The 70,282-nt window shown below is 40.9% G+C and overlaps 6 protein-coding genes, 1 long non-coding RNA gene and 1 pseudogene across 7 annotated transcripts in view; 3 read left to right on the plus strand and 5 right to left on the minus strand.

Moving 5' to 3' along the window:
- The window catches only part of LOC104454219 (GATA transcription factor 8), a 2,915-nt gene extending 795 nt beyond the window's left edge, over window positions 1-2,120 (plus strand). The window contains exons 2-3 of the mRNA XM_010069006.3: window positions 1-10; window positions 928-2,120. The exon at window positions 1-10 is cut by the window's left edge and continues 286 nt beyond it. Of these exons, the coding sequence (XP_010067308.2) occupies window positions 1-10; window positions 928-1,692 (775 nt within the window). The 3' untranslated portion in view covers window positions 1,693-2,120. The remainder of the gene's footprint in view (window positions 11-927) is intronic.
- A 9,529-nt stretch (window positions 2,121-11,649) lies between these two features.
- On the plus strand, window positions 11,650-15,493 carry LOC104454218 (auxin response factor 18). Its single transcript, XM_010069005.3, has 4 exons — window positions 11,650-12,083; window positions 12,477-13,637; window positions 14,216-15,114; window positions 15,240-15,493. Exons 2-4 carry the CDS (start codon window positions 12,519-12,521, stop codon window positions 15,298-15,300), a joined length of 2,079 nt encoding a protein of 692 aa, XP_010067307.2. The 5' UTR covers window positions 11,650-12,083; window positions 12,477-12,518; the 3' UTR covers window positions 15,301-15,493.
- A 4,180-nt stretch (window positions 15,494-19,673) lies between these two features.
- LOC104454217 (ribosome biogenesis protein erb1) lies at window positions 19,674-24,086 on the minus strand. Its single transcript, XM_010069004.3, has 7 exons — window positions 23,965-24,086; window positions 23,655-23,747; window positions 22,824-22,886; window positions 22,695-22,742; window positions 22,530-22,583; window positions 20,213-20,267; window positions 19,674-20,052 (listed from the first exon to the last, which is right to left on the minus strand). The coding sequence occupies exons 2-7, from the start codon at window positions 23,736-23,738 to the stop codon at window positions 20,009-20,011; spliced, it is 348 nt and encodes a 115-aa protein (XP_010067306.2). The 5' UTR covers window positions 23,739-23,747; window positions 23,965-24,086; the 3' UTR covers window positions 19,674-20,008.
- Window positions 24,087-24,741: 655 nt separating this feature from the next.
- Window positions 24,742-28,504, minus strand: LOC104454216. Its single transcript, XM_010069003.3, has 3 exons — window positions 28,195-28,504; window positions 27,134-27,529; window positions 24,742-25,235 (listed from the first exon to the last, which is right to left on the minus strand). The coding sequence occupies exons 2-3, from the start codon at window positions 27,523-27,525 to the stop codon at window positions 24,965-24,967; spliced, it is 663 nt and encodes a 220-aa protein (XP_010067305.2). The 5' UTR covers window positions 27,526-27,529; window positions 28,195-28,504; the 3' UTR covers window positions 24,742-24,964.
- Window positions 28,505-29,383: 879 nt separating this feature from the next.
- LOC104454215 (endoplasmic reticulum metallopeptidase 1) lies at window positions 29,384-39,459 on the minus strand. Its single transcript, XM_039316764.1, has 13 exons — window positions 38,869-39,459; window positions 37,469-37,707; window positions 36,741-36,897; window positions 36,215-36,292; window positions 35,822-35,896; window positions 35,622-35,741; window positions 34,855-35,019; window positions 34,220-34,742; window positions 33,883-34,039; window positions 33,397-33,506; window positions 32,233-32,345; window positions 30,801-31,152; window positions 29,384-30,298 (listed from the first exon to the last, which is right to left on the minus strand). The coding sequence occupies exons 1-13, from the start codon at window positions 39,289-39,291 to the stop codon at window positions 29,982-29,984; spliced, it is 2,829 nt and encodes a 942-aa protein (XP_039172698.1). The 5' UTR covers window positions 39,292-39,459; the 3' UTR covers window positions 29,384-29,981.
- A 5,278-nt stretch (window positions 39,460-44,737) lies between these two features.
- LOC108956030 lies at window positions 44,738-51,563 on the plus strand (annotated as a pseudogene).
- Window positions 51,564-54,248: 2,685 nt separating this feature from the next.
- LOC104455839 (fatty acyl-CoA reductase 2, chloroplastic-like) lies at window positions 54,249-63,739 on the minus strand. The gene is made up of 8 exons (XM_039317934.1): window positions 63,565-63,739; window positions 62,288-62,403; window positions 61,938-62,137; window positions 61,604-61,704; window positions 61,297-61,483; window positions 60,966-61,127; window positions 55,105-55,186; window positions 54,249-54,656 (listed from the first exon to the last, which is right to left on the minus strand). Exons 1-8 carry the CDS (start codon window positions 63,737-63,739, stop codon window positions 54,249-54,251), a joined length of 1,431 nt encoding a protein of 476 aa, XP_039173868.1.
- LOC104437650 lies at window positions 56,338-57,431 on the minus strand. The gene is made up of 4 exons (XR_005552947.1): window positions 57,193-57,431; window positions 56,812-57,046; window positions 56,599-56,699; window positions 56,338-56,485 (listed from the first exon to the last, which is right to left on the minus strand). It is a non-coding gene; the product is annotated as an uncharacterized LOC104437650 (long non-coding RNA).
- Window positions 63,740-70,282: the final 6,543 nt, after the last annotated feature.

The raw sequence follows: 70,282 nt of genomic DNA on the forward strand, positions 1-70,282 counted from the left end.
CTCCGTCCCGGTAATTACGCAATATTATTTCCATATTCTAGCTTACTGTATACGAAAGACTGATTTGAAACCAAAAGCTTGATAATGACGAAGGATTTCGGCCGATTTTTATATGATCAATCCGCCCTTTTGCGCCACGTCGCCTCAACTTTTTTCAATTTCCGGCCGTTGGATCGGCGGTGGATGACCGAATCTTGGCGGTTGCCAGGCTGGCACGGCGTGTCGAGTTGTCTCAAGTAGCACGCTTGTTCCATACACCCCGGGGTAAAAAATTCACGACGCGGGACCGACTTTTATCGAATCTCGTGAATAAAAGAAAAAAGTAAAAGAAAAATAAGTTAATTTTTAACTTTCATTTATCGATACGCTGACTTTAGGTGGCCGACGGTGTCGTTTTCGGGGTTAAATTAAAAACAATTGGCGGAAAAATCAGCGTCGGTGACTCTACCGTGACTGCTAGAGAGAGAGAGAGAGAGAGAGTGGAGTGCAGAGAGGCACATGATGAATGATTGACGCATTAACTGGCGGAATGTGACTTCGCGGCGTGCCTTGTCGCTGCCTCGCCTTTTCATTTTCAAAAATCTTCCGAGGTCGGGCCCCGACCTTCATCACCACACCAGCCACATTGCACCATTCAAATGGGCGGCTGAAATTTCAAAATAAGAAATCGAAAGGTGGTTCTTTCAAGTGTTTGTTGATGCTAAACTTGGTAAAATACACATTGGGGAATTGGGTAGTTTTTTTTTTAACCTGCTCTGTCTTCTGTGGCGTTCTTGATGGTCAACGGTTAAAATTTGTAATGGTTGCGCATTAGGATTGTCCTAGACGACTGAATTTTAGACTTACTGGAGTAGGTGATGAGTGGGGAAGTGTGTTGCTCTTTCTGGTCTGACGGAGGTCTTTGTTTTCGATGTTTTTCTTATGCAGTATGAAGACATTGTCCAGATGGAATGGCTGTCCAATTTGATGGATGATTCCTTCTCCAGCGACCCCCTCACCATCAACGACCAAGATCCGTCGAAGGCCCAGCCGGTGAGCCACGCTCAGTTCCAGACCTCTAGTCCCATATCCGTCCTCGACAGCAGCAGCTCCTGCACGGACGAGAAGGCGGCGCCCCGCAGCCCCGAGGCCATCAACCTCGCCCGGTGTGGCCGCGCCCGCAGCAAGCGCCCTCGCCCCAGGACCTTCAACCCGCGCCCGCCGGTGCAGCTCATCTCGCCCACGTCCTCAGTCGGGGAGAACCCGCAACCAGTCGATTCGGAGAGCCATGTGGAATCCCGTCCCGTGATCAAGATCCCGAGACAGGTCAATCCCGAGCAGAAGAAGAAGAAGAAGATCAAGTTCACTATGTCGACAGCCGCCGCGGCCGCGGCCTCGGCCGACACCAGCCAGAGCTCGGCGACTGCGCAAGCAGTCAGGAAATGCATGCACTGCGAGATAACCAAGACCCCACAGTGGAGGGCTGGGCCCATGGGGCCCAAGACACTGTGCAACGCGTGCGGCGTGCGGTACAAGTCGGGCCGGCTCTTCCCTGAGTACCGCCCCGCGGCGAGCCCCACGTTCATCCCGTCATTGCACTCGAACTCTCATAAGAAGGTCCTCGAGATGAGGAGCAATGTGGGCGATCCGGAGGCGATGGCCAGTCCTCCGGAGCTGATTCCGAATCGCGCCGTTGAAATGGAGTACATGTGAGGAAGGACGTCCAGAAGGACAGCGTTCCTCGTCGAAAAATACGTCTCTTTCTTGCGGGAAATTTCCTCAAGTCTCATTTACATTAATTGGGTTAGCGTCATTTCATTTCTTTGTTCATTGGTTATTGTACAGGAAGAGAAAGCTGGCGGGGATTTAGCGCAATTAGGCGATCCGTGTTATGTAGTTTGGGTTGGACAAAGATGGAAGCTTTAAAGGGTGTTTTAGAGTCGTCGATGATTTTAGGAGTATTGGGTAGGTCTTAGCTAGCGTCATTTAGGAGTTTCTAGTGCTGTTTTTGGTTTTTCTACCTTTGCATATTCCTTTTTTCAGTCTTTGTTCCTTTTCAAGGGAAATTCTTTTTGCAGTCTCTACTTGTAGTCGAAAATTCTGAGTTGAGCAATGAAATCTTGCAGTATTCCCTCTTATAATCTCCACATTGTTCTTTAAGTTATATCAAAGCACGTGTTCAAGATTGGCGGTTGTTCCTTTAGTAAGCCGGATTTACCAAATCCTGACATGACATGATAACAAGAACCGAGTTTGTTACGACACTGTCCAAAGATCTGAACTGTAAACTCAAACTAAGACCCAAATGCGAAGCTTTAATAACTTGTTGCCAAGAGTCGACTATAGTTTCCTTTCATTGTCAAGAGACGAGGGCATAAATGTCATTTGGTCGATAGAACTTCAAATCAAACTAGAAAATTATCACACAAAGAAACATTGCCGAACCATTAAGGACCCTCTTTTTTTCTGGTGCAACTAAAGTAGATGGGATTTCGGTTGGGGGATCAAAATCCAGTTCTGACCACCAAATGACAGTGCAACTTCACTACCGTACCAACTACTCTTGGACCTTCTCTCTTAAGCGCCGATCGTCCCTAATCCACCAGCCATTTTTGGCACTTCTCGCGAGTGCGTTCGAACGTTGATATCACGTCCTGAGTTCCTTCGAAGCTGCGTTCCAACCGAAGGTGGTGGTTAAGTACGTTGCTGGTGATGGAGACTTTTTGGTGATGGTGTTGTTACGACTCTGCCGATGTGGAAAGCATTCGTTCGTGACTGAAAATAGTCGTCTTCGAAAGCGACGTGCCATTCAAATCAGTAGTTGCGAAGCGCAATCGCAATGACCACGCTAGAGTAGGCGGAATCAAGTAGCGGTCTGAGGCAATTTGGAAAATGCTTCTTCTCTGCATCGCATCATTGCAGTCTGGCTGATCATGATAGACCTAGTTTTTTCGCAATTGGGAAAGAACACACCTGGCGAGCTGCCCCCACGGACCTCATCCCTCCAAGGAACCCACGAACACAAACTGATCTACCATCTTAACTGAAAACTGACATGTGTGCTCCGGTTGCGGAAATCCATGAAGTTTATTTCGCGGACCGAGAGTGCGTGTATCCCGCGCATTTCGTCCCTTAAACCAGATGGGTCTCGCGCGACCAGATTGTCGGATGGGCCGACCGTATCGCAATTTCGTAGCAGGACAATTTGACACCAAAATGTGGCAGCTGACTTCAAGCCCTGATGACCGTTTGGATTAGGGGTCGGGTAAACCAACAAAACGGCATTAGCTACAGTAGCGAACTCCGACTGAGAGTGGGCCTCGAAACAAGACATGGGCTGGCCCATCGCAGCAGCCCAATAAGCGGGACGGTTTTGGGCTCCGCTTCACGGCCCAAGAGAACGCGCGCTCGTGCCATCCCCGAAAAGAACTTTCGGCAAGCGCCGCGTGCCGATTTGTCCTGCAACGATGAAACATGGGGAAAGGCAAGCTTTAGACCGAATTCTAGAAAGAAAAGAAAAAAGAAGAAAATGAAGAAAATATATCGGAATGGGTGGGGGAAGTTGACCAGAGGGAAAGGGGAAGGGCGGTGGGTTGGTTTCAAAGCCTGCGCATAAGGCGAGCCCGGTGGCTGCGGCCACCGACGCGGCGGCACATTTGGGGGTTGGAGTTCCCGCAGCTGAGCTGTGCCACACGTGTTGCATTTAATGCCTTCACCCACCCCATTTTCTTCGCCTTTTCTCTCTCTCTCTCACTCTCAATATATATATATATATATATATATATATCTGTGTGTGTGTGTCCCTTCATGTGTTGAGCCAAAACTGTTCCGATTTTCACTGCATCCTGAAATTTCTTTCTGGGGGAGGTAAAATGAAAAAGAAGAAGGGAAAACAAATGCCACGAGACAAGAAGTTTGAGTTGAGATCACGAATCCCGAGCCACACGAGTCAGACAGTGGAGAGACGGGTCGTGGAGACGACGTCGCTTTCGGCTAAACAAAAATGAAAAAATAAAATAAAAGGAAAACTGACGAGGAGAGACTAAAAAAATCTGTCGTCCTTCTTGGCCCAGCTGAGCCAAAACAAAACAAGGGTCAGGAAACGACAGAGATTCTCGGGCGGGTCCTACTTTTCCCCCCCCCATCACACATCACGTCTCATCAACTTCCGAGTAACGACATCGTTTCGGCCCCCCAGAAATCTGGCTCCCCACTGCACATCCCTCGTCGCAACCACCGCCTGATGAATCGGAGGAGAAATTTTTTGCAAGGAGAAAAGGCCATAAAAAATTTAAATTATGTCCACTTAATACGTTTACCCTAAAATTTTCTGTGACGCAAAAACTCTCAAAATATGCATTTATCCTACATTTTTTTGTAGTGTAAAAAAATCCAAAACTTATACCTATATAATATATTTATCCTCCCCCTCCATCAAAGTTTCATTAAATTATTTTTTTAAACAAAATATGGTCGTTTTTATTTCACTTAAATCACATAAACATTATATCAATATTTTTTGTTTTTAGGTTGGCATCTGTGTAGGCAGTTTTTTAATTGTTCTAACTTATAAAATTTTGACGAAAAGTAAATGTGTCACATATATTCAAGTTTAAAATTCTTGGTGTGATAAAAAAAAAAAAGTTTAGGGTCGACGTGTCGCGATGGACATAATTGAGAGTTGTTGGTGGGTTTTGCCCTTTTTGCAAATGATCTTGCTCACTTCTAAACTTAATTTTTGATTTCTAACGACCTTCGTGATGCTTGGAAAATGTTGATGCTGAAAATGCTTGTGGGTGTCAAAAATAAGAGGCCAAAAGATAATATATCACAGCCTTCTCAAAGGGATTTCAATGTTATCGACGTCTTCGGAGCGCGTTAGAAAGATGCCCTGCCTTTTAGGTCTGTCCTGGATAAGAAACTTTGGCACGAGATCTAAGCGAGAATATTTGGTTAGATTCATTCCAAACGGCTTTATATCATCCCTTTCTATTTACTATAAAAAAATAATTTCGATTTATTTTGTAAATTAAATATACAAAATTAGGTGAAGAAAACTAAAAAAGCCATTAGGCTTACCCTCAAAGATATACACAGAGAAAACCGACCCAACTTTGAAGCTTCTTCAAAAGGTCAAAAACAGAATATATTGAATGAAATAGGCATTAATCACTCATAGTTCTTTACCCAATGGAGGAGAGAGTTTGAGCAGAAAAGCCATGATGGTTTGTCAAATAATGGACGATCCCCGACATTGTATCTTCAGTCAAGGTGGGAAAATATAAAATTGAAGAAATGACGATTGAAACAAAGCAATGTCCAAATGCTTTTAGCTCCAAGAACAAAATGGACAACAAGTGACTAAGATTCACTTTTCCTGTATCTACTTTGATCATTTGAGAAATGAAAAGGTAAGCATCTTCAGGACTATATATAGGATGTCGTAATGCTAGTTCTCCATCGACATGAGAACCTTTCGCAATCCTTGAAAGAAAACAAAAATGGCGATGAAGCATGTTCAAAATCTGTTTGTGCCTAGTGCTGATAGTACTTTTGCTTCCAAGCTCCCGTGCACGACCTCCCTATGTCATGATCCGAGGGAAGACACTTGGTAAGGTTGTTCGAGTATCACATGAAGACAATGGAAAGGGAGATAACGGGCAAGGAAGTTGTTACAAGTTTATGAGGGCTAGTCCGGAAGGTCCCGATCTGCAACGTCATTGAATAAGACAATCGCTGCCTTCTTTTATTCACGAAATGCGTCCTAGTGAGCATGACATAATGCGCTTCCTTCTATATTGTCTCATTATTTTTTTCTATGAGTTTCCAAATCTCACCAGGTCATATTTCAATGTAATGCCGCAGTAGAGCTTTCAGAGTTTGTGCGCATGGCAAGGGAAACTACTACTAGTAATGTGTTCATCAAAATTGGACTTATATAAGTGAAGCATTAATATAGATGCTACTGACTAACTATTTTGGCATTTTTGTTATCTTTAAGCTTTTGAATATTGGCAACTTAGAGAAGATCTAAGGTAGTGAGCCAAAAGAGATGTTGTTATTATATATGACCCTACGCAAGTATTTTTTATTTTTATTTTTTTATCAGTGATGTTGTCATCCATCTTAAAGTATCAATTCCATATGACATTCTTATTTCTGTTTGTAAGTGAGATGGGTGTAAAATTATCAATGGGACAATATGTATTTTAAATTTACACTATTAAACTGTCTAACCCAAAAATTTAAACTATAGAAAGAGAGAGACGACATAAACATAAGGTTCATATAGATATGGAATACTTTTACACCCTTCTCACATACAAATAGAAATAAGAATGGCACATGGAATTGATATAAATAATATGTCTTTTAAATTGTTGTGGATCGTCCATTATTTGACAAACCATCATGGCTTTTCTGCTCAAACTCTCTCCTTCATTGGGTAAAGAACTATTAGTGGTTAATGCCTATTTCATTCAATATATTCTGTTTTTGACCTTTTGAAGAAGCTTCAAAGTTGGGTCGGTTTTCTCTGTGTATATCGTTGGGGTAAGCCTAGTGGTCTTTTTTACCTTTCCTCATGATCATTTGTGTCCTCATTATTGTCTTATGCAGGGAACCAATGAATTTTGAAGTAAATTTGATCTTGGCATAGATTTAATATGAGTTCAAAAGGTGAAGATTCATCTTGATAACCTCAAAAAGTAGGGATAAAATTGAAAAAATGGAGAAAAAGTGAGGATTTCTATTGAAATTTGGCAAGTATAAAAGGAGAATAATCATTTTCTATGTATAAGATAGAAATTCTCGATTCGAATGCAACGAATTCGGTTTTCAAATTATAAGATACCTAATAAGATATGGTAATAGTTATATTTACAATTCGATAGATAAAGCCTTACTCAATGCGTATTGACACATTGTCAATAATAAGACAACTAAATGCTCGACGTATCAAAAAGGAATCCTTGTGAATGAACTTTCAAGAAGATATATTTGGACAAATTAAGTTCTGGGTATTGTACAAGGTCAATAGAAAAAATATTTTTATTTGCAATCACACTCAAGAAAACATTACGGCATTAAAATAATTTTATATTTGGATATGTAAACATATCTCTTTTGTTCTAACTTTTATCTTATCTTCCAAGAATCCAAGGCCTGCGTTTGCGTGTCGAGAATCTTTTGTACGTATCCGCACGACGCTCCTCCTAAGCAGCATTCAGCAGATACCCGAGGCAGGAAAACGCATGTCTAATTGTCAAAAATGGTGTCGATTTCTCCAAAGGAGAGCCTTTAAAAAATTCCAAAAGTTACTTGTCAATAAATCTCACCTATTATTTATATCGTTCATCAATCATTAAAATAATAACCTCTTTTTTTTTTTCTCCTTTTTTTGGTAAAAGGGATTGTCTTTAGACGCGACCACTAGCAGTTGCCGTATATGCTCCTCCATCGTCCAGACAGAGTCCCCACGAATCCCACAGCCTCGTCGGGTCAAACAAATTAGGTTTCTCTCAGGTAACTAATTCTTTTTATTGGCTAATTATGATAATCATCGACTATAAACCTCATCCCCCTCCATGATCTTTCTACCCTTTTAATTTAATAGAATACGTACGTGGCTACACGTATTTCCCGGGGCTCCTAATTGTAAATACAGATGGTGTATTGAAGTTGCAACGAATTAAATTTTTTAAAAAAGGAAAAGGTAATTTAATGGGAGCATAGGAGACAAGTGACCATGAATAGTGTGTCTGTCCAGAGGTCCCTCTCGCGGCCCCCACTCCACAAGACAACCACAAGACAATCTCCATTAACATTACAAATTTGGGTTTGGGCGGGGCGTGCGTGCGATGTCTTAGATAGACTAAGCAACTAAAGATGATGATGATGATGCCACCATCGTTAATGCGAGATTGGTCACTACCCAATTTTTAAATTTATTTTCCCATTCGATTCAATTTATTTATTAATTTTTCTATTTTTTTTTCCGGCAGATAGGCAACGCGTATGGTGTCCTTATTGGTGTTCCTTTCGATTTTTTTTTTTTTTTTTTTAAAGTTTTGTTTGGTTAATGTGGTTGTTGTTGTCCTCATTTTGTGTCAATTAGTCCACAGGGTGTCTGGTTAATGGGTTGCTGTCGACATGCCCTATGTATATTTATTTCTTTCCTCTACTTTTTTTCATAAAAAAAGAAGGAACTGGGTCCTAAAAATTTCACGTGGTATATTATACAATTAAGCTAAATCCAGCAAGAATGCAAAATGTTTTTTCTCTAGAGTGTTTTGATTTTGCCATATGCTAAAGTCATTATAAGGTTAAAATAGGAATATTGAACATTTAGTTTGATTTTTCTTTTTATGGGGGGAAAGACGAATTTAATATTTTCTTTGTGCCACCAGCAACAATAATAAGTCTACTTTATAGTCTGGTGGAGAGTCCACGTCAAGGAATTAATTCTGGTGACAGAGGTGTACCGACCCTATGCCCTTAGCACGCTGCGTACTTCCTGGTCGTCAAGCCTTTTCTCTTCGTCCCACCACGATAGCTATCGGGATAAATATGACGTCATCCGACCGTAAAAAATGGTCATTATTGCCCACATATAAATTAACTTGCACTCGTATTACTCGGTAATTCGGCAATAAAGCAATTATTCGAGAGACGGGGATGAAGTGGTCTCTCCAGGTAAGGTGAACCGAATGAAAATTCATCGGTCAAAGAGAAATTTAATTTAAATGTTTAAAATTTAATCTCCTCATCTCTATTCGGCTCGACAGTTTCATAGAAAATAATTAGCAATTGAAAATAATGGGTAAACAACGATCAAGGAGATCCTCCGCGATCATGTAAAAGCATTTGAAAATGATGCATTTAACCTTCGAGGATCAATTAATCTTATTTTTTTTTTAATCAGGAGATTAGTAAATAATCTAAAAGGTACCGTCCCTATCGAAATAGTTGCCCCCAAAGCTGCAGTACGTGATTGTGGCCAAAAACGACACGGATTTTGAACGACCAAGGTCGCAGTCACTTGCCGTTTTGCTTTGGCTTTTAGCTTCGGCCTTACATCAATCATCGGTTTTACTCTTGTCCCCTCCCTCCCCATGTCGCTCTCACCGTCCCTTTGGCTTTAATTCCACTGTCCAAAACTCTAAGAATCTTTGCTTTCATCTCCCACTACAATGTACACTGCTTTGACAACGACCCATCAAATTAGGAAAATGAAACGGGGAAGCTAGGGAATTGCTCATTGCTCGAGGTTTTCCTTTCTTCTCGACAAAATGTGCTAGGTTTTTTGAACGCTCGATTAATCCCTATTGGATGTTGTAGACCCCCTACCATGATATTTAATAATTAACAGAAACATACAAGTCTTCGCTTTTTTTTTGAGAGTGAGCCAAATAAAATGCGCAAACATAATGATTCGAACTGAGGACTTGAATTAGAGAATAAATACGCTTATCATTTGAGTAACCCCTTGGAGTTATGAAGATTGAAGAATTGTGATTACTCTCCAATCTAGAAATGAAAATTCCCCACAATATATTTAGTATGGATGTTTATAATGAAACTTTTGCCTTTTCATTATATGCTTTTCCCTTGGTTTCACCTCCTAAAATTTGAAACTGAACTCTGATTAAAAAATTCCCAACACCTTCCAAGCACATTAAAATATATATTTATCTATTTTTAAAGCTTAATACCATCTTATCACGTTTGGCCAAATGATGCAGGATTTACTCTCTAGTCAGAAATTCGAATTCCCTAATTCCTCCTCAATTTCAGGAAGCCTTGGTTCGTTTGTAATGTAGCTTTTGTGCCGTAATGAAAAGAGCAGTAGTCATGATGCCTTGTACAATTAGAGAGGGGGTAAAGAGCAGTAGTCATACCTCTTTTCACCATTTTTACGGATAAAAAGGAAAACGTCAAAACCATTATGTTTCTTTCCTAAACTTTGGAGAGAAAATAATAACCAACCTTTTTCCAAATCCAACAAGTGGGAAAGGCCAAGAAGGCAGACTACAAGAACATGGGTAGGTCCGGAAAGATAAAACATCCACGTCCCACCTGTGCGTGTCGGATTTTATAGTGGACTTGGACAAACATCATCCACATTCAGAATCTAATATAACTCGGTTTCAACACTGTGGTAGAGAACGATACGCATCTTATTGTCCTCCTTTTTCTAGTAATAATAATTAAAGGGGTTTCCCTGCTTTTTTTGTAAAAGATATTATAAAGAGCAGGATTTATCAGAAATGCATTTTCAGTCTCAATATACTGAACATACACGAGACGAGATGGGCAATATATTGAATTTGACAAACTTCCCTTGATTAAATGCGTAGGGTACTTGCTGATATGATTCGTATGTGAATTGCGATGTAACCAATTTTGAGAAATTTCTCTTTTGAATTTGGCTCCATAGTCTCAGGACAGTGATTTTGGAAGTCAAGCGAAGGTTGACAACAGGAAAATACCCAAAAGAAAGCTGTCGAAGAAGAGGCATGAAAAGAACAGAAGACCTTAGAAGGGAGAGAAATCTTAACGAATGGTTTGTCTCGTGTCCCATGTATTAATTTGCCGTCCCCCGACCAAAGAATCGGATCCCACACACGCACAAACAACCAATGACATCCTGTATTGGTTGACCAATTACAAGCATACATCGATGATCAAAACCCGGTTAGTTAAAAGGGAGAGGAAAACCCTAACCCTAGTTTGCCGCAGAGTTAGGGCCTTGAACAAGATGATCTTTGACTAATTGTTATTTGTAAAATCTTTATTGCGGTTGCCTTGATTTCAGAGAAACCCCGCCCCCGTTGAACTCGCCCTTTCTTTTTGACAATATTTTTACCTGTTAACAACGTAAAATGGATGAATAAAGAAATGAATGACGAACCCGAAAGCCAAAAAAAATCGTTTCTTTTTTTTCTATCTTATGGGAATGCATGCAATGGCTCATTAAAAATGCTGGGATCCCTGGCTCATAGGATGCTTCATGCACGAGCCACTTTGACTTGCCATGGTGTGTGGACTCTGGACTTTGGAGTGGAACACAATCCTTGAACATGGGATTGGTGTTCTTTGCAAGAGCTTGTTGGGGGGCGTTTGACTTTGCAACCATTCTTGATTTCTAGGATTCCTTGTGGTTTGACTTCGCACCGTTCTTGATTTCCCCGTTTCCTTTTTTTTTTTTGGGTCGATCTCAGTTTCCCACCTGTGCGTAGAAATTCTCAAAGGAAAAAAGAGGGGGAAAAGGATTAATTTTCAGGACATCCTAAGCACCAAGAAAGACACGCCTTTGATACGCCATTCAATTAGAACTAAGCTGGAAATGAATCTTGCAAAAAAAGAAAAAAAAGAACTTGGTGGTGGGTTGGTGCAATGTTTGGTTCGGGTGTCTAGAATCATGTTCAGTGGGTTTGTCAAGGAGCGAGGGGGAAGGGAAGGAGAAATCGATGAGCGAAAATCACCCTGATTTGGCTTTTTCCTTCGGGGTCATGCAACCAACATGGATCGAAGCATCAAGAAACAAGATATAAACCACGCACACTTGACACCAACGACTAAGACAAACAATATTTTAATCTGCAGATTAAATCTGTGTTTATATATACATTTGTTTTGCTCTCCCTGTCAAATTGTAACAGTCTGGTCGGCAAGGAAGCTTCAGGTGTATAGGTGGGGTGCGTGTGAAGAGAGTACAGTGCTGTGTTGTCTCTCTCTCTCTCTCTCTCTCCTCTTTCTCTTCTCTAAACCGCTTTTTCTTTTGGGCTGTTACACTTTCCTCAACCGCTTAAAAAGCCTCTTGATTGTCTACACTTCAACCGGACAGGAGCCACACAGCCTCTCCTTCTCTCTCTCTCTCTCTCTCTAGCAAGGTTACCCTTCTCTCTTGCCATTTTTCCTCGCAAAGGATTGAGCTTTACGAGTCTCTGGCTTTTCTTGGCCTCAAGAAAACAGTTTTGGAGTTTCTTTTTAGCTTCTGGGATTCGCCTTTTTCCTTCGGTTTCCGACCTTTGGGGCGGAGTGAGGATTGTCCTGTTCGTCTCAAAGTCGGAATTGCTCTGGTTCTTGGATTTGAAAGAAAGGCAAGACACCTTTTTTCTTTTTCCCTCACTGTCGTTTTTCGTTTTTCGGAGGTGTTTCGGGATGATTCTGATTGCTGCTTCTTTGGTCGGTGAGAAAGCTGAGAGGGTGTGAACTCAGCGGCTCTGATTCTACTCTGTTCTGTAAAATTCGTTCGAAAAATGGAGTTTCAATTCAAGCAGATGCCTTCTTTTTATGCATTTATGAACTGAAAATTGTGGCTCTCTGGTTAATTTATGAGAACTCTGCTTGATGAGAGCATCCGTGTTCGATTTTCCTATCTGGTCAATTATTGCCGAATTTTTCGTCTGCAATGTGCGCGAGGGCTCTGTTTCATTGCTGATTGGTTTGTTGGTAAATCATGTGAACTCATATAATTGTATTTGCAACCGCAGAATATTCTTCTCTAAGATCCGGAGGCGAAGAAGGATATTTGTATGGTTGAGCTTGCCCTCGATCGCTTCATGATTTCAGTCATGGATTCAAGAAAAGAATCGCTGAAGAGGAACCCACAAAAGTGCTTGGACTCTCAACTATGGCACGCCTGTGCCGGTGGCATGGTTCAAATGCCACCGGTGAACTCGAAGGTCTTTTACTTCCCTCAAGGCCATGCCGAGCACGCGCAAGGGACCGTCGATTTCGGGACCTCCCAAATCCCCCCTCTCATTCTTTGCAGGCTTGCCGCCATAAAGTACATGGCCGATCCTGAAAATGACGAGGTTTACGCCAAAATAACCCTTATGCCCATGAGAAGCGACGAGTATCATCACCTAGATGATGATGGTTCTCTAGGAAAAGATGGGACGGAGAACTTAGAAAAGGTGGCGTCTTTTGCTAAGACGTTAACGCAGTCGGACGCGAATAACGGCGGGGGGTTCTCTGTACCGCGGTATTGTGCAGAGACGATATTCCCTCGCTTGGATTACTCGGCTGAACCTCCAGTTCAGACGATAGTGGCCAAGGATGTGCACGGAGAGAGCTGGAAATTCCGGCACATATACAGAGGAACCCCACGTCGCCATCTTTTGACCACGGGTTGGGGGAATTTCGTGAACCAGAAGAAGCTCGTAGCTGGTGATTCAATTGTGTTCCTGAGAGCAGAGAACGGGGATCTCTGTGTCGGGATACGCCGCGCGAAGCGGGGGATCGGCATAGGTGGGAATGACAATGCTTGTGGATGGAACTCTGCATCTGGGAATTTCGGAGGATACTCGATGTTCGCAAGGGAAGAGGGGAGTAATTTGATGCAGAAAGGTTGTGGTGGGGAATTCAGGAGGAAAGTGACAGGAGAATCTGTATTGCAGGCAGCGACTCTGGCAGCGAAAGGACAGCCATTTGAGGTGGTGTATTATCCTCGCGCTGGTACTCCAGAGTTTTTCGTGAGGGCGTCCTCTGTTAGCACAGCAATGCAGGTCCAGTGGTGCTCAGGAATGAGGTTCAAGATGCCGTTTGAGACAGAGGACGCTTCTCGAATTAGCTGGTTCATGGGGACTATATCATCTGTACAGGTCGCTGACCCGATTCATTGGCCTAGTTCTCCATGGCGAATTCTACAGGTATCTCTTAACATTGTTTTGGCACACTCATAGAGAGTTATAGTTCTGAAATTTCAATTAGTCTTTGGTGCATTGCTTCTTGTTGTTTCCCTCGGTTTTAACGCACCCTTGGTTTTAACGCACCCTTTTCTGATTCAGTATGCTTTCACTTGAAATGGTAAATTCTCGAGCGTTGCTTTCTGTATGAATGCTTGCTCCACTTCGATCTGCTAGTTGCATCTGATGACTTTGGCAAGAAATGCCTTCATCTGCTATATCTGCATAGTTAGAATAATGTGTCTCTGGTCATTATCTTTCCTCGGGGAAAATGAAGGAGAAATGGAACATCGTGTCATTAATCGGTGTTACATCATTAAGTCTCAAGCTTAGGTTTAGTGCTTCACTCCTTGACCGCCTAACGAACCCTTGTTCTCTTCAACTTCAATTTTGAATCAGATAAGCAGTCGACATTTCGATATAACTGGATCTAGGATCCATCATTTTTCTTAGGACGGCTCATTCCAGACATTTTTTATCCAATGTTGCAATCGTCATATGGTCATGTTTACTAAAAACTGGTTCATGCGTTTACTGTGCAGGTTTCTTGGGATGAACCAGATCTACTCCAAAATGTGAAGAGTGTCAGTCCATGGCTAGTAGAGTTGGTGTCGAACATGCCCTCTATCCATCTCTCACATTTTTCACCCCCGAGAAAGAAGTTAAGGACACCGCCAAACTTTCCCATACTCGACCAGATTCCGGTCCCGCCCTTTCCAAGCAACCCCCTTGGACCAAACAGCCCTTTACGTTTTATCCCGGATAACATTCCCGCAGGCATACAGGGAGCCAGGCATGCTCAATTCCTAAGATCTTCATCGGACCTCCGTCTTAATCAACTGCACTCGGGTTTGTTTCCGGTGGGGTCCCACCCCCTGAATCACACTTCAGTATCTACCAGATTTTCACGTGGCGCCTTCTTTGGTGCGCCGGAGGATAACAACAATAGCATTTCGTGCTTGCTAAGGATGGGAACTTCGGAAAACTCCTCAAAGGAGAATTTCGAAAAGAAGTCACCCCACATTTTACTCTTTGGTCAACTGATTCTCGTCGATCAGCAGAACTCTGAGAGTAGCTCTGGGGACACAACTGGAAGATGTTCATCAGAGGGGAATCAGGAGAGGATGTCGAATTCCTCTGAGGGGTCCCGCAACAACGTGTTGTATTACAATGGCACGGTGGAGAGCTCTTCTGATGATGGATTCACCGGCATTAGACGAGACCGGGCATCTGACCTCGACTTGGGGACTGGTCACTGCAAGGTGTTCATGGAGTCGGAAAATGTGGGTCGAACTCTAGACCTGTCGGTCCTTGGTTCATATGATGAGCTGTATAGAAATCTCAGGGACATGTTCGGCATAAACGGCTCAGAGAGGCTCAGTAAAGTCCTCTACTCAGATGCTGCCGGTGCTATTAAGAATGCTGGTGATGAACCCTTCAGGTAAATTAGTTTACTTTTTCTTACCATCTTAATCTTACTTATTTTTGGTGGTTCTTGTTGGATCCTTCTTTCCTCTCGCGTCTTCTTCATTTGATTTAATGTTTCCGAATTGCTTTGTATTGCAGTGACTTCCTGAAGACAGCAAAGAGACTAACAATTCCGGCGGGTTATGCTATGAAGATTTAGAGAGATAGCTTATGACGAGCCACTAAATGTACAGATGAATTTTGAGATTGTTCTCTTCATCTTCTTCTGCTTTTGGATATGTGTGAAAGACCCACATAATCCGTCTTTTACTTTGGATATTATTAGAGAAGTAATTAATGCAGCTTTATTTAGTAAGTTGTTCAATTAGAATTATCAATGGCTTCCTGGCGCCTCTGTTTCCTTGCTCTTTTCTGTAATCCCTCTTTTCTTGAATTACACGCACCCACCGTCAATGCGAGCTTATCAGGGCATACGCAAAGCTCAAACAACATAGCAGAATCTAATGATACTTTAAGCAAGATTAGGTCAGAAACCCATCTTGCTCATGTGGGAAACTTAATCTTGGTCTAAAGTTAATTTATGCATCTTTTTGCTTGTGGCGGTGCAACTTTTTGGTTTTCTTTCTCGCTTTTCTGTTTGTCAAGTCAACTTCATGCACCCATCTGGAAGTCGTTATACTTCAAACAATCATATTGCCCATGTGAGGAAAAGATTGCATTTTGATCTGCATTATTTATGCCCATTGGAAAATCATTGTGATCATGTGCTGGGAAAATCTCTCTCTCTCTCTCTCTCTCGCGCGCGAGCTCCTCTGCAATCTTTTGCAACTATTCATCCATCTGTAGAATGCATTCAGCCAGTACAGTGTGCATGACATTGCAAAACTATTAGGCTTGCAGAAGTTTCAACTCAGTGGATGCAACCACTTGACTTTGTTCTCTCTTTTGCACAAGCCATATTGAAAGAAACTGTTAAGTATCATGATCAGCAAGGTCATCGTCACTTGTCAATTTTAAGGAACCAAGAGTTGCACGTGGGACTGAGAATTATTGTCCTAAAACTATGCTCAAGTTCTTACCTGCTGAGTTGACAAAAAGAGCGCTGTTTAGCAGCGAAGGAAAATACAACATTGACAAAGAGGTTCCTTCAGAAAAGGAGTGGAATAAAAGATTAATAAACGAGAAGGAAGTAGAAATGAGATTCAGATTCCACTTTAGAGAGTGAAAAAGATTGAGAGATAAAAAATATATAAAAATCACATTGATTTTGCAGATTTCTGGTGAGATTATGACAGGGAGGGAGGACCAAGGAAGCCGGGTCGTAAGGAAAGCTGGTGTTAAATATTTAATGGGGCTGTGACGAAACGAGTAAACAAAGTCAAAATCCCAAAGAAGGTGCACTTTGTTGAGCACTACAGCTTAAACTTACAATTGTTTATAGGGTTTGGGGTTATAGATCCTATGTTAGGGCAGAGGTTAGTCAAATGACAGCTTCTTATCTTCCATGTTTTCCCATTATTCAAAGGGATTTCCTGTTTTGGTTTCCTGAAACAAGAAGCATCCACAAACGGAATCATGTTCAAACTGTAAATTACTCTGAGAGAGAGATATTTTCATTTAATAAACTTGATATTTAGATTTATATCGTTTATATTTTAAATTATGATTATTTTGATAATTTAGACTTTGCTGATATTTTTATGTAGTCATCAATTTTAGGATTCAAACTCTGTTGATATTATTTGGAAAATGGCTTCGGATGATATTCATCTTATTGTTCAGAGAACATATTCATCTTCTTACAATTTCAGAGAATTCCTTCAGACTATTTTTAACTAGGAAAGTTTGGTAAGTACAACGGTGATGAGATTTCTCAAAATTATCTTGTCAACGGGTAACAAGCAATGAAGAAAATGTTAAAAATTTCCAATACCCTGCATTTCTTTTTACAGTACGTACTACGTACAGTTAATATCTTCAAAATCGAACCTTTTTGTCGTGAATTTTCCGTAACTCAATTCTTGAAGAAAGTCGTATCCAATTAAAAAAAGAGGCAGCGACATGGAGAGATGTGAAGGTTGGGGTGTGACAATGGCATCGAGTGGAGGGTGGCACGCAAGAAGGCATCTAAGACGGCAAGCTTCCAACACGTTCAACCCGTCCCAATCCCAAGGCGCACTCGTGTGCTTGCTTCGACTTTTCTTGCTTCTTCCTCTCCTTTTTCTATGGTTGCTGTACGGCGCAATTCGTGGGGGCAACATTTATATCATTCGTGGGATTTGGGCCGGTCCCTCCATTCTTTATATATCGAATACCAAATTACGTGGGAATCCATGTGTAATCGAAGATTAGTCAACTAGGGTTTGGTTTTGCCTAGGCCTTAGGACACTCCCAATAGCAGAGAGAGAGAGAGAGCGAGCTTGACATGACATGAGGCCGACCAAGATTCGTGAGTCTAGGAAACCCTCTGTTCTGTTCCTGATCCACACGCCTTCTCTTCCCTTCGACAACAAGCAAAGTCTCTCTCTCTCTCTCTCTTCCCAACGAAGAGAAGAAAGAGAACAAGAAGGGAAAAGGATTAGACAGGCGCAGCTGTGTCCCTCCAAGTTCCACGTACCCAACGAAAATGAATTACCCAATTGGCAGTTCCCATGCGGGGTCGCGGACTTTGTGTATCGTCCGAGATTGTCTTGATGCGGTTTTTCATCAGAACTCACATGTGACTCCCGACTAACATCAACGCACGCACGGGAAGGTTTCCCATCGGTTCGAATTTGGTTCTTTTGGCGGATTGTTGCGTTGCAGATAGGTACAGTGCACGGATGCACAGGTGCCACGACCGCAAGCGGGTCGAGAAGAGAACGAATGAGTACGACCGGATTGTAGCGCGAGACGGGTCTTAGTTTGTGGTGATAACCCCAGGAAGAAGAGGTCAATCAGAAACCAGCTAAGAAACATAAGGTTAAAAAGAAAATGAATAGAAATTTGACATTGGGAGGGGGGTCACATGAGCAAAAAATAATGTCAAGCAACAGTAAACGCGCCGTCTCAAAGGCCGGGACTTTCTCTGCTTTTGGGACATTGGGTTGACTTTTTTTCATTTTTTCTTCTTGTTGAAAGAACTGCCCTTGACGTTTTGTTTTTTGTTTTTTTTTCGGTGGGAAGAAAGGGGGAGGGGTAGCAAAACCTAGGAGGCAGGGTTGAACTTCCATCGTTTCGTGGTGCGATGTCGCTCTGAGGAGGTTTAAGATTTAGGTTGCTGATAAGCGATAAGGAAGGGGGGGACCGAGATCCAAGAATGCCAGGGTATACAGATCCATACATCAGTCAACTTAATCCAGCTCCAACGTAAAAACGGATCATGAATCGGAATGATTACAGTCTGTCTTCTGATTCCCCTGTCCCTCTTTTTTTTTTATAACTTGGATATAATCGTATTTGAAAATTGTGGGGATTGCACTTGCGTTGCAAACTTGCAAGAGCAAGGCAAGGCCAACTTTTTGCTCGTCACGTGTGTGAGTCAGTCCTCGTTTTGTTTTCCCCGTTTCCTCATCGCATTGATTGTACACTGGGCATCCTTAAATTTGGGATGAAATACCCATTAAAGAAAATATCGTACTTTTCAATATCACTTTTTTCGAGCTATGTCCAATCAATGCATTGAACATCAAAATACATTTTCAAAAATTTTATCTAACAATTACGCTAAAAATACTCGTTAACAAGATCCTTGTGATATATAGTAATATTATAACGATAATCAAGAATAATACCTCTAGATTTAGCTTTGATTGAACGTACAATTGTGGGGTAGTATTGATACTTGACGAAACTTCAGAGACAGCAGATGAAGAAGTTAATGAGAATAATATTAAGCAGGAGTCCACCAGTATTTGAGACTTTTTCCACGGTTCAGTGGGAGACTAATAGTCGGGATGTCCTGGATAGTTTTCTCATTTCTGTTCTTTGGTGATTAAGATGCACGAGCATGCTCTGCGTGACCCTTGTAAGTTGTATCTACAGTAATCCCACGACTTTTTCGCCATGGCTAGCTGTTTGGGTTTGGTTGACATTGACCCTTCCTATTCCCGTTCTCTTAATTTGTTATTGGAGAGGATCAATTTTTGAAGCTTGATTTGTGACTAGCTAAAACAAGAATATTTCACCTCAGGCCAAAAACCGGGGAAAAGTAGATAGTTGATGGCAATAAACGAAATGAGGCGCCCATGTTTAACAAGACTAATTCCAACATGTTTGGACCCAAAAAAAGAGTCGAGGTGAAATGAGGGCCCAAACAGAGATCTTACAAAAGTCGAAGGACCATGTAAAGACGCGGCGACTCTTTGAGCTACTGAGCCCGTGGACATTACCCTTCTCGAAGGGACAAAGGAAACACAACCGGGAAAGTGCTCCATCTATTGGAGAGAACTGCTGAACAAGCCAATCAAGGATGCAGAGTCATGCTCAATTTGTCTCCAGATACTGCGGTGCAGAATTCAAAGGGCCTTCAGCTGAAAGCCTGAAACCATCTGCTTTCGTTTTATGGCCTACTTTGTTTCCAATTCATCACGCTAGAATAAACAAGAGAGATGACTGAAATTTTAATATCATCATACAAGACGTGGCACGAAGCTCATAATAAACTCCCAATATAAATCTCCCGTTTTCTTCTTTTTCCAATGTCAATCAGTCCTTAACTCGCAATAGAACTGTTTTCAATCATGAAATCTAGAAGCGCCAAAACAGGAAAATTCAAATGCAGAAATGCAGTCTATATCAATTCTCTCTCTCTCTCTCTCTCTCTCTTCTTCCTTAGCTAACACCAAATCATCACCCTCCCATTTTTACTGCTGGAAGCACTGCATACACGTCAAATAGCAAGTGATACAGTCCTCACAAGCAGCCTCTCATTCATGGGGAGTCGCTTCCTCGGTTGGAGCATTTCCACCGTCTAAAGAAAGAACATTGCAGTGATTTAGTTTCTATCACATAAGCTGAAAGAAAATGATATGGAGTTACCTGAGTGACTGTGGAGATATGCACTTATGCAGTTCTCAACAAAGGGAGTTAATAAGATGTTTTGGGGTGGTAACGTTAATAAGCAGGCTTACCTTCACCAGAAGGAGCATAAGGAGATTTTCGGTATCGTGTTTGCTGCTGTGTTGGCTGGGAAGAAGGAACATAGACAATCCATGAGAACCATGTTAGAAAAAGCAGACTTAAAAAGAATTAAAGGCATGCGCATTAGGGCAAAGACCGCATGATAATGCAACTGACGCATGCTAATTGAGCTCCAACAAGTGACAACCTCAATTACAAGGACATGCCTGTTGGGCGCACAACAGGCGTGCAGCCCCACTGCACGTTGAGATACTCATCCTAAATTAGCCTTGGTCCACGTATGTGATTCTAGAGAGGAGATGATGGTCCCTTATCATGTCTAGAGGAGAATTTACAATTGAATAGTCCTGATGTTAACCAAATAACACAGACAAGCCATTTTTTTTTCCAATAATTTCTTTAATCATCCCAATCAAAATGAAGAATAGAATTTGTAAATGTAAAGTTATTTCCCTCCCTTGAGAGTTGGCACTTAAAACTAGTGCTGGAACTGATTCATCAAATTTACTCAACGACTTCTCCTGCATTATCTTTTCCCCCAAGACCCAGTAGTTTTGAGCTACAGTGGTGGGTTGTCTAAGATATCATGGGCATGATCTCCCTCTCACCTAATTAGATCTTAACTATCTTTGGTACTTCCACAGCTAGCATAGCCCAAATTGGCAAGGGAATCAATCCACCACTTAAGGAACTGTAGAAATTTATTAGCCGTCACATTGAGGCCTACTAGAAGCTAGGACCATAAGGGTGACAGATAGATAGGCTGAAAGTGAATTTAGATGAGCAATTCTAGGAAAGTCGAAGTACTTGCATGACTCAAACCAAGAGGATTAACAATGTTTGAAAACACCTAAAGTCCCGACTTCCACCCATAAGTCGCACGGCATTGATTGTTTCCGTTCACTCGTGGTCTGATGAGAAGCTTTTCCTTTTACAGAGATTAAAAATTATGTCACTGACTATGTTAGCTTGACCAACTCACCTTTCTTAATTGACAACATTTCTCAGATGTTTATTGAGATCAGGATATCTTGTTCCAAAGAACAGAAAGGACAAAACCTCTCTCTTGTTCAAGCAAACCACAAAAATACCACTAGGGAATATGGAGGAGGGGAAGAGTAACTGTAAAGGACACACACCCTAGCAAAACGAATGTTGTCCAAATGTAGGAATAACACGAGGTAAAAAAGAACAAGAATAATATGAAAGCTATGGTACAAATCTCATATGCTCGGTGAGTTACCCAGTGATAACAGTGCCGGATGTTACAAATCCAAAACTATCATTTCTAGAGTGGTGTTAGAAACAAAACTTTGGCATGTAAAATCTCATTCATCAAATTTGATCGTCTACTGATAGTTTCAAGTACCATTCGTCACTAACATTTAAAAGAAAAGGTTTTAAGCACTCAACAATAAACCAATTTCAGGGCATCAAAATTTCTAGACTACTAACAGGTATCAAGGAGATAAAATAAAACAGATATCTTGTCAAATCCATTGCCAGTTTCCTTTTGCAAAATTAGAAAATAGGTAGTATAAAAAATAGTTTCTCTAACACTCCATATAATTAAGCCATGAAGCTGCACAAAAAGGTTCAGTTCTTGCAAACCCTTGAAGTCAGGTCCGGAACTTCATATTAGTTTGCAATTGTACACAAGATAAGTACATATGAGTATATGTGAGAAGGCTTTTTCTTAATCAGCTTTTTGCTACAACACTAGTTTCTTGAGTGTTTGAAATATGACCCACCATGATATCTACTGGTATATCGTGCTGTTATACTCATGAACATTCCCATTAAGTCCATTCCTAACCCAAACTGCTTTTGCCTGAGTAATTTCCAACCTTAGTTACTTGCCATTCATGGCTAATAGATCCTCAAAAATGGCAAAAATGGAAAGAAAAGTCACAGCTCTAAAGTGCACAAAGATAGAAAAACATTTTTGACCATCAACTAAATTATGCAATATGCACTTAGAAACTGCATGGCTGGCCTCCTAAAGTTTTTTAGTGACAAAATAATAATTAAGCCCATCAGATCCATACAGCAGTCACATTAGTGCAGCTCCCTAACCAGTTAAACAAGAAATTATGCGCATGTCTGTTTATATTTTTTTCAAAATCAAAAAATAACTTTTTTGCTTTCCTGCCTAAATTTAGGATAAAAAATTATGAAAAAACTATACTCCAACCTACGTACCGACATATGTACATTGTGAAAGTTTCAGATGTTTTGGGTTACGAAAAAGTTAAAATGCATCAATCGCAAGATTTTGATTAAGCAAAAAGCCAGCTCGAAGATTACCTGCAACTTAGGACGAAGAGCTTCAAGAGGGCCTTTTGGCTTCTCACCACCTTGCTGTAATAATCAAAAGTCCATTGGCAAATACTACTAAGATAGCTCAACTCCATATTCAAGTTTTGAACCACAAAAAATGAGTTAGGGACGGATATCATCAAATTTAAATACCTTTCCCAATGCCCAATCAGCAGAATCAAAATAAGCACGTTCATGGTCCTGGCAACAGAGTCAAATTTTAAGTAAAGCCCACGAAAGACCAGCATCTATTGGAAACCATCACTATAAGACCATAAATACCTTAGAAATGAGTGGTGGTTTTTTGGGCATTATTCCTCCATACTTTTTCTTAATAACTGCTTCCTGAAGTGTAAAACAAATATGCACTGATCACACATATTTAGAAACTAGAGCAGAGGTAAGTTACTGGATTTGGCGATGCTTAGGCATTTTCTAAAGAAGCGAAGAAACAACTAATAATTTCACGTGTTAAAGTAAAAGAATTTTTTTTTCTTGTACGATTGGAATGGATGTCCAAATTGATTGTCCTATAAGCCCATCAGTTGACGTAGTCATAATAACTTACAAACTTCAGAAACTTTATTTTAGAACCGTATCATCAGTAATAACATGATCAGAAAGAGAGATTCATTTATATACTTGCACAAGTGCACCTGTTTCTATTCTGTTGCTTCCTCAAAAACTTCAGTAGAATGATTGATGCATTAAGCAATCAGCAAATAATCCTATAAGTAATCAATAGATAACATCCTTCTTAGATATCTACAAGCAAATAGCAAATAAACAATTACTCCGAACGCCAAGGACTTTCTGCAACAAGTCAGCAACATTTTCAGCTAAATAGACAAGTAAATGCACATCGTATACACATATAAATAAGCATGTTTATAAGAAAACGTCCAGCCAAAGCACGAATCTCAAGTTCACATCGGTTCCACCGGCTAACACAATCAAAGCAGGCAGACATGTGTAAATCCAGAAACAAACTCGATGAGCTCCGAAGCACAATCGTTCTCGTCAAAACCGAACTACAACAGTAAAACGAGCGCAGCTCAAGGTCAATCCGCGAGAATTCGAGCACGCAAAGGAGTTAGGTAAATCATATCCGACCTCCTCCTGGGACGAAGGCACCGATTTCTCGGAATCCGCCGGAGCATTCGCGCTCGGACGCTCCTGCTCCTTCCCGTCCTCCATTTTCCCCACCTGGTCACCAATGTCGATTCAGCGAAATCAGCTCAAAATCACGTCACGGATCACAACTAGCGGGGAAGGAAGAACCGATTCCGCTCGATCTGGAAACGATCCCGTCCCCGTTCATTGTTTCCAGCTCGATTGGTTCCATCGGCGAGCGTCGGAGACTTGATTATCGGAAACACAAAGGGAATCGGCGGGAAATGATGGCGTGAGCTCGCGAATTTACCTGAGGAAATTCAATTCAAGCCTCCTTGCACTTGCGACGGTGATCCAAAATCGAGTTGCAGAAGAGAGAGAGAGAGAGAGAGAGAGAGAGAGATCGGACAGGTATGGTGACGATTTAGAGATGGGAAATAAAAAAGGAAATAATTATTTCAGATATGGGCCCACAAGGCCTGAGGAAACGGGTCGGAGGACTGGGCCCAATGGGCCTTTCTAATGGACCTCCGAGGCAGGAGCGTGTCATTGCATTTCCAAATTGGTACTCTTCACTTATTTCTCAAAAATAAGGAAAATAAGAAAACAAACCATTTGTTTCATAAAAAATAAACGATTTGAAGAATTATTTTATTAGTCTAAATAAAAAAATATAAATTTTCCGGATTTATTTAAAAAAAAAATTTCTTGTATTGCTCGAAATAATTATCTAATGAAAATTATTTTCATTATTGGACAATTTATATCTTAAACATTTTTGCATAGACAATGAAAATATTGTTTGTTCATTCATATTTATAGATGATCATTTTTAAGAAAATATTTTCTGAGTCTTTCATATTTTGCAAAATAAACAGAACCTTAAATCACATTGAAATGCTAGAAATCCTCATCTTTTGAATGATGAAGTGCGAGTATCATGCTGTCCATTTAGTCGTTAGAAAAGATAGGAATCGAACTCGAGACCTCTTAACGAAGATGGAGGAGAGCAGGCTTGAGATTTTATTCCTGCTTTGAAGAGCTTTGCGCTCAAAGCCCGCGTTTGATAGAAGGGACATCTTTCACAAAATTGGTCAATCACAAAAGCTTCAGACATTTTATCATACAAACAATGATGGTTCTAAAATGACTTATGAGTATCAGCTATGTCGTGCAGCAACATCTGCAGCTGTTCCATAAGTCTCATTCTTTACATATTTACAAATAAGCAAGGCCACTCCTAATTTACATTTCTCCTTCTCTTCTTCCTAATATTGCTCTCAAGAATGTCTATAGGGGGAGGCCGGGCTCTAGAGAAGCTTCATCATCAAGTTAAATTTGATGTCTGGAGTCGTCTTGGGCTGAGGCCAATTCGCTCCTTCCGGGACCTTGATGCATCTAAAGCCCTGGCCTTTGTACAGCTTCAACGCCCCCGGGTTGTTCAAGTCGCAGTGCAATGAAATGGCTCGGCATCCCCAGCCACGCGCTTGAGCCTCGGCTTTGGCTATGAGCCTTTTAGCTATCCCCTTTCGCCGGTATTTCTCGCGAACTGCAACGTTGGATATGTATGCAATTCCAGTCCTGGAATGGCAAGAGGGTCAAGGTAATTGAACGAAATAATCTCATCATACAAATGATGCTAAAGCTGCAAGCCTCTAAATGTTGACTTTGAATAGGCACGAAAGTGCAAGGTTTATTTATAAAGCTGTGTAAAGAGAATTCACTCTAGTAGAGAAAAATGGCCAGCAAATTTCGAAAAGAAAGAAGAAAAGAAAATTTGTTCTAGCAAACATAGATATCGCTCCAACACCACTGCTGCTGCCAACATTAACAATGATGATGACTGCACCGACAACAACAAAGTTGCTTCCCACAAAGGTATATGTGATGATATCCATTCCAGCTTTGAACTAAATAACGATACAGCAGCATAGTCCTTTTTTCTGTCACCCCATATCAACCCCAAAGAATGTCAGGTAGCATCTCCAATAAGATATGATAAACTGTTCATGATAAACTGTTCATAGTCAGAGTATGATCCTTACATAAGTATTAGGTGGAAGCAAATGCCCTAAACAGACCCAGCCTCTTCCATCCCTATCGCAGAATAAGTGCTCGCGTGTGCATACACTCGATGAGCATGATTATCAAAGTAACAGCAAAGGCCAATGCCACATAAGACACAGAATGGAGAAACTTCTCACTTCTCATCTAAAACTAGACTATGAATGTATTATTTCCCCTTTGAATAAGTTAGAGCAACTTCACTTTCCTACCTCTAATCAGCACACTAGCAGGTAAGCTTCATGTTTCTAAGCAAGACAGAATTTTACCTCGCAATACGACCAGAAGGTTCCCAATCAGCAGTCACGGATAGTCATGGGGAAGGCTTTAATTAGTCGCTCCTAGAAATAACTTTCAGGTAATGCCTTTCTCAATGCTCGAGAAGAAGTACAAAGTTTCGATTGATATAATAACACACAGTTATAACAGTTGAAGAGTTTAGTTCTCTTTCGCCTGGTCATAGTTGCAGTATGGTACTATGTGACGTGACATGTTATCTCAAGACATCAGGTTGCTTTGAAAGGAGGAAAAGAAGATATATTATAGACACTCTTCACACCATTTATCCATGCAAAATTCATCAGGCTCCCTGATTACCAGGAAGATACCATATGCTTATAACATAGAGTTGACATAGGAATCCCCAAAAGGAGAGTCATAAACTACTTATGGTTTCATGTGAAGCCGCAAAACCTTTATAGCTAGTCAAAAGAGGGATTATAGATGTTGAAAATATCCACATCACTTGACAAAGAGATTTATATGCACTTTATATGCATATGACCTCCTTCCACTTGGCAGCTTAAGTTATTCGATTGGACTTTTCCAGATGGTAGCAAATCTAGGTTCCACTCCTGTTAGTTAAATGCCACGTGGTACTCCAGTTAGTAAAGCTCGGTTCCCCTCCTGCTATAAGTGAGATGGGGTGTTGATAATATCCCATATCATTTGATAAAGTCATTCATATGCTTTTTATATATAAGTGTCTCCCTCCACCAATAGAAGAAATTTGGATCTCTCTAGACCCTACTAGGAGGAAGCTGGACATCTACCTTGTAGTTCTACCTCCAAAACATGTTATTTATTTCTTTGCCTTTGGCCTATTTGGTAATGCAACTTCGGTTCATTCATAAGGTAAAGGAGCTTACAGCCTATTCAATTTTATGTAAACAGTTATAGTATGACTCGTGTCAAGTGCTCACAGCAAATCAAATCAAGCAATATATTCCTCAAGAATTTTCTTATTACGAGGGGAAAAAAACAATCTTAATAGATGATAGACTAGCTGATTATGCCAGAAACTGGGATCAAGATTATCACCCTGAATTTTCTATTCACGAGGACTGAGATTCGGAAAAAGAATACTCGACTGCTGAAAAATACAAATGCTATAATTTCGTTAACAGATTTCGTACCTTCTCTGCCTAAGCGGTCCCTTTCTTGGTAGAAAGTCAGCAACAGTGTCCACTGTCAATATACCAGTAACATAGCCCTTATTGATACTAAATCTTCCATCAAAACCACCTATTCTGATGTCTTCACTCCCAAATAACAAGCTTTCACCACCTGAGCTGCCAACGACAGCGACAAGGCATACTCGCCGGCAACCGTTTGGTATTGAGAATCCAGCGAGCATTCCCACCAGCCTGTCGATCCTCAAGACAAAATCCAGAGGGAACGAGTATTCAGGGAAAAAGAACTGCAGTGAGTCTCGGCTACCTCCCAGCAGTCCTCTAACCGGGCCTCCCGGACAACAATCTCGGGAGAGACTGTCGGAAATAAATCCACCACTTGGCTGGCTCTGCATAGTCCTGCGCTTAGAATGAGAAGCGTCCATAAGGAACTCTTTCTCAAACAATTCCCACTGCACATGCATGCTTACCACAGTGTTTGGCTTAAAAATGTCACATTTGGCTCCCCCAAATCCCTTCCTATATGCAAGGAGAAAACAACTGAAGCTCCAGTAATCCGCCCTCCCTCTCCTCCTTCCCCCCCAAAAAAAAAAAAAAACCCACCAAAAAAAAAAAAAGGCAAGACCATGAATAAAGTGATTTAAAGTAAAATAATCTATTTTCTGATCAAAGCAAAGAGAGTGCAGAATGCAACCAAATCACCCCAGAAGAAACACCCATCACCCATGAGTAGTTTGAAGCACTAAACAGCGACCAGTTTTGTAGTTCATGGCCACAAGGAAGGAGTCGCCTCGGAGTAATTCAAAACATAACATCATAGTTCTCCGGGTCAGGAGACCAATCCCACATGCGAACCAATATCAAATTCCCAATTTCTAAATTCCCAGCAACCAAGCATCTCAAGAACCAAAACCGTGCGCGAAGAATTCACCAGACACAAAGAAAGAAAAGAAGAGAAAGGGCGATACAGGCCAACTACACAAACCCACATCCAATCAAACTCAAAATCAAATCTTTATGAGCGGGGAAGAGCCGAAGCAAGTCCAGAGGCAAAGAGGAAGTACTGGGTCTAGAGGGGAGGTCGTCGAGCGCAGGAGGGGACCGAGGCGAAGGGAAGCGAGAGAGTTTCTTGAAATTCAGGTGGGTGCTCCTGCTTTGGTGGAGAGCTGGGCACACGGCGGTTCCCAACGGTATTGACCGCATTTCTCGGACAAGATCTCACACCACCCACTCTCTCCCCGCACCCAGATTCTCTGTCAAGGAAAAGATACTCGCGATTCTCTTCCCTGGTGAGCCCGGCGGAGAGATAGGGAGAGACAGAGAGAAAGAGACAAGACGCAGTCTCTGCCGGTGTTTCAACGGGTGTACCGCCTGCCAGCAGAATAAGCCAATGACATTTGCTCACGTAATATTCTTTGAGCGACGGTGAGATTCACTACTTACTCTGAGAAATATATAAATAAATAAAATTTAATTAATTAAAAATTATCATGAAGTTTAAATTTTTTTATTATTATTTTTTTTTTTAAGTTTGTGACTTATAACATATCGTTACTTTACTCACAAGTGGACAGCTGCGTTAATTAGGCGTTTTCTCCTTCATTATTTGGTTCGAAAGTTCGAATTCTTGCATTGTTAATACACGTCTTAAGTAGGAAGTCATGGTGGTAGGTCCTGTGCTAGTCTCTCCTAAGGTGTATGTTTAAATAGTGGCTTGCGACGACTCCCCTGGGGTGTACGTCTAAATAGTGGTTTGAGACGACGTCCGACGGTTCAGAGGATAGTGTGATCCCGTAAGATGTCCGACAGTGCCACTAGGCATCGGAGGGGGGTGTGACCCTATAAGGGAGTCTCCGACAGTTTCTCGGTTACCAAAAAAGTAAAAACATATCGTTACTTTAGCAAAAATTCATTTTAATTACGTTACGTTTCAAAGTTTTGTTTTTTTTCCCCTCTAACAAATATTGCTGCTTGTGGATATATTCTTGAATAGTAAACTTGTTTTCTGCCCGTTTGGCCACAAGATTAGTGATTTCGAAATGAGAATGGCGTTTCCCTTCGCATGCATCGGCATGCCATGCTACTAATAAGCAAACCAAGTTATATTCCAGCACCCCCAAGTTTCCGGTTCCGAGCAGCATTCACTTCAGAGGGCGGGCAGTTTGTTCGGCTGGCATTTGATGATCTTGAGTAATGCTTGTAGTTGGGACCAACCAAGAAACAAGAGTCTCCACTAACAAAATGATCGACAACTTCGAGGGCAAAATGGAATCGTCTTGATTGATCCACCATAGTCCACCGTGGATTAATAATTTGTATCTACTTAATGTCACCTGAGCAAAATTACAACCATTGCTATCCTCAGTCTATGTTTAGAATCTATGTTTGGAAATTGACATCTCTAAGCATTCATGGAACACTTTCAAAAGACTCAGAATCAACACCAAAGCACCCTCGATCGAGCGATTAAACTAATATAACCAAAGCCTTAGCAGTCAGTTTTACCAAACACGGAAATAAAAGAGTACGTGTGCGACCATAAGAAAAGTTGATAGTCCTCTTCAACCACGTTGCTCTTCACACTTCCTTAACTCGATGATGACGTAGCTGTACATGTTTCTGCAGTACTTGGGTCTTGTGTTCCGTTCATGGCACGACAATGGCAATCTTCTGTTTGTTGTACAAGAAAATAACTTCTGTAACTGCTTTCGCTTTCTGTGATTGCATTATGATACATGAACTATGGAGCCTGTTAAAACAAAACGACCGTTCCTACAATTCCATGAGCAGAGGAATATTTCCTGTGCAATCTTGAATCACATACATTTCATGCTTCAGATCGTTCTCGTGCCTAAAATTCAACAGGGAGATCTCTTAGAAAGGCCAGTGTCTGAGGAGATGTGGATTTCCCAAACAGGGAACACCATGAAGGAAGCTTCATCAGAACCTTTTCAGCTTTCGGCGTCAACCTATCCATGTCTGTTCTTAATTTGAGAAGTGGCTGCTGATTCTTCTGGCTACCTTCGCCATGAGCAATTTGCGTAGAATTGGCCCAGACAAGAGTCATATCAAACCTCGTCGGTGATTTTTTCCCTCCAGAAAACTGAATAACATGCCATCCATCCACACTGCTCTTGTCATCCAATGGGATCAGCTCTTCAGAATTTCCTACACTCAACAGCAAGACGTCCAATGTTTTGAACCATAGTGGCAAAAATAAGCAGAATTTTGGCAAAAATTACCCATAACATGAGGTCGATTGCTAATAACGAAAATTTTAAAGAATCAATATTTGTCATCCCATGGTGAATAACTCACTTGACACCAACAATGCTGCCAGTAAGACCAACCACTGTGGCAAAAAAACTTTATTTGACCAACCAAAAACATTACCCTAGAGAACCATGTTGAGATTGATTCTAGTGGGTCATTCGGATGGTCAAAAGACTCAAAACTATATTTTCGTTAATGCACTAATAGAAAATGAGATCTGACAAGGAGCCTTGGTTGCCAAGAAGCAAGATCTTTTTTGTCATTCATCATCTTTTGCCATCTCATCTAATTGGATCAAACAATAATTTGACTATCTGGAGATATAATCTGAATTTGCCAACTGATACCAATCAAAATTCCAGCTGACAAGAACGGAAGGGTATATAATTATTCATACCTTCCAATTTGAAGTCCTCTATGTATTCAGCATTGACCGCAAGAACCCACCTTGTTGAGCTCTTTGTGTCCAACAAGACCTCTGTAATTCTTTTGTCCCCCTTGTCATCTTTTATAACAGCCAGTGTTGGTATATCTGTTTTACTCCAGCCACCTTCGGTATCATCATAGGACCAACAGCCATATTTGACCGAAAGAGTAACAAGATCTACAATCTTATCTCTACCACATGTGAAACCACCTCCAATCTGCTCAACCTCTTTCGTCAATTTTCCAGGAGTGGTAGAGAAAAAAGACACATAAGAGTCGGGCTGCTCTTGCTTGCTTGTGGTTGCATCCACTATGTGCACAACCTGTGAAAAATCAATCAGCTGAGTTGCTTTAATGCTGTACACAGTTATCTTTCATCTATCAGAACAGTCGCAAAGTTGCCAGTTATCTAATATTGTTCACACCGACAAATCTAATGGATATTCCTATGGCTCATTCCTCACCTTACTATCAACAAACTGAACAAAAATAAGGTACAATATGGAATTACATGTCTTTATTACTATGCTACAGGGAAATGGCATGTTTCCTTCTCCCCAACAATTGTGCTTGTAAAGTTATAAGAGAAACTGAAATTAGTATAATCAACATAAAGCTCATTTTTACATTCTATGCTGGAATTTCATCCTAATTGAATCAAACACCCCCGATTGTAATGTGCTCCCATGAAAGAGGCTCTCTCTAACTCTGGAATTACTACAGGATACCATAACGTGGGTTGATCGATATATTTCCAATAAATGAACAGAACAACTGAAATGGAAAACTCAATGGCAAGAGAAGGTGAACAACACTGTTGGGAATTATGAACATCAAAATAGTCTCTCAGAAGCAAAGTGGTGAATCAAATTGAGAGATCTCATCAAATGACTATGGGGCCACATGAAATGGCAGTTTATGTTGAACAGGTTATACGGTTCTGAGCTGCAAAATGTGTTGCAGAAGACAAATAGTCATTTAAAATCTCTATTTGTAATTTGCTCGCAAAATATTATGGTCAAAACCTTATGTGGTTTGCCACTTATTTAAGCACATTTATTTTGTCATATAACCCCGAACCTGATGAAGTAATTTTGTAGATGCAAGAGCATTAATTGATAGTGATATTATAACCAAAAGGGTGATGCCCTCGACAGAACCAACAGAAACCCATTTTACTGGGATCATCCTTTGAGAGTTGACATGATTTTTGGAAGTACCTCGGACGGACACTAAAAGTAAAATCCATATTTTGTCTTTAAGTATAGCCATGCCTAGGTATTTTAAAATGCAATTCGACCTTAAGCAAGTTCAACAACTAAATGAAATTGAACTGGCAGTGCAAAAATAGAAATTAATAATTTCCCATTCTGGTTAACCCATAGATGAAAGGTAGATCATACATTTACAGCTCTGGCTGTGTCTTCTGTAAATGGTGGGGCTACACCAGATAGTACAGCAGCGAGGGAGAGACCAAAAAGAGCCAATGCTGCCAAGACAATCAATTTCTTTGCACCTGCAAAGTGTACTTCAAATATATAAAATTTGTTCCAGAGAAACCAATGATGCAGAAAATAAATAAATTTATTGATAAAGAACTAATCAGCTGTTTATCAAACTGCAGGATGATGAGATCAAAAGGCAACCTGGTTAACTCTGAAACTTGCCTCAGACCAAAAGAAGAAAACTTTGCATTCTTGCCCATAATATGGCAAGAGCCAAGACGAAAAAAAGAACCAAATAAAAACAATATTTGTAGATTAAAAACATATAACTGATGACTTCTACGATCTCCCTTGATGCTTGAACAATCTAACTTTCACATATTTGCTAATAAGAGACTCCTAGATCCTCCACGGGCTCCTAATATCTAAGTGAATGCTATTCAATACGCACCAATTTCTGATTATATCAATTTCCTCAACTTCCTCTAGGATTAGATCTTGTGTCAGTGGAGAAAACTCCAAAGTCAACAGTCTTCATTTATCCGTCCTTCAAATCAGTATGAAGCTAAAATTGCATTAGTTACCCAGACAATATCTTCCCCTAGGCAGTGAAAGTCTAGGATGGATGCACCAAGCAAAGCCTTTTCAACTATTATTCCTACTTCATCTGCTGTATTGTGTGGGTTCCTTTTGTGGGAGCTCATGCATGTCTCTTTGGAAGTGCATGTTGCATGCATCTTCTGTGTTTGTTCAAAAGCCGCACTTGCAGATGTGAGACTTTGATTCATACTCAAGTACTTGATGAAGGAAATACAAGTAATTCAGGGAAAGACAATATTGCTATATGCATTCACTGAATAAATAGGTTGATTCAACTTATAAGAAGAAATCCTTCATTTGTGCTTCTACATAGCCCATTCCATTTCCTACAAAGAAATAGGCTCCCATGGACCTCAACATAAATGAAACCATGACTAGTGCTAATAATAAGCCAAGCATCATTACCACTAGAAGAGTCTTATTTTATGGTCTCATTTTACACCTACCAAAATGAAGCTAATGTGGGTGCACTGAATGGCCATATTAAACAAAAACCAGAACTGAGTGGCCATGGGCATATACCTGAAAGATGGACATATGAGAGGAGATACACCATTGTCAGGGATATAACAAGAGCGATAAATACAGCAACGATAACATTTACCATCCACTCAGGAGTATCGCCAGGGTTTCTGCACACAAATACAACAAGTTAGCCCTCATGACTATTTCCTGAACTTCAATTCAAGTAAACTGGTCAAGCAAATAGACTGAAACTTTTGACAGCATAATTCTATTTCACCATGGCAACAAAGTATCTTGTTGGGATCAAGCCCAATATTCAGGAATTCCATAGTTAGAACTTCTTCAATGAAGACATGGAGTAGTTATTCTCAATGAACGGTCTTAATACATAAACAAACATATTGAAATAGCAATTGGGCTTCTGAATTTAAGGGTATGTAGGAGAGAGCAAAGGGATTCAGATGATATCATAGTAGCTTCATGCAAATGACCACTTGAAAGTAACAACGACTATTAATTAATCAGATTAAGGTAAATAATTACTGGTCAAATCGAACAGCCATTCCAATTATTGTGCCAACCAATCGGATGAATACACCAGCAGAAACCACAATGGGCACAGACAAGCCAAAGAGAAGGGTTGCAAGTTTGAGAGGCTTTGGAAACCGAGCAGGGGTCAAAGTCGCTTCAAGGAAACCATCTGTAGTGCCGGATAGAAAATTACTTATAAGCAAAGATAAATGATATCACTAGCATCAAATATTCATTTTTCAAGACTAGGAAAAGCAAGAATATTCTTCTGCATATGTCAGCTTACAATCAGACTTCCTTTTACTTTATGCTAAAAAAAAATCCATCTCCAAATATATTGCATACTTACATGAAAATGCTGGTGGCACTAGCCAAACAAGAGCCAAATAAGATGAACCAATTCGGTAATAATTACCGATCACCAGAAGAATGAGCCACTGCACAGAACCCGCTTTATATAGCCATCTTTCAGCTTCTAACTTGATCAAAGTAGATTGAGTAAGAGGTGATAATTGCTCCCTCTTTGAATACTCATTTGACAAGTACATTTGAAGGATTAGAAAACCTAAATGTTGACCAGTGAGAGCCCCTAGAAGAGCAGGTGCAGCAAATAACCCAATCACCAACCATGGACTAGCAACATAGGGAACTGGCGATGTAGAGAGCAAGGGTAGAATGAAAGCAGAGAGAAGTGAGAAACTCAGAGAAAATATCCACATCAAAATAATACTCAGACATGACAGGACGAGTGAGACTGCTGCAGGGTAACCACCCATAAGTAATGATGTAGACCATATCAACAGTGACTGCAGTGCCACCGAATTATGAAGCATATTTGCAAATCCTTGATGGTATAATACCATATACATCCCCTGTAGTTGGAAACCCATGTCAGTAACATGGCAGGACACCATCTAAAATGCAAACTGCCCAACACAATCATAGGATAGACACAGATAGATTAAGACAGAAAGTATAACATACTAATATATCAAAATAAATAGCAGAGCTGGATGCGGAAATGCCTTCATCTTTCGTCCCCTGGACTCCAGACAGATCTGGAGATGAAGCAATTTGAAGCAGAAAAGCAAGCATGTTTTCTCCAAGATGTTGGAGAGATCCTGATTTCAAAAGCTCTAGCTTGTCATTCTGCATAAAGAGAGCTCCTTCAGTGGAAATAAAAGCATAGATGAAAATCTTGTTCCTATCCCAAGTTTAACCGAGCATCACCAAGAGATGAACAAAAGGGTATCTACATTCTGTTCCATACAAAACTTGGATATAAATTAATTTCATCTTCAAAAATCTAAATTTAGTAATGCAAGAAGTAAGCACCCTCTCTGTAGAAGCCCATTAATTGGCTTAAATGCTGTTGAATACTCACAATCCTCTGCAACTATATGATCGAGAATGCACAAAAATATCCCATACAAACATGCTATCATGCAACAATCAACTCCAGAATGCCAGATGGTAAAAGCTTTTTTGTCTACGATCAATCCACAATAATCAAAGATCTTACTCAGACAGAATTTATAGGTTAAATAAATGAAATAGTGTAAGATACCTTCTTTTTTCTTACTTTTTTCCTTTTTCCTCTAGAGCGGTAATGGAAATGCATTCTGAATTTAGTTGTTATAAAATTGCTTGATCGATTATAACACATAAAGTTTCATGCACCACCATCCATGTAGATGAAGTCAGTTGGAGGATTCAATGGAATGGTAAAAGTACAGTAATAAAAATTAAACCTTAGTGTGATATACTGCACTGTTATCAGTATATGCAAAGTCAAGCCCGGAAAGACCAGCAACCTCCTTGTACACTTGGAAATCAGTTGCAGATTTTATAGCTCCAGAAGCAAAGAGATCCTGTGATACGAAAATACACTCTTGAGCTTATATAGTCAAGAAAGCAGCCTAGAGAAATGGTAAGGGCAAAAATGACAAACCTGAGCTATGACATGGCCAGATGGGTATTTAGCAGCTGAAGCAAAGTTCTCTATTGCCCATGGATTAGGACCAGCCTAAAATTTGAAGTGCCAAAACAAGGTGAAAAAAAGTTAAGCACAGATAAAATGCAGAAGAGCCATTAGATTTCGGTGAAATCTAGAGGAGTATCAATATTCAGTGGAAGCATATTGTCATTAGATATATTAATCTTACTATTCAACCAGAAAAATGCACTTAATTACTGAGTGCCAATATTGGAAATTTAATAGGAAAAAGACACGAGGTTCTGCTATCAGCTATGTCTAATGCTCGCTTCTGTCCAACACTGGAAATCATGCTATACGGGCAATTCAAACCAAACAGAAGGTGCACAATAACTAAGATGACTTCACCTGAAATATACTCGACTTCCCTCCAATACCCATTGCCTCCAAATCTACTGCCAGATGAATGGATTTACTCCATGGATGCTGGGATGATAGATTCGTCATTAGTCCACAAAAAGAAGCATGCCCAACCATAATACAGCTCAACCATGCAGAAGTGATAAAACAGCAAAAGTGCTATATAATTGCTTTGAAAAAGTGCAAGAAAGAGAAACAACCAAGCATATTCTTGAACACAACTGTGGATGAGGTTGATGGCAGCAATAATTGGTTCCGTCTTTTATACCATGAGTACGAATTGTTATGGAATAGATAGCAATTTTCAAGTTAGAGAAGCATGTGCTCAAGGAATAAGTTTGCCCTTCTTTTCTGCAAAAAGTTTTGAAAGATGTGCAGTGAATGGGAAACTAATGACATCTCCATACTGAGACTGAATCTTTTGCACATTCATGAAGCCAATGGTGAGCACCATAAAGACCTTCTTTGTTCAACAAAGATGTGCAGAGATGGAGATATTAAAGATGCTTCTAACCTGAGTTATAAAGCTGTGAGCACCATTAAGACCTTCCTCCTCCCCTGTGTTGAACAAAAATATAACAGAACTCTTAAAACCATGAGCCCACTGAGAAACTGCTCGTGCAAGTTCAAGCATAACAGCTACGCATGAACTGCAATCACCAGCACCTTCTCTGTAAAACAGAAAACAATCAGTGATATATAAGGATATTACAAGGGAGACCAGCCAAAATGTGGTGTCAGTCAACACCAAACTGAAGTGATAGTAAATTATAAGTTATGCAAGCAATAGTATCTAAAGTAAAGCAAGTTAGATGTTGAGTAAAAAGATACTGTGGGCACATCTAGATTATTGGAAAGGGTCAAACCTAGTAGTTGTTATCTTCTTTTCCAGGGACAACAATATAATCCAACACTGGTTCTTTTACCCAGCCACTAGAATATGTTATGTAGCTCATCTCTCTGATGAAGCATTACTTATAAAACTTTTCAATACAGACACATGCACCTCTTTGTCTGATAATACAGTGTTGCAGAAGATGAAAATCTCGAATGCATCAGAGGTGAAAAACAGAAGTACTTCAGATCCTAAAGCAGATATTATGCTATATGACCCATAGACAATGTCATGGTCCTAATAGAAACTCTGAAAAAGCAAGCACATGCCCAGTGACATTGCATATAAGTGCACTTTTAAAAAAAAAATAAAAAATCAAAGACAAACTTAGAGGGAAGTAAACTTACGTAGAGAAAACAGTGTCTATATGAGAAGAAACCAGAATAGCGCTATCTCCAGCTTCTGCTACATATTTTGGAGATACTTTAAGTACAATGTGATGTAGATCTGAATAAACAAGTGTTCTCCCCCTGAACAAGCCACCAACCAGACGATTTGTGCCAGATTGCGCATGAAAGACATCCACTTGAACATCTACCTCCCAATGAGCTATTTTCTTAATCTTCTCTGATGCTTCCAGAACATACTATTGATGAATGTTTGTGAGAACATACTCCAGATGCTTTACAATAAAGTATTCGCGTGCCATGGACAGACAATTTTTTGGATAGGCAAAACTAGGAAATACTTAAAAGTTCCACTGGGTAAACAATATGTGTTCATCAATAAATGAAACATACATGAAATGCATACTTAATCCTTTCTTAATGCTCTCTTCAATAGGGAAAAATAAAAGTAGGCGAGAAAAGCTCATTAGCCATGCCCTGCACACCACCCCCCTAGGAAAAATAAATTGGCTGATAGTGTCTTAATGTCAAGTGGTGTTTTGAGTTATGGTCCTTAAGCTTGTACATGATGAGTCAAGATTGCAGGTATAATAGAAATTTCCTTAAAACTAGACACTCACATTGAGGCCCTAAGCATTATTATAAAATGAGAGAACACCCCCAAGTTGCGTAGAACTTATATGCTAGGGGAAACAGGGCAGAAGGAATCATTATATATCAATAGGGTTTTTCTCCTCAAATTACATATTGGGAGGTGGCCCGCAAGTAGTTTTCGTGTATCTTAGACAAAACATCCTCCCTCTCATTTAGAAATGACGATCAATTTTGGAAGGTCTACCTGGGTCCTACACGAAAGTTATTTCAGTTCTCCCCATGATACTGCTTAATATTGATTAAATATTGACATACGTCTCGATGTAGGAATCCTTCACTTGTCTGCTGTGCTCTATAACTTTCGCATGACTACCTCAAATGCTAAATGAGTTTGATCATCACATTAATTAGATTAAAGATGACACCCACCCACCCACTAATGTAATCACTAACTAACGTCTAACCATGTAATCACCAACTCAAATGATTAAACATCGAAGGTTTTCATGTCATGGAATGAAAAGAACTTTTACTTGCGTATATTTTCAACTTAATCTTCAAGCTCTGCCTTTATTGACTATAACAGGATGTCTGTTCTCTCTGCCAATGCACAAGACATCCACCTATCGACTGCAGCAGTAAATCAACTGTCCATGCTTCTTAAACCTCAGTCAGTAACCGCCACTCACCGCCCACAAAAATCAACACGAAGCACAGCACTAGTCAACAAGAACCGCCAATCACAGAGCATGCACCAGCGCGCACATTTCAAAAAACATGAGCATTCATCCAAAGAGGAGCAGAACCTGAATCGCCTCATCGAGCGCATCCGAACGGACAGGATGAGGACCTACATCGGTCAACGCCTTCACGTGCTTCATCGCCTCCACCTCCGAGAACCCCCTCTTCCCGGCCTGCTCGGCGGTGAGAGGCGCCGGCAAGCTCTCGAACTGGTACCGGTAGACCTCCCAGGAACAGTAAGTCACCACTCCGAACAGCGCCAGGCACACGAACGGCGACCTCCGCGGGCTGACCGCGCGAAGGCTGCCGCCGCCGCCGCCGGCGTCCCCGCCCGCACTCGTCTCCTCCGGGCGCGGGGAGGCCGCCCGGCCGTCGCGGAGGAGCTCTCCGGCCTCCGTCGCATCTTGCTCGGCTGTAAACAAACGAAAGCAGCAGCAGAATGCGGTGGGAAACTGGGAATTGAATCCGTCAAAAGCGAGATTCACCATCAACAGAAGAGAGGATATTCACCATCAACAGAAGAGAGGATCGGGATCGGGATCGGATCGGGATCGGGATCGGGATCGAGAGCTTACGGATACGAGCTGATCGGATTCAGCCAGGCGAGCGTGGGAGCTGCAGAGCTTGATGAGGTTTGAGCTGAGCGAAGAGTGGCGCAAAAATTGAGGGTTGACTTTGACCGATGGATGTGCGTCGGGATAACGTCACGTTGGATGGCGGACCGGGCCGATCGGCCGGCCCGTTGCTTTCTTCTGGCGGAGAGTGGGCCGACCGATTATCGATGGATAGATGGACCTGCCCGAATGAGCGAACCGAACCAAGTTCGGCCCGATATCTTTTTGCATTGAAAAAACTAGGGAAAATGACACTACTTTTCCTGAACTTTGACATTATGCCTTGACACCTAGCGGAGAAAGAAGGAAAAAAAAAAAAAAAAAAATACAAAAATTACAAAAATTATCAACATCAATACTGATTGTGCTACTTAGAATTGCTAACTTCCATGTTAGCAGCTGCCAACCAAAATTTAATAACAAAATTTACCAAAAGGATTACATTGGTAAATTGTTACATGGTTTAAAACTAAATTGGATAAATGAAAATGTTTAAGATTGAATTGGCATTCTCATACAATAAGTTTAGGTTTATTTATTTATTTATTTATTTTATTATTATTATTATTATTATCCATCCGTATGTGTGTAAGTTTTAGATGAGAGAAGAATTGTATTGCAGATGTGATGTTAGGTGGAGTAGTTAATATATCATAACTAGCCTATAAATCACAGTTTTATATTTTTAGTGAAAGTAAGTGAACTAGAAATATTAATGGAGTCGATTGGAATTGAGCTTTTCTTCAATCATCTCCTCCGATGATAGTATTGGACTTCTTTACGCCTTCTTACCCTAAAGATGAATACAAATTTTAACTTGTTCATCTCTCTCTTGTTTCTTGACCAAAAAAAAAAAATTCTCTCTCTCATTTGTGAAGATGCTTTCATGTGAAAGTAGCTTGTCTTCGAGTGGGAGCATCGATGTCTTCCTCGCTAGTAAAAGGGAGAACACGTGATTCTACTAAAACAAAAGAAATCACTTCATAAATAGAGGGATCTCTTTAGCCATCCTCCCTCTCATAGGAATAAAAATTTTGAGGTTGGATTGGGGTGGCAAAATATTAATGTGTATCTAGAGGCAAAAAAAGTATTGCATCGTAGATGTAACGTAAGATGAAGCAGTTAATGCATTATAATTGGCCCATAAATCATCGGTTTAAATTTTATAGTGAATTTGAGTGAGCTATACATATTGATGGAGTCAGTGTGAATTCAGCTTTTCTCCGATGATCTCATCCAATGATGATATCCAACCTATGTTATGTCTTATCGGCCTAAGATGAATATAAATTGTAACTTTCTATTCTCTCTCTCTTCCTCATTTGTGGAGATTCTTTCATGTGAAAGCGGCTGATCTTCGAGTTGGAGGATCGTCTATTGCCCTTGCTTTACTGTAAAAGAGAGATCGTGTGATTCTGCTAAAATCATAGGAAGTCACTTTATAAACAAAAGGCATATTTTTAGCCCCCTTCTTTCTCACAGATATTTTTTTTTTTTTTTTTTTTTTTGAGGTTTGATTGAGGTGGTAAACACTAATGTGTATGTGTGTGAGTTTTTAGGCTAAAAAAGTAATATATCACAAATATGATGTAAGGTAAAGTAATCAATATGTCATAATTGATTTATAAATCACTTATTTAAATTTCTTTTAACGAATATGTGTTGATCACCAAAAAAAAAAAAAATTAGGACCTGTTTGTTTGTGTTCTTTTTTTGTTCCCCGGAACACAATTTCTGTTCTTTTGTTTTGAGAAATAAAAAAAGAATAGAAACGCGTTTGTTTATGCTTTTGTTCCTGGAATTTTTTGTTTCGCGGGAACAGAAACAAGAAACAAGAAAAACTTGTTTCTTATTCCTGGAACACTTTTTGAAGAAACAAAAAAACAAAAACACAAAACTTATTTCCTTTACCAAAAAAAAAAAACACAAAACTTATTTCTTTTTCTTTTTTCTTTGGCTAGTTGCGGGCCTCGGCCATGGCCAGGGACCGGTTGTCGAGGGCCGGTGACCTCGTCAGAACATCGCCGACCCCCGGCAAGGCTCGGCCTCGCCTTGGCTAGGTGAGCTCGAGCTTGCCCAGATCCGGCAAGGGCCTAGATCCGGCGAGGCCGAGCTTGCCTAACCATAGATGAGCTTAGCCTTGCTTAGCCCAGGCGAGGTCGAGCCTCATGTAGCCACGACGAGGCTTGGCCTCCCCAGCCGACGCGAGGCCGGGCCTCGCTAGGTTGGCCTCCGGCGAGCTCGCTGGATGTTTGCCCAGCCGATCGCTAGCCACAGCGGTGGATAGCAACTAGCCAAAGAGAGGAAAAAGAAAAAAGAAAAAAAGGAAAAATAAAATAAAAATATTGAAAAATTAAAAGAAACAAAAATATATATAACTTTACCAAACGTGTTTTACATTACTTATTCTATTCCGGAACATAAATTTTGTGCAGTTATCAAACGCGGTTTTTTGTTTAGAAATTGTTCCCCGGAATAGAAATAGTTTTTTCTAATTATGTTCTCTAAAACAATTTTTTAATAAAAACGTTACCAAACGCACCCTTAGCGAATGTGAGTAAAGTAGACATGTTGACGGAATCGATTGGACTTAGGCTTTTCTTCTATGATCTTCCCCGATGATGGTATTGGACTTCTGTAACACCTTCTTGACCTAAATTGTATACAGATTTTACCTTTTTATTCTCTCTCCCTCACTTTTGGAGGATCGCCCAGGTGAAAGTAGCTTGTCTTGGAGTTGGAGCATCTGTCCGTCGCCCTCACTTTGCCATGAAAGAGAGATCGTGCAGTTCTACTGAGACTTCACGGACCGCAAATGGATGGTCTTTCCATTTGGAGAATATGGAACTGCTTTTTCTCCCTCATGAAACTGACCACAAGGTCGACCAAAAAAAAAAAAAAACTGACCACAAGAGTAAGAGCCTATACACGTGATCTGGCAATAACGACAGCTAGAATTTCTGAGTTGAAAAGCACATGTATGAGAACGATCGGACTCCTTTTAATCCGTGTATATAAAGGGGTTTCTTTGACTACAAGTTACGCGTCTTTACATTCTTTCGACCACTTTCGACCGGTGCACATCATGTCGGTAAACTGAGGTCTTTCTTGCTACGCTATGGATCTTCATATGATCATTTTTTAGTAATTTAGGGTGTGTTTGGTAACGTTTCTGTTAAAAAATTATTCTAGAAAACAAAAATAGAAAAAACTATTTCTATTCCGGAAAACAATTTTTGAACAGAAGAACACGTTTGGTAAATTTGTTCCTGAAATAGAAAAAGAATAGAAACACGTTTGGTAAACTATATATATATATATATATATATATATATTTAATTTTTAAATATTTTTATTTTATTTTTCCTTTTTCTTTTTTTCTTTTTTTTTTGATGAGGGTCGGTGGCCTCATCCGGCCACGGCGAGGCTCACTGGCCCCAGGCGAGGCCGAGCTCGCCCAGCCACCGGCGACACTCTGGCGAGGTCACCAGCCCTCGACGGCTGGTTGCCGGCCATGGCCGAGGCCGGCGACCGGCCAAATAAAGAGGAAAAAAATAAGAATGAGAAAAATTGTTTTTCGGAAGTGTTTTAGAAACAATAAACAAGTTTTTCTTGTTTTGTTTCTATTCCAAATTTGTTCTCGGGAATAAAAAAATAGATTTTGAACAAAAACGCAAACAAACGCGTTTCTTTTATTTATTTATTTATCTCCGGAACAAAAAAACAGAAATTGTGTTCATGATCAGAAGAAGAGAACACAAACAAACAGGGCCTTAACCTTCAAAATGAATCGATAGCGGTCTTTTAATTTCACATTTTATGCAATGTATATCAAATAGACGCGATACGGTACATATAGTCGACCTCTTATTCTCGCACAAAGCACCCACGCACGTATGCCCGACCCATCTACGACGTGGGAGTATGCTTTGAGAAACGAACTTGAAATCTCTCCTTGTGCTATTAAAGAGTACATGACTCAATAAAAAAATAAAGGCCATCTAATCTAGTGAAAAGAAAGTAACATCTGCCCTTACCTTCACATGGAGAGACGGAATCCATAATAATATTTATTCTCCAGAAAAATGACACAAATAGTTCTCGAATATCATCTCCAAACTTTTAATCTTTCAACCTGTTCCATAAATCTTGGTCTAATATACAACGTTATCTATAAATTTTTTATTTGTTCAATATGGTCTCTCAACTATAATACACTATTGATACGGTCTCTAAAGTTTTAAACATCTTCATATAATTTATGAACCATATTGAATACATTAAGCCAAATTTCAGGGATCACATTATGCAAATTAAAAGTTGGGGAATGACACTGCACATTAAATTAAAGTTCAGAGATTATCTGTGCCGTTATCCCTTCTTTCCTTGACAAAGACAATAAATAATGTTGCAAGCAAATCATTTGTTGATATAATTAAATTCCATGAATATTTCATTGTGTTTAAGGTGCATTTGTTTTGAAAAGAACTTCGTGATAAAAAAAAAAAACATCATTTTTGAAGAAAATATCTTTTCTTTTTCGGGTTAAGGAGTTGATTTTCCTAACTTTAAGATTGCGTTTGTTTCCTCTAGAATTGATTTCTACTTGGAAAAAAATCAATTTCCTTTTCAAATGACTGAAGATTTTTTTCTTTTTATTTTAGCTCTCAATTAAATACCAGAAAATATGATAATTTGCTCTCAACTATGCAATAAAATTGATTTCCACTTAAAAAAAAATCAATTTCCTTTTCAAAACGACTGAAGATATTTTTCTTTCTAGTCAAATACCAGAAAGTATGATCATTTTTCTAGAAAATAATTTTCCGAAAAATATTCTTCAAAAATTTCACATTTCTTGCGAAACAAATGGAGGCTATATATTTAACTTCTTTTTTTTTTTTTGTCGTAAATGACTTTTTATCGATTGGTCATTTTTAGCAAATCAAATACATGAAATTTCATAAGGCTAATTGACGGAAAATTCTACAGCTCAAACAAACGCACTTTGAAAAGCACAAAAGGAAAATAGGGGCGGAGATTAGGAGAAATTTTGAAAATCTTATGACAAGGAAGATGGAAGGAAGATTTTAAATCCGTGGCTCTCTCTCTCTCTCTGTTTTCTCCTCTCGTGCTTCAAACACAGCAGTGGGCCTTATCTAACATGTCCAAAGGGGCATCAAAGTAAATAAATGTTCGTGCCACATCTCGCTTTTCGAGTGAACGGAACTTCTCCAATCAAACTTATTTATGAGTTCATCTATAAGGTCCGTAAAATTTAAAAATAAAAATAATAAACACTGGTGTATGAAATACAGGTATGGAAGTGAGTAAACACAATTCACGTCGCTAAAAGAATAAAATTTATAACAAATACTTTCTATACACATTAATTTGATCATTTATTTGACGCATAAATCCAGATATTTTTTGGTGGAAACGCATAATACTACTTGTATATTTGGATATGCACCACTTACATGTCAAAAACCATCATATATGCACCGCACGACCCTCACGCTTTCCTCCCACATAGAGAACTACAGGACTCTTCCTCACTCTTCGCATCTACTCTCTCTCTCTCTCTCTCTCTCTCTCTAAGGGAGAGGTGGAGGAGCGCGGTCAATTCAGGGCCAAGGACTACCACGACCCAGCACCGGCGCCGCTAATCGACGCGGCAGAGCTGGCAAAGTGGTCGTTCTACAGGGCCCTGATCGGGGGTTCACGGCCACACTCCTGTTCCTGCACGTGACCGTGCTGACCGTGATCGGCAGCAACAGCCAGGCCGAGACCAAGCCCTGCAGCAGGGTCGGGATCCTCAGCATCGCCTAGGCCTTTGGCGGCATGATCTTCGTCCTCCTTTACTGCACTGCTGGAATCTCTAGCAAGTTTTGACTTAAAACTGCGACAAACATGAGCAAGATCAAACGATGTGAAAAATGTTCGAAAAATTCCATATAACGCCGTGATTTCATGAACTGAACTTTACTGCACATTACTTTATAAAGTGCTCAGACATGCATGTGTTACGGGCCTAAAGAGAGTCGACCCAAGAGGTTCCCAAGGGGCAACCACGACTCACCCGTGGACCTCCCGCTCTCACTCAGATTTCCACCGAGCCTTCTCCCCGAATCTTCCAAGGGCGGGCGAAACCGTCATTGAGTCATATTCTAGATTTCTGTTCCGCTATTTATGTCGGTAGATAGTAGTTGACATTATATCGGTAGTTGAGGCGGTGCGATCTCGTCCGTCGGATGAAAAGTAGATCAACGATGTAATCCGAGGCCCTCAACTATAAAAGGGGTGTCTTTCCTCATTTGTAATCATCCAATCAATTTAAAAAATATCAAAGCTTTCCTTTCCTTTCAGAGCTCCTCTCTCTAACTTTCTCTCTCAACGATCTGGGTAAGCGAGCTGGTAGGCGTTTGATCGAGCAAGGCTTGGCTTGGGTGATCCAAAGTTGCCCAAGTCGCCACGTGGTCACGATCCTAATTGATCGGTCTGTGACAAGTGGTATTAGAGCAAAAGAGAGATCCGTTCGAGAGACCAAGGAGCGCCAACTGTTCGAAGGAATGTTGAGCCAAGAAGCTATCATGGATGGAGAGGCCATGCAAGTCGAGGAGACCCGTGGCCAAGCAAAGAAGAGAGATGCCTCAATGGATGTTGTAGCTGCGTTCGATGAGAAGATCGGGAAGGTCCAGAGCGCCGTGGTCGAACTCATGGAAGGTCTTGACGATGTGCGAGACCGGATCATGGAGGTTGAGAGTTCGCTCCATGAAGACTTCACGACCGGCCTCAACGAAGCTACTGCGCCATTACATGACAAGGATGAAGCCCTCGAAGCATCGATCGATGTGTTGAAGGAGCGCGTCCAAGTGATCGAGGAGGAGTCGACCAAGATACGAACCGCTTCCATGTTCCTGTCTGATACGGCAATGCTTTGGTGGCGCAATAGGTGTGATGAGGTTAGACGCGGCGCCGATCCCGTGTGCACATGGGACGACTTCGTGAGAGAGTTCTAGGACTACTTTTTCCCCGAGTTCGCTCAGCAAGAAGCCCGTAGCAAGCTCCATCGCCTTGAGCAAATAGGTGCGATCCGAGAGTATGTGAAGGAGTTCACAGAGCTCAAACTCCAGATTTGCAACCTGAGCGAAGAGGAGGCTCTTGGACCGTTCATGGATGGTTTGAAGCCATGGGCACTTCTCGAGCTCAAGAGACGGGACGTGAGTAGTCTTGCGCGAGCGCTAACCGTGGCCGAGTCGCTTGTCGACCTCACCAAGACCGAACCAAGGAGTCGACCAAGGGATTGAAGGTCGGATCGACCTTGTGAGGATGAAGCACGAAGCACTCCCTGGGGCGCGCATGATCAAGGCGGCTGAGCCAAAACATGGGGAGAAGGAACTTCCAAGCCATCCTTCCAAAGGGGTCGACCACCGATGGACTACACAAGTAGGTTCGATCAACCCCCGCCTTCTCCTTGCTTCATTTGCCAAGGTCCACATTGGACCCAAAAATGCCCGAAGAAGGGTCAAATCAACGCCCTCCTTGCCATCGAGGAAGAAAAGGAGGAGTCCAAAGAAGATAAGCGGCAGATCCAGATTGGAGCTGTGAGGATGATCAACTCGGTCCAAGCCTAATCGCCGACCAAAGAAGAAGGAATCGCACCGAACACAGACACGTTCTTTGTGGAGGTTGAAGTGGGTGGCTAAACGCTTTATGCTTTGGTCGACACCGACGCATCCAATATGTTCATGTTGATTGAGGTTGCAAAGGCCTTGGGACTTCATGTGGAACCATCCGGGAAGTTGTACAAGCCCATCAATTCGGGCGACTTCCATGGCGTAGGAGCAACACCCAACGTGGACATCAAGATCGGCGGATGGAAGGGCAAAATAGCGTTCAAGGTAATCTCTCTTGACGATTATGATCTCATTCTTGGCATGCAATTCTTTGAAAGCGTGGAAGCCATGATCGACATGAGGACCAAGTGTATGATGATCCTCGACCAAAAGTGTAATGATCCCCATGATCAAGGGGGTGGTCGACACCAAGACCATCGCGTCGATCTGACGCCTCGACAAGAGCTTGAAGGCCGTGATGCGCATCAACAAGCTGTCCGAGGTGAAGCCAAAGGTCAAGTTGGATCCTACTCCAACACACGCCATGCCCATCCAAGTGCTCTTCCCCGAAGTTGAGTGCGCGCCACGTGTTCTGTCCAAGCCGAAGACCGAGCCGCGTACCAAGTCCAACTTCATCATAGAAGGTTGCGGTCCTTCGTTCATGAGCGTCCGAGCGAAGCAAAACAAGAACAAGAGAGCTCGTGCTAAAGCTCGTAAGGCTGCCCATCAAGCTGAGAGTGACGAGGACGTCACTTGATTGAGTGGGGGAGAATGTCACGGGCCTAAAGAGAGTCGACCCAAGAGGTTCCCAAGGGGCAACCACGACTCACCCGTGGACCTCCTGCTCTCACTTGGATTTCCACCGAGCCTTCTCCCCGAATCTTCCAAGGGCAGGCGAAATCGTCATTGAGTCATATTCTAGATTTCTGTTCCGTTATTTATGTCGGTAGACGGTAGTTGACTAGTTGAGGCGGTGCGATCTCGCCCGTCGGATGAAAAATAGATCAACGGATGTAATCCGAGGCCCTCAACTATATAATGGGTGTCATTCCTCATTTATAATCATCCAATCCATTTTAGAAATATCAAAACTTTCCTTTCCTTTCAGACTTTCTCTCTCAACGATCCGGGTAAGCGAGCGGGTAGGCGTTCGATCGAGCAAGGCTTGGCTTGGGTGATCCAAAGTTGCCCGAGTCGCCACGCGATCACGATCCCAATCAATTGGTCCGTGACACATGCATGTCACAGTTTTCATAGTTCGGCTCTTTTTCACTCACTTGGTCATGCGAGTCTCAATAGCTTCTCTTTACTTGTGAGCAGGAGGCCACATCAACCCGGCAGTGACATTCAGGCTCCTCTTGGCCCGTAAGGTCTCTCTGGTGCAAGCCATCCTGTACATGGTGGCTCAGTTCCTCAGAGCCATATGTGGTGTGGGTCTAGTCAAGTCCTTCCAGCACTCTTACTACAACTGGCAAGGCAGTGGAGCCAACGAGCTTATGCCTGGGTACAGCATCGGCGCTGGGTTGGGTGTAGAGATCATCGGGACTTTAGTCTTGGTTTACACTGTGTTCTCAGCCACCAATCCAAAGCGAAACACTCCTTTGTTCCAGTATGTATGTGTTCGTTTTGATTCTCTAGGGACATGAATTTGCGTTCTTTCGTCATTGCCACTTGCAATGGAACTTATCATTTGAATTAGGGTCGATGATGTTCGGACAAAACTCTACTAGGTTGGCATATGATGTTTTTCCACCGAGTTAAATCTTTCATAGGTTTTGGTTCCAATTCCGATTGGATTGGCAGTGTTCTTGGTCCACTTGGCCACCATTCCAATCACTGGCACCGGCATCAACCTCGCTTGGAGCTTCGGCCAAAAAAAGTCCTGGGATGAGCAGGCGATTATGGGTGCGAATGGTAACGTTTCTGTTCTTTTTTTGTTCTAGGGAACAGAAACAAAGAAAAAGTGTTTCTGTTCCGGGGAATAATTTTTTAACAAAAGAACGCGTTTGGTAACGTTTGTTCCGGGAATAAAAAATGAATAGAAACACGTTTGGTAAATTTTATTCTTTTTTATTTCTTTTAATTTTTTAAACATTTTTATTTTATTTTTCATTTTTTCCTTTCTTTTTTATTTTTTCTTTTTTTGGCCGGTCACCCGGCCTCCGCGAGGCCGAGCCTCGTCGTGGTTGGGCGAGGCTCGGCCTCGCCTTGGCCGGGCGAGCTCGGCCTCGCCCGATCCGGCGAGGCTCGGCCTCGCCCGCGCCGGCGACGCTCCGGCAAGGTCGCCGACCCTCGAGGGCGTCGCCGGCCCTCGACGGCTGGTCGCCGGCCATGGCCGAGGCCGGCGACCGGCCAAAGAAAAAAAGAAGAAAAGAAGAAGAAGAAAAGAAAAAGAGAGAGAAGAGAAGCGTTTTGTTCCTTTCGGGCGTCAAGAAGTGTTTCTCAAGGGCGAAACAAAAATTTTTGTTTCTTTTTTTTTGTTCCTATTTTGTTCCGAGAACAAAAAAACAAAAAAAACAGAAACGCAACAAAACGCGTTTCTGTTCTTTTTTTGTTCCCGGGAACTTTAAAACAAAAAAAGTGTTCAAGAACGAAAATAAAGAACAAAAACATGCAGGCCCTATATAATCCCCTTATACCCATGCACATATATCTCTTTAGAGAGCACATACATTTAAAACGCATTTGGCAACTTGCTAAATAATAATTGATTCATTTCTTTTATTTCCGGAAATAGATTTGAAATAAAAATTAGTTTAGTAACTTTTTTGTTTCCAGGAACAATTTGGAACAAAATCAAAGAATAAAAAAAAAATTGTTTCTTTGTTCTTGGGATCAATTCCAAAATCAAGCCAATCCAAATTTCTTTTTCTTTTTCTCTTATTTTTTTTATTTCTTGTTTTTCTTCCTTCTCTCTTCTTCTTCTTCCACGGCCGGTGCCGTCCATTGCCGCTAGTCGTCAGCAATTGGTTGGGTAAGGTTCAGTGAGCTCGTCGAAGGCTCGCCTATGGGGTGCATGACAATCACCTATTTCTGTTCCAGAAACAAATTTTATATTCAAGACTTGTTTTTGAATAGAAATCTGTTTGATAAACCTATTCCATTTTTCTATTTCTAAAATAGATTATTGTTCCGAAATAGGTTTGGAATAAAAATCAGTAGAAATTTTCTACTTCTCTATTTCTGAACAAAATGAGAAATAAAATTATTCTCATCATTCGTCAACCGATCCTTCATCTCGTTGTCGTTGATCACTTGTCTATTGGTTGCTTTGGTTGTCGCCGCCACCGATTGCTAATCGATCGCTGTCCAAAAGGAAATTTTTTTGTATTGTTATCAAACGAATTTCTATTTTTAGAATAGAAATTTTGTATTGTTATCAAACGGTTATTTTTGCTTAGAACTCTTTTAGAAATAAAAATAGAAAAATCTATTTCTCTTCCAAAAATCAATTTCTAGCCAAAATAGTTATCATTCACCCACTAGCCATCCGTGAGCCTCGCCCGAGCCTCCCTCGGCCACTAGCGAGCCTCGCTTGGCTTGGTGAGGCTTGACTATCGGCTAAGCCTTGCTCAATTGTTAGCAAGGTTGCCAGCCCTTGTCTAGCTAGTTGCCGATCATCCTAAGGTTGGCAACTAGCCAAAGCTTGAAGAAGAAGAAAAGAAAAGAAAAAAAAAAAAAAAGAAAAAAATGAAAAAGATGATAAAATTATTAAAAAATTAAAAGAAAATGGTTTGAATTAAAAATTTTGAGGAATGTGCTAAATACAATTATATTCCGAGAATAGAAATTTTGGAAAATTACTAAGTATTTTCAAATGATTAGAAATTGTTCCCGAAAACATAATAAAATAGAATAATTTCTGATTAGAAATTATTCTCAATAATAGAATGGTTACCAATCATATTCTTAGAATCTATCATGGGTTGCTTAGGGCTGAACGCCAAATGAGCGGGTTTGCACAAGATCTCTCATAAGAAAGCCCGAGCCACTCGCGCTTGTTTTGAACAAGCATGGCTGGAAAATCCTGGCCGACAAGGTCGCACAAGAATAGCCGAGTCGCTAAAGTAATTACAATCTCATATTCAATCCTATAACCGTGGCGACCCCTCGATAATTGTGAAATTTCGGGGTCAACATCCAAACTTTAATCAAATTAAAGAAATTCAACATCCAAACTTTAATCAAATTAAAGAAATGGGCTAGCCTTGTATGGGAAAAGGGCTTTGGATCTCGGCTCGACTATACGACAACTAAACTACACATATACACTGTGAGATTAAGTCCAGGGCATTTTTTTCGTTCTTTTGATGTACTCGACCTTACGTTTACTGCTATTTCAAGTGATTAATTTGACTTCAAGAAAGTAAGAACCTTTTCCTTTTGGGGGTTTTCCCATATTTGCAGTGAATATTCTTGGTCGGACCGGTCGCTGGTGCAGCGCTGGCGGCCCTCTACCACCAGTCCATATTTAGAGGTGCGGCTGCGAAAGCCCTCCGTTCCTTCAGGAGCAATTCTCACGTTTAATTCCCCAATTCCCTCTCTTTCTCTCTTTTTCTTGTTTCAGTCCCCATCAGGGTTAAAATGTTTGATTGGGTTTGTAAAAACATGTGTTCTCTACGAACCGTTTTGGTTCCTGATGCTACATTTTAGGAACCATAGCTATCCTTGCTCTTTGATTTGCGTCAAGAAATTGAAAGATAAATTCTTGAAGATGTCGAAGAAATTCAGAGTCAACCAAGTCACGAGCTCGTGTCCTCAATTTTTCAATAGTTTCAAGCTTTTAGCGGGTCGGGAATGGTTTGGACAATCCAAACATCTCTAAATTTTCGAATGAAGCGAACATGAGTCATCATCGTGTTTCGTTAGTGGCCGCCCACTCGCTTTCTGTCCCTCGGCTTCATCATCAACTCTCTCAAAATCCTCTTCAGAGAAAGCGACAGCGGAGGAGGATGATGCGGCGCTGCTGCTGCTTGCGGGCGGCGGATCTTTGACAAAAATGGTCGTTCTAAGGCTTCGATCTCACGTTACCCGCTTCGTGCCGTGATGAACAATGCCAGTCGTGGTGAACAGCACGCGATGTTGACATCGGGAGCTTGCTTGGACGGTTGGACCTTGAACGTCCTCTCGTGCTCGGCGGTCCCATTCAAGGCAGATCCGATTGGCTGGATTCGAAACAGACTCCTAACCTAACCGTTACCGTCTCCGTTCAGAAAGCTTTCCCCTCTTCGCTGACCAATCCCGGATGGAGGAAGAAGGGAAGAAAACGATGTGAGAACCAACTACCGACGACAATGACAGTTATAGTGCCCATCACGATGGGATCAGCATGCAAGACCGTGTGAAACACGCGAACCCTCCGCCTTATTACGATGAAAGCTCCCGCACATACGGTAGAGAGACTCTGCATCATCTTCTTGGATTGGAAGAAGAAGAAGAAGAAGAAGAGACGCAAAGGGAATGGTACCGATCACCGCCTTCTTCATCTACCTCCTGTCTTTGGCCTCTCTCCTCTCGACACCGAGCTGGTCAACGAATCCATCCCGCAGCTACGAAGATCAGATTCGAGACATTTCCTCTGTGTTCTCACCAGTGGACTTCGATTTCATCCACCCCAATGTCCCCTCTTTCCGGTGAAGCAGTGGGTCGAGTCCGGTCGGTGGTGATCACCGGCGGCGGCGACGGTCAGTGATGAACGCATCGCTAAAAGTGTCCAACCTAACCTGATTTCGACGGCCCCAACGAGACGAAACCCGACCCGCTTGCTTTTCCTCGTATGGGCTTTGGGTGACCCGATAAGTTTGTTCTCTTCTAATCGAATTCGAAGTAGGCTTTTAATAATTTTGTGGGAATCGAAGTTGGATAAGTTTGTTTTCGTCATCATTGTCATGTCATTCGATGCTCAGTTTGATTGATGAGCTGGGGTATTGATGTGTGGACTGGGCTGGTTAGGGCAGCAGCTTCTAGGGCCTATTTGGTGGTTAAAAAATGGACAGGAGGCGACGGGCTTGACGGGCTTTTATGGATTAAACGAAATTTTATCTTGTGAGCCACGAAATATTGGGCCAAGAACCAGAAAAGCCCCCCATCATTTTTTCTAATTGTTTTTTTTTAAATTTAGTTTATCATATATTCATTTCTCCGTTTTTTTTTTTTTGCTACTTTCTATTTCTTTTTTAACTTTATAAGAATAATCACTTGAATTGTCGGCAAAAAATCAAGTGTTTTTTGAAGGTGTGTAGGAATTTATAAAGCTTGCGAAACCAAGATGACATGGTCGATTCCAGAATAGGTACATAGCCATAGTCATAGGATCAATTTCAAGTTTCAAAAGTCCGAAATATGTGAATATAAAGTAGGTTTTAGGGTTCAACATAATATCCATCTCATGCTCACTCCAAGAAGGCTTTTGTGTAGGAGTTGGTATTGCCTGGCCTTTGGGCCAAGCTAATTCGTATTTGCAAGGCCGGGCGGTTGTGGGCACACCAATCTTTGGGACATAATCAACTCAGCCAGTACAAATGATACACGAAGAGTTTAATGATAAGGGAGGGGGGATTACATACTTTCACATATATTACAAATCTAAAGATTGCACGTGGAGCAACGACTTTTGAACTGATACAACTATGAAGACGGTTATTAATCGACGAGTTCAAAAGTGACACAAATCGACATGATTTTTAAGTGCATTGTTGAACAAGAGATGCTACTTAGCTTTAACAGGGTCATAGAATCCGAATTCGACTATGAATACGGATTCCCAGCCTTGTAAATGCATCACCTTCTGCGTGATTAATTAGAATTTGGTCAAGAGGAGGATGCCTTTTTGATGACGTGCCTCTTTAGGCCTGGAATATGGGCATTTGCAAAGTAATCCTCCCAATTTATGCTCCTCAAATTTATTGGAAATTTATTACCCTCTTCCGTCGACATTTGTTTCATCAGCTTTCGTGTATTCCAACTGTCGAACCTGTTCATATACGATCTCTCCATGTTAGTTCAGATCAATTACCGATATCACAAAAAAAAAAAACTAATGTTCTCACATTCTTCAAAATATGATGTTACTAATAAATTTCTCAAACACGCAGAAAAAGAACCAATTAACAAAATTTTCTTTCTTGTTATGTGTGAATTACAATGCACCCACCATAATATATATATATATATATATATATATATATATATATTAATATACTTAGTAAAATATTACCTTGCGCGATAGAACATGTAGGGCTCGTACAACTTAGCCAAGTGAATTAGATTTTCTGCCATTCTCTTGCATCTTGCTTCGAGCCTGCAACGTTGCTTCGGGTTTGAATTAGGGCCAATTTCTTTGCTCAATCCACTTTTCTCTGCGATGTCTTTCTGTATGTAAGAGGAGAAGCTGTCGATTGAGCTGAAATACTCCATGTCGGCAATTTGAATCTCGTCTCCTTGGTTGTCCGTCAAGGGAGACTCTGCGAAATAGTCGCGGGAATAGTTGAACATGTCGCACATCGTCATCGGATTGACCGTGGACGACGCAGCGTGGTACACATTGATGCTGGGACTTGCGGCGGTCCCGTGCTTTGCCATGGCCGCGATGATCACGTTTGCAACTAGGTCTGCCGGTACCTGAGTGTTGTCAAAAACCAATAACTCAAGACGAAGAAATTTATCGTGTGAAATCGCGGAAGTTGGGTAACAAATTGCTTACGCCCACCGGTCAAGACTTCTATTGGTAAAATACTAAAATACAATGGAATTTTTGCCTCCCACGCACTTTCTGAACTTAGAACAAAATACTAGTTTTTCATCTCATAACTCAAGCTTTTAAAACAACTATAATGGTCCATAATATTTCACCCCGTATTGAGGAATGGGGTCACAAGTTCAAATTTTTCCAAGCCTTTAAATCACATATCGTGTTATACTCAAATAAAAATACTATGATGGGTGAACTTATTACATATGTTCCGAGAGAATTGGCTATGCATATTTGATCATATCCGATCATATCCCGAACCCTCTAATTTACGTAGCTGGCTACAAAATCTAAACTAAAACGGATCGGATTGCTCACCACGTCCATAACCGTGTCGGGATTGACCAGGAAGCCAGGGAGTCGTCCTTTCCCATAGGACAAGATTAAGGGGTCGAGTACTCTTTACAGTACATGAAAGAGAAAACATAATTTGCAAATCGGTAATCCTCTCGTCTTGTCGAGATCCTCTCTATCACCTGGGTAGAGCTCTTCATCGTTCCTCCTCTTCTATAGCCTCCTGTTGATCTTCCTGCCATGTCGATGGTTCTCTATCATCCTTCTCTTCCTCTCGCCTTACATCCACCTAAATCGCTACCCATTTCTTACTTTTTCCTCTTTCTCTTCACTTATCTACTCTTGCATGTCGATATTATCGAAGCTACCAACTTCCCTCTGTTGATTAGTTCCACTATTTCATCGATGGCCCTTGACGATGACCCGGATGCATCCGAATTGCTGCACTTTGTCATAAACTTGGTCGATTAAGTACGGAAAAAGAGATTGCGAGTTGCGAGTTGAACCCACACTGTGCGGTTGAGGAATGTAAGCTTCGTTAATCGGTAAAATCCCCTCCAACCCTTCCTTTAATTTTCCGGCTTTTCAGTCAATCTTGAAGAGGGCCTGGAGGTTGGACCATGCAGAAATCATACGAAAAGAAGCGGGACTGTATTTAGCAAAATTCAAGTCTCAAGCTGAAAAACAGCGAATTCTTGACACTGGACCTTGGCAATTCTCAGGACATCTTATCAATTTTAAACCCTGGATTGCTAACACCCCTCTACACAGCTATGACTTTTCAACATGCGCATTTTGGGTTCAGATAATTGGGTTACCTTTGGAGTGTAGTACTGCTGAAATGATTCGCACTGCTGTTAGTACGGTTGGCCCCGTTTTTGCAAGTTAAATCTGAGTTCGCCTCTGGTTCTGCCTTGAAAGCTTGTCGTGCTCGTGTTGAATTGGATTTATCTACACCACTGAAGGTAGGGCGGCTAATTAAACTTAACAATCAAACTCTGTGGTTGGATTTTAGGTATGAAAGGTTACCTCACTACTGCTATTCCTGCGGACGTCTGGGCCATTACACGGATTCTTGTCCCTTCATTCCTTTTGAGGAAAACATGATAACCGAGGCTAATAAAACTCCCTATGGGCCATGGTTAAAAGCGAAGTTCAAAATGTAGCCCTTCGGGCAATGTTACTATGGTTCATCATGTATGGAGGAGGAGAATGAAGAATTCATACCGAAACTCCTCCCACAAATGTTCACACCCTTCCACTTCTTCTACCGCCTGTTCCTGTTATAACATCTTCTCCACAGGAATCTACTCCACTTGATCCACAGCCCAGAAATTATTCCTCTAACATGCCTCCACCTGAGAAACACACTGTAACCACTGCTCTCATTCCAGCTACAGAGAAACTGAAAGGAGTGCAATGGCCACCATCAACTCATCAGGCCACAAAAGGGAAAAGTATTCGACCGATTAGTAAGATCAGTCCTGCGAAGAAACCCAGGCGTTACTCTCCTTATACCTTACCGGAAGAACCTACTGGACTGTATGACGACTCTTCCTTGTTAGACACACCCATCATGGAGGCTTCTGAAGAACTTCTGCGGGCGACGGTGGCTGGCCCTAAACAGTCACCCAATCAACGATGAAAATCATAAGTTGGAACTGTCAGGGTTTGGGCAATCCCCTGACAGTCCTATCTCTAAAAGCCCTTTTGGCTAAGGAAAAGCCTGACCTGCTTTTTTTGATGGAGACAAAAAATGTTGATGATGTTATCCTTCGCTTGAAAAAATCCTCTGGTTTTTTGCATCACAGGTTGGTTAGCCCTGTTGGTTCGGCGGGGGGGTTAGCTATTTTTTGGAATGCAGGGCTTTCTCTGTCGGATTTCTCCTCCTCTCAGTATTTTTTGGACTTCACTTGTCTGGATATCTCCGATGCTCGGTCTATGAGGATTACTTGTCTTCATGCTCCTGCAGTTTTTCAACACCGTCAGCATCTTTGGCAGACTTTACGTCAGTTCAGCAGCTTCTCTGTCTTACCTTGGTTATGCTGTGGTGACTTTAATGAAATATTACATAGATGGGAGAAAATAGGAACCCGTCCACCAGACTCTTACCGCATTGATTCTTTCCGTGAGCTTCTTAATGATTGCCGGTTGTTGGATTTACCTTCTCATGGCTGTGCTTATACGTGGTCCAATAATAGAGCTGGTGATGCTTTGGTGAAGGAGAGATTGGATCGAGCAGTTTGCACTGCTGAATGGCGTGTCGCATACCCGAAAGCTCAAGTGTTTGCTATGCCTGCAATAGGTTCCGATCATAGCCCTCTAGTTATTAACACCACACCCAGTTTGAGTCGACGAAAGAAACACTTTACCTTTGAAGCTTTCTGGAACCAAGACCCTGGATGTCAATCGGTTGTTCACACCTCCTGGCACTCAGCTGCGACAAGGGATTCTTCTCTTCCAGTAAAGCTACGTGCAGTCACCACAGCTTTGTCTACTTGGAGTCGCCAGGTTTTCTCTCATAACAGGCACCGGGCCATTGAATTAGAACATCAGTTACAGATTTTATCAAACCAGCATCCTACTATACTGAATCAATCCCAGCAACAAAAGATTAAACTTGAACTTCAGCAAACATGGCAGAGGGAAGAGCAATATTGGGCGATGCGATCTAGGATCAACTGGTTACAATGGGGAGATCGTAACACTAAGTTCTTTCATGCTACCACTATTCAACGACGGCATCGCAATCAAATTAGTATGTTGAGGAATGAATCTCAGGAATGGGTTAGGGATATTGAACACATTAAAGAAATGACCACTAACTACTTCTCTCAGCTTTATACTACCTCTGGGCCTAGACCTTATGCACAGATTTTAGACCAATGTCCACACATGATTGATGCAACAATGAATGCAACTCTCCTAGCTCCACCCACCCTTGAAGAAGTTCAAGTTGCTACCTTTCAATTAGGTGCTTCCAAGGCACCGGGCCCGGATGGTTTAAGTGGCTTATTTTATCAATCACATTGGGAAATTCTCAAAGTTGATATACACAGAGCAGTTCTTCAGTTCTTTTCTTCTGGTATACTACCTCCATCTTTAAACAAAACTGCTATCACTCTAATTCCTAAAACCCCAAACCCGGAAAGCTTGGATCAGTATCGCCCTATTAGTCTCTGTAACTATGCCTATAAAATCTTTTCTAAGGTGCTGGCTAATCGCTTGAAACCATTGCTGCCTCTGCTGATTACTGAAGAACAGAGTGCGTTCGTTGCTGGCAGACAAATTCAAGACAATGTTCTAATTGTACAGGAAGTTATTCATCAGCTCAAGACACGGAAAAGTAGGCGTCATTTTAAAGCAATACTCAAGTTAGATATGCAGAAAGCTTATGACCGTGTTGAATGGGACTTTCTTCGCGATTATTTACTTCACTTGGGCTTCCATTCTCATTGGGTTAATCTTATTATGCAGTGCATTTCCACGCCATCTTTCTCAATTAAAATGAATGGGGAATTTTTACCGACTTTCCACCCAACCCGTGGTCTGAGGCAGGGAGATCCTCTTTCCCCTTACTTGTTCATCATTGTCGCAAATCTTTTATCTTTCCTAATTAGGAATGCTATGAATATGGGCTCGCTCACAGGAATCCAACTGAATCAATGGTGTCCTACTCTATCGCACCTCTTTTTCGCTGACGATGCAGTGTTTTTTCTTAATGGTACCTTGCTGGAGTGTCAGAATCTTTCCAATATATTGAATCAATATTGCTTGGCTTCAGGACAAATGATCAATCGAAACAAGTCTGGTGTTTTCTTTAGTCCTTGTTGCCCTACATCTCTCCAGGAAAATCTCGCAGGTGCATTACGGGTACCAATTTTACAGCGCTGTGGGAAGTACCTAGGCATTCCTACTGACTGGGGAAGATCTAAAAAGGATATGTTTTCCTGGCTGTTGACTAGAGTTCATTTGAAATTAGAAGGATGGAAGGAGAAACTAGTGTCAAAGGGTGGAAAAGAGGTTTTATTAAAGACAGTTATTCAATCTATCCCTCAATACGCAATGTCTGTGTTTAAGATTCCCATATCATTATGTAAAGTTATTGAGAAAAGAATGGCAAAATTCTGGTGGAGTAATGATACAAGTAGATCTGGAATTCCTTGGCAGAGTTGGAAAAATCTTCAGCAAAGAAAAGAGCTAGGTGGATTGGGTTTTCGTGATCTGGTGAGTTTTAATCATGCTATGCTTGGTAAGCAAGCTTGGCGTCTATTGCATCAACCATTATCATTATGGAGTAAGTTTTTTAAGGGTTTATATTATCATTCTTCCACTTTTTTAAAAGCAAACAAAGGTATTCGGCCCTCATGGGGTTGGCAGAGCTTATTATGTGGGAGGAATGCAATTTTACCACACATCACTTGGTCTGTGGGAGATGGAACATGTATTAATATTAGAGAAGATCGCTGGCTTCCTATGGGAATTCTCGGTGGACCTAGAGCCCCTGCTGAACCTACACTAGTAGCTGATCTTATTGACCAGACCACCAGTTCATGGAAGGTTGATTTATTACACAGCATTTTCGACAAGCCAATCATTCAACAGATCACAGACATTCCAATTCGACCTAACTTCACTTCAGATGCACTTATATGGACAGCAACTAAACAGGGAGTTTACACAGTCAAATCAGCATATCACGCAATCCATCAGACACAATTAAGTACAGTCACTGCAACTGCGTCTACTTCGTATCAACTTCCTACCTGGTTATGGCGTAATCTCTGGAAGATGCCTGCTGCACCTAAGCTCCGAGTCTTTCTCTGGTCACTTTGTAGTAATGCTTTGGCGACGCGAGAAAACCTGCATCGCAGACATATATTAGACAATCCTTGTTGCACTTTATGCAAAAGTAAGAATCCAGAAACATTAGAGCATTTGTTCTTACTCTGTTCATGGACTCAAAGGGTGTGGAATCACTCACAGATTGGGATTTCAGTCCTTCCAACTCGCATTCAGCGTCTGGACTCATGGATTGTGACAACGATTGGCGACGGCCATCGCTTAACCCGGCTGGCCTTCATTACTAACATTCTGTGGCAGATCTGGCGTGCTCGGAATGCCTTTGTCTTCCGCGGTTCTTATCCTAATCCAAAGCAGGTCGTAGAGGCGGCACTGACTCACGCCCAAGTTGATCGCTTATCTTCATCTCCCTCTCTGCATCAAAGGAGTTCCATTAGAAATAGATCCCATCTATGGCGTCCTCCAGATCTCGGAGTTTTGAAGGTCAATCTCGATGGTTCTTTCCATCAAGGGAGAAATTATGGTACGATTGCTTGTATTTGCAGGGATCATCAAGGTAGACTTACCGATGGCTTCTCCGTACGTGTCGTGGCTGTCTCTGCTCTCCAGGTCGAGATTCAAGCCCTCTCTTACTCGCTTCGTCACCTATTGCAGCAAGGCCTTCAAACTGCAGCACTAATCGTTGAATCAGATAACCTCACTATTGTGGAAACGCTGAATCGTCGCTCCCAGCCGCCATGGCGCGATCGATCTCTCTTCGCCGAAGCTGCTTTCCTTCTAACCCTATTTCCCAATCTCAAGTTAGGGTTTTGCTGTAGAGAGGCGAATTCGGTTGCTGACTGGGCTTGCAAGGCCCATACGGGCACATCTTTGTCTGATAATTGGGCCATTCGTCTGCCCTCTCCTCTTTTCAATCTTTTATGCGCGGACGCTCTTGCCGCGGGTTGTAAGGGTTTTTCGTAGTAATGAAAGTCGACCTTTCGTTCAAAAAAAAAAAAAAAAAAGAAAGAGAAAACATAATTAGCATCAGCATATTGCGATTGTAATTATTATGGTTGATAAAATGTAAGATAGAAAAGCACCTGTATCCTTGAATCCACCCAGGAAAAGGCTGTCGAAAAGTACTCTCGATTACGCTAGGACGAACAATGACAACGGGTACTCTTCCTCTTCCTGCGTTTATCATCATCTCCCCCATGGCCTTTGTCATTTGATATACGTTCTGCCACCCATACATTCTTGCCCTGAACTCATACACGATTTTTATTCAATCTCAGCACATGGAACTTTTTGACACGTATGAGTACCGATACATGAAATGCACACAAAATTTTTCATAATCTTTGCCAAAATTTAGATGTCGACAAGTCTATTATTTCAACCTTAGTGTAGCATCTGGACAGAGATGTTCACCTGGCCAAACCAACCTCCTTTAATTTCTGAGGCGCTTCATTTGGAGGGAGTGTTTCGATTAAATCTGAAACCAAATTTATTTCGTGATGGACGTCCAACTTGCTTTGAGTCGACGAATCTATTCTGCTCTCCCCCATTTCAAAGGCCTTCTCCATTAATATTCCCGGCCTCTCTCCATTCACAAATGCTACAAATAATAATTATTAATATGATAATGATGATAATAATATTTGGAAAAACGAACCGAAATGTAAGTTTTATATTTCCTTCACATGTATTTTAGAAACAAGTGTTCATTGATTCTTACTGGTAGACAGGTGCAAGAAAAGGCTTAGTTTCCTGCATTTCTTGGCGAAGCTTAAGAGCCGAGAAGGCGCAATGGCGTTCGCAACGAGAGCGGCGTCGTACCTACACACATATATCGCAAGGAGCGGAATACATCAGCTAAAGCAATCCTAGGAATGGGAGAGAAGCACGACAGTAGAAGAAAGACGAACTGGATCGGAGGTATTTATTGAGATTAAAGTTTTGATTTCAGTCGAAGCAATGTCGATGCGGGCTTGATTAGATCCCACAAATACTCACAATCTCATAGATCACAAAAAGCGAAAGCTATAATAACATAGAAAAATCAAAGATACCTCTCATCCAAAGTCGTGTTGGCTGCTGAGTTTATGATGACATCGACTTCTTGCGTTATCTGGCAAAGCAAATTGTCCCCTATTCCCATATTCAACTCCCGAATGTCGCCCTTGACTGGAACGAGCTTGCTCAGCATGAAATTCGTGTACCCTTCTCCATACTTTTGTTGTAGGCACTTGAACAACTCACACCCTATTATCTGCAAAATAGAGAACGAACAAAGATTTTTTGGTGTTCTAAAAGAGCACGTTTTCCTACATGAGTGTTCTGCATGCTAGTCCGAATAAAGAAAGTCGAATGATGATTTTCATATTCAAAATGCACATGCAGATATTATAGATAATATTACGACATCACCATCCTCGCCTTTGAATCTGTCCATGGCAGCTTGTTCGTCTTTTGCCTTGATCAGCAGGAAGATCTTCCCTACGGTGGGCGCGACTCGTAAAATCTTCTCAATGAGAACTGTGAACAATAGTTTAAACGCTTTGCTGAGTTTAATAACAGTCTCTGGACGCAAGCAATGGAATTGGAACGGTAGAAAACGAATGAGTTCATTATCAATCATTAATTTTTAGTCTAAAATCGCTAGTTTAGATATCTGTATTTTTGCATTCAAAGAACATCAATTCTCACAATTTCGAAAAGGATTATTTTCAAGACCAACTTGACATTATGTCAGGATGAACGTGTTGGAGAAATCTTCTTGAAGTGTTTTGAAGTTGACAAAACGTTTCTATCAGTCTAGTCTGAAGGCTTGCAGACTCTGCTATTTAAAGTCTGAAGGCCTCCGGACAGCCAGACTCAAGACTCAAAGTCCATCCTCATTGACAGTCTCTAATCCGTTGAAGAAATGTTATCCAGGATGTTTCATTAAGGATTTAACCTTATCAACTTGAGAAGATCTCATGGCTGGAAAAGACATAACGAAGTCCTTTGATTGATCGAAGATTGACTCGATAATTGAAGATCCGGTGATTGCCTAAATATTATTGGAATGTTTTACTTATGGAAACCGAGATCCTGATTGTATGGGCGAACATGATTGATGGGCTATCGACACGTTCCTTTAATAGCTCGAACAATCTTCCTAATTGATTCCGTCCAACGGGTAGATTGGAGGAATTCCTTTGGTAAGTGCCAACGGGTATGATGGCATAAAGGAGTATATAAGGAAGACGGTCTTAGTTGTTCAAGGTGTGCGCGATAGAAGAATTCCAAAGTCTGAAGCTCCTTTTTGTTTAGACAATTACTCTGAGCAAATACTTGTATACAAAAGAAAGTCTATATTTGTGAGAAATCTTGAGGAGGTGTGGTAGAACATCTACACTGTGAAATCAAGGCAAAGCTGTGCTGTAACTTCTCTTTTGTTCATAGTGGAATCCAGCCAATAGGCTGTCAGTGAAGAAGAGTGGACGTAGGCTTGATATAAGTTGAACCACTATAAACCGCGTGTTCAATTTTCTCTTCTCTCAGTCTTACTTTAATTATCGTTTGTCTCAAATCCATCAACTGTCTAGTATTGTGCAAATATCGAAGAAAAATCTTTTATATACCTATTCATCCTTCTTTAGGTACTTATACTAGCAATATCAGAACGCATTTTAAGCAGCTTATTTCCATTACCTTTCGCAAGAAACCCAGTCGCACCAGTGATGAGAAAGTTCCTTCTCTCTAGGAAGTCAATTATTCCTATACCATCTTGCGATTCCCGAGCCACGTCCATGATGGCAGGAGGGGAGGCAATAGCGGCAACATGAATGTCACGGCAATTGCGGTTATTTTTATCTTTGATGGCCATGTTTTGCGAAGGTGCAATGTCCCAGACATTATTTTGAGAAAATCTCGGTAGTTGAAGGAATGGTTTTCGAAACTCTTTTGAAGATAGGAAGGTGTTGTTTGCTCCTTGATTGGAATGGGCTCTAATGGCTGTGTGCGGTGATGCAACCATCGCAGAGGAATTGCAAGGGAATGTTGCCGAGGCGAAAGCAAGAGAGAAAGATGACATTCTGTTACGTGTGTTTTTTTTCCCTAGAGAGAGGATTGATTTGAGGTGAGGTCCGATGCAGAAGCAGGGGAAGAAGCCTGTTGCCTTTATATAAACAAGCGATTAATCATTCGAGCTCACGTCATCAAGCTACAGCGATGCTGGTCGGTGATCAATTGTATACGAGGGAAAAGGGTTCGAAATGGGAACGCAGAGAAAAGAAATATAAACGTATTGATTAGCAGAAGTTACGAGATAATTTAAGCAGATCGTCAAGGGTTTAGCTTAATAATGCATGCACCGACAAGTCACAGTTGAAGCATCTATCCCATCCCCTGCATGAGATTATGTAAGAACATCATCCATATCGATTGGCTAACTTAAATTAATTATCACCGCTCAAGGTATTGAAATGGGAATGCAGAGAAAAGAATTATAAACGTATTGACTAAGCTGGAGCTGAAGCCATTTTTCTCATGTATCACGAGATAATTTAAGGAGATCGTCCATGAATGATGAGCATCCTTCCCCATGTATGGACAGATATTCTTCACTCCTGTGTCCCACCAACTCAACAAAGCTTGTCGTGCCATGTGCAGGGACTGCATTTGTTCCTTCATTTTGATTAGATTAACGTAGATAATCACGTTTATGCTCCTTATTATATTATTGTTTACATATCGTTTAGAGATCAACCTTGAAACCTACCGCAAGTTCTATTTAATCTTTGTTTGTCATTGCTGATCCGTCGCAGGTTCCCGTTACGTAGTTGTGCTGATGTCATTATTAGATGTGGAGGTCGCACATAAATTTTTCAGACTTATAATTAATGCATGACTTTATAATAAGGGTTCTATAAGACACCAAACTTCTTCGAAAGTACCACGCATTTTCTGAACAAAGAAAAAGAGTACAAATTCTCTCATTATCTAGAGAACATATTGTTGGAGAAATTCTCGTGAAGAATTTTGAAGTTGACAAAACGTTTCCGTCGATCCTAGTCGAAGGTCTCGGACTCGTTAGTTAAAGTCTGAAGACTTCCGGACAGCCAAACTCAAGACTCAAAGTCTATCCTCATTGACAGTCACTGATCCGTTGAAGAAAGGTTATCCCGAACTGAATGTTTTGTTCAGGATTTAACCTTATCATCTAGAGAAGATCTCATGGCTGGAGAAGACGTATCAGAATCCTTTGATTGATCAAATTTGATTCAATGACTGAAGATTCGATGATTGTTTAAATATTATTGGAAGGTTCTACTTATGGAAACCGAGATCCTGATTGTATGGGCGAACATGATTGATGGGCTATCAACACGTTCCTTTAATAGCTCGAATGATCTTCCTAATTGATTCCGTCCAACGGGTAGATTGGAGGAATTCCTTTGGTAAGTGCCAACGGGTATGATGGCATAAAGGAGTATATAAGGAAGACGTCCTTAGTTGTTCGAGGAAGTGCGCGATAGAAAAATTCTAAAGTCTGAAGCTCCTATTTGTTTAGATAAATCCTTTGAGCGAATACTTGTATATAAAAGAGAGTCTATATTTGTGAGAGACCTTGAGGAGGTGTGGCGGTACATCTACACTTTGTGGAATCAAGGCAAAGCCGTGCTTGTAACTACTCTTTTGATCATAGTGAAATCCAGCCGGTGGGCTGTCGGTGCGGAAAGAGTGGACGTAGGCTTGGAAAAGCTGAACCACTATAAATCCTGTGTTCAAATTTCTCTCTTCCTACCTTGATCGTATTTCAATTTGTTAAGAATTGCTTCCGTATATCGACAAATTGTTTGTGCGCCTATTCACCCCCCCTCTAGGTGTTTATACTAGCAATATCAATTGGTATCGAGCTCGTGTACTTACTTTATTTGAAGTGTTTTACTTCATAGTAAAAGATCCATGGCTAGTATGTTAGCACCGGGCTGATGGAAGGGCAAAGCAATACCCCACCACCCTACTTTGATGGAAAGGATTACAACATCTGGAAGAACAAAATGAAAGCTTTCCTACGGTCAAAGGATCCTCTGGAATGGGACGTTGTAGAAAAAGGAATTACTCCTACCACTGCATCGGTCTCTGAAAGAGGAAAAGAAACTGAAGAATCCAGCGGAATGTCTCAGGAAGAAATAACCAAGAGACAGACACTCGATGCAAAAGCAATTTACTCCTTATATTGTGCTTTATCACCAACTGAATATAATAGAATATCTTCTTGTGGTACAGCAAAAGAAGTTTGGGACAGTTGCATATCACCTATGAAGGAACAGATCAGTGAAGGAAACAAGAATCAACATTCTTCTTGGTCAATACGAAGCCTTCGAATGAAACCGGGAGAATCAATATCGACATGTTTAGTCGTTTTACGAGATATTGTGAATGGTCTTGAAAATCAAGGTCAACCAACTTCTGATCCCATGAAGGTAAACAAGCTACTGCGTGGACTCTCAAGGGATTGGAATCACATAAAGACTTCGATAAGAGAGACGCAGAGAATTATGCCACTATCTGTCGATGAGTTGATTGGAACTCTTCAGTCCTATGAAGTGGAAAGGATCAATGAAGATGAAGATCCAAAAGGTAAGAAATCCATTGCATTAAAATCAAATGATGATTCGATGATATAGATTAAGAAGATGATATGGACGATGAGGAGCTTGCTCTCATGATAAGAAGATTCAGAAAACTAAACAGAAAAGGAAGAATGTTCAACTCAAAGAAACAAGGCTTTCAAAGACAGCAGACCAAGTCTGTTGATGATGAGGAATCAAATAAAGATGTAGTATGCTTTGAATGCAAGAAAAAGGGACACATCAGACCCAACTGTCCTCTTTTGAAGAAGAAGAAAGGAAAAGCTGAAAAATTTCGAAAAGCTCTCAAAGCTGAAACCTGGAGTGATACTGAGTGTGAAGAAAGTGATAATGAATATGCCAATCTATGTCTGATGGCACAATCAGACTCTGGATCAGACTCAGGATTAGACTCAGACAGTGAATTTGAGGCAAGTAATTTTAAAATTCCTGTCAAAGTTTCTAAATATATTGATGAACTATGCTTTAGTCTTAAGATTTCTCTCAAAAGAATTTCCAAACTGAAAAAAGAAAACTCAGCTCTAAAACAAAAAGAAAATGTTTTAGAAGAAAGAGTTAAAAGTCTAGACATGTCTGTTTCCAATCTTTTAAAAGAAAATGCTTTTTTAAAAACAGACTTATCTAATATATCAAAGAAATTTTCTATGGGGTCTTAAAAACTTGAGAAAATTCTTTTAGCGCAAAGACCTTACTTCAATAAGTCTGGTCTAGGTATGACAGAAGAAACAATTCCCTTGATTGATTTTCCTAAAGTAAAAGAAAGAATCAAGAAAAAGGTTTTCGAGTGAAGTTTACAAAAATCACTTCAAAAGAGTTTTTGTTAAACCCGTAGGAAGAAATGCTCTCAAATGTTCAAAGTGTAATAGTCCGGATCACTTTGAAAAAGAGTGTCTTATGGTATGGAAACCTGTTAAGAAAGTTTGGGCTAATACTGTTTATATTACTAACACCAAAAGACCCAAGAAAGTTTGGGTACCAAAGAAAGCTTGAGACTTTATTTTAAATGCAGGTCTCTGTCAAGAAACAGGTAAAGTGGTATCTTGACAGCGGATGCTCAAGACACATGACAGGAGACTCAAATTGTTTTATAAAGCTTGCTCAAGTAAATGGTGGAAAAGTTTCATTTGGAGGAAATAGCAAAGGAAGTATTGTGGGATTTGGAACCGTGAAAATTGGTACTCTCACAATAAGTAATGTCTCCCTAGTGGAAGGACTCAATTACAATCTTCTCAGCATTAGTCAATTGTGTGATACTGGTTTCAAGATCTTCTTTCAAGAAGGAACATGTTACGGAATCGGTAAAGACACTACTCGAGTCTTTCATGGGTCGAAGACATGGAAATATCTATCTTACGGATGTGAAACCAAATGAATCGCAGTGTCTTATCTCAATTCAAGACGAAGCATGCTTATGGCACAAAAGCTTGGTCATGTCAACATGAAGCAATTAGCCAAAATCTCATCAAAGCAGCTTGTTCGAGGTCTACCAAAATTACCATACCAAAAGACTGATTCATGCACTACATGTATTCTGGGAAAGCAGGTAAGAAATTCTTTTAAGCCAATAAATTATGTCTCTACTAATTATGTTCTACAGTTGCTGCATATGGATCTCTTCGGACCAACCAGAACTCAGAGTATTGGGGGTAAGAAGTATTGCCTAGTAATTGTTGATGATTACTCTCGTTTTACTTGGGTATATTTCCTTTCAAGTAAGTCCGAAACCTTTTCGTATTTTGAAAAATTTGCTAAAAAGGTTCAAAATGAAAAAGGTTGTGTTATCTCTAGTATAAGAACAGATCATGGAGGTGAATTTGAAAATCAAGATTTTACAAAATTTTGTGATGAATCTGGCGTAAGCATATGTTTTCCTCTCCGTATACTCCTCGGCAAAATGGAGTTGTGGAAAGAAAGAACAGAATTCTTCAAGAAATGGCTAGAACTCTTTTAATTGAAAGTAAAATTTCTTCTCGATTTTGGGCGGAAAATTTGTTTCAACAGCTTGCTATATCATCAATAGAGTCTTCTTAAGATCTATTCTTGAAAAAAACCCTTATGAGTTATTCAAAGAAAAGAAGCCTATTGTTTCATACTTTCATGTATTTGGTTGTAAATGTTTTATATTGAAAAATGCAAAAGATCGAGTTGGTAAGTTTGAAGAAAGATCGGATGAAGGTATCTTTCTTGGATATTCTACTTCAAGCAAAGCTTACAGAGTCTATAACAAGAAGAGCCAATCTGTAGAGGAGTCAATGAATGTCAAATTTCAAGACTCAACGCAAGATGAGTCAAGTCGACTCATCAAGAAGAGTCCGAACCTCTCCTGAACCCTCCAAAGTCTACAACTCAAGAAGCATCTCGGACTGAAAAACCAGCATCGGGTTATTAGTGAAGATCCAAATAAAGAAAGAGATCATCTACCAGACAAATCAACGAGTAACTGGAAGCATAAGTCCAGTCATCCCAAAGATCTTATAATTGGCGAAATTAATGAAGGAATTCGCACAAGATCCAAAAGGCAAGAAGAGTCTAGTGCTGTGGCACTCGTTTCTGAAATTGAACCAAAAAGCATAGAAGAAGCTTTATCTGATGAAAGCTGGATTGAAGCTATGCAAGAAGAGCTCGAGGAAGTTCAAGATAAATGATGTTTGGGAATTGACATCCCAACCAAAAGGTAAAACATTATTGGAGCTAAATGGGTATTCGAAACAAAATGAACGAGAAAGGAAAAGTCGTACGAAATAAAGCAAGACTCGTGGCCAAGGGATATACGCAAGAAGAATGAATAGACTATGATGAGACTTACGCTCCAGTGGCAAGGTTAGAAGCTATTCGACTTTTACTTGCGTTTGCCTGTTATAAGAATTTCAGGTTATTCCAAATGGATGTCAAAAGCGCCTTCCTAAATGGATTTATCCATGAGGAAGTATATGTGGAACAACCACCAGGGTTTGAAGACCCAAAGAAGCCGACTCGCCTTGACTGAAAAAGGCTTTGTATGGTTTAAAGCAAGCACCTCGGGCTTGGTACGACAGATTAAGTAAGTTCCTAATACAAAATGGTTTTGTCAAAGGTAAAGTGGATACGACTTTATTTATCAAGAAGGAAAACAAAAGTTTCTTACTTGTTCAAATATATGTGGATGATATTATTTTTGGATCCTCTAATGAAAGTCTCGTGCAAGAAATTTTCAAGGTCTATGCGGGATGAGTTTGAAATGAGTATGATGGGAGAATTAACATTCTTTCTTGGTCTTCAAATAAAACAATTGAAGGAAGGAACTTTTATTTATCAAGAAAAATATGTTAATGATCTTGTCAAAAGGTTTGGACTGGAGAATTGCAAAAAGACCGACATACCGATGTCAAGTTCTTTAAAGATAGATAAAGATGGAGAAGGAAAAAAAATTGATCAAAAGCTGTACGGAGCATTATTGGATCACTTCTTTATCTTACTGCCTCTAGACCTGATATTTTGTTGAGTGTTTGCATCTGTGCTAGGTTTCAATCAGATCCTAGAGAATCCCATCTTAGTGCTGCCAAACGCATCATAAAATACGTTGCTTCATCATCAAGCATCGGTCTTTGGTATCCTAAGAAGGAGACTTTAAACTTATGGGATATTCGAGACGCAGATCTAGCCGGTTGCGAGTTGATAGAAAGAGCACTTCAGAACTTGCTAGTTGCTTGGAAGCGAAACAGTGTCTTGGTTTTCAAGGAAACAAAGTATCTTGTGTCTCTTTCAACAACGAAGCAAGTAGTATATAGCTCTTG

Source organism: Eucalyptus grandis, chromosome 7 (genome assembly GCF_016545825.1).
Source record: "Eucalyptus grandis isolate ANBG69807.140 chromosome 7, ASM1654582v1, whole genome shotgun sequence".
Lineage (NCBI taxonomy): Eukaryota > Viridiplantae > Streptophyta > Magnoliopsida > Myrtales > Myrtaceae > Eucalyptus > Eucalyptus grandis.

Bases quoted from the DNA above. Each gene is read 5' to 3' on its own strand.
- LOC104454216 (XM_010069003.3), bottom strand. From the start codon at position 27,525: ATGCAGAGCCAGCCAAGTGGTGGATTTATTTCCGACAGTCTCTCCCGA. The intron at 25,236-27,133 runs GTACGAAATCTG...TTGCCATTCCAG, and splicing joins GGACCGCTTAGGCAGAGAAG to GACTGGAATTGCATACATAT.
- LOC104454215 (XM_039316764.1), bottom strand. From the start codon at position 39,291: ATGGTGAATCTCGCTTTTGACGGATTCAATTCCCAGTTTCCCACCGCA. The intron at 34,040-34,219 runs GTAAGTATGCAA...CCGGCACTACAG, and splicing joins AGTGCCACCAGCATTTTCAT to ATGGTTTCCTTGAAGCGACT. The intron at 33,507-33,882 runs GTAATTATTTAC...ATTTGTGTGCAG, and splicing joins ATGGCTGTTCGATTTGACCA to AAACCCTGGCGATACTCCTG.
- LOC104454218 (XM_010069005.3), top strand. From the start codon at position 12,519: ATGGTTGAGCTTGCCCTCGATCGCTTCATGATTTCAGTCATGGATTCA. The intron at 13,638-14,215 runs GTATCTCTTAAC...TTTACTGTGCAG, and splicing joins CTCCATGGCGAATTCTACAG to GTTTCTTGGGATGAACCAGA. The intron at 15,115-15,239 runs GTAAATTAGTTT...TTTGTATTGCAG, and splicing joins GCTGGTGATGAACCCTTCAG to TGACTTCCTGAAGACAGCAA.
- LOC104454217 (XM_010069004.3), bottom strand. From the start codon at position 23,738: ATGGAGGACGGGAAGGAGCAGGAGCGTCCGAGCGCGAATGCTCCGGCG. The intron at 22,887-23,654 runs GTCGGATATGAT...TTTACACTTCAG, and splicing joins TGCCTTCGTCCCAGGAGGAG to GAAGCAGTTATTAAGAAAAA. The intron at 20,053-20,212 runs GTAAGCCTGCTT...TTCTTTCTTTAG, and splicing joins TTATGCTCCTTCTGGTGAAG to ACGGTGGAAATGCTCCAACC.
- LOC104455839 (XM_039317934.1), bottom strand. From the start codon at position 63,739: ATGGCCATCAAAGATAAAAATAACCGCAATTGCCGTGACATTCATGTT. The intron at 61,705-61,937 runs GTATCTTTGATT...ATATGTGTGTAG, and splicing joins AACACGACTTTGGATGAGAG to GTACGACGCCGCTCTCGTTG. The intron at 61,128-61,296 runs GTGAACATCTCT...GTATGAGTTCAG, and splicing joins AAGGAGGTTGGTTTGGCCAG to GGCAAGAATGTATGGGTGGC.